Genomic DNA, 59,407 nt, shown 5'->3' on the forward strand with positions numbered 1-59,407 from the left:
GCTTGAGGGAACAATGCACTTCTAGTTCTCCCCTCTGTCCCTATGAAACACTTCCTCCCCCAACCAGACCCCTGCCCTTATTCACTATACATCACAATGCTTCACCATAGCATTGTTTAGAATTTCCATTTGTCCTTTTCAAAGAAAGGAAAACCAGAATGAACATGTGCTTAGGACATGTCTCAACAAATTATGGCACTCATTCAAGTAGGAGCTTCCAAAATGCACATAACCATAAAGGAAAAAAACCCTCCACAGAAAAAGAGGGAAGACAAGTAAACAAGAGGGGGGTTGAGGAAACTTGTGCTGAAAGGTGGGGGGGGAACAAAAAAAAAAACACCCCTGTCTTAACAAGGTTACTTGGTCTAGACAGAGGTATCACACCTCTCATGAAGAAGGCTGGAGATAAGTTGATCATGAAAAGCATAAAAAAAAAAAGTTTGTGAAGAGGGTAGAATGGAGGCTCAGTAGGCAAAGATGGTTCTTCAGAATGTTATGATCTCTGACAACGTTACAGCTCCGCCTGGCACATGGGTAGGTTGACGAAGGTAAAAACATTGTATTCTATCATGATGGAGAAGCAGAGGAGCACTGCGTAAAGCACCAGCACATATATGCCCAGCTTCACATCCAGCCTCCACTTGTTGATATGGATCCCAGAGACCTGCAGAAACAAGGGAAAGTTACAGTACAGATCAAGAATTTACAGAACAGCTAGACATTTGTCTGGCCATCAGGGCAGGGAATCACTCCCTTCACATGAATTGGCTTAGCTGATGCTCTCTGCCAAATTGATGTACAGTTTAGGGCAAACAAAAGCAGATCTCTCAGCGAAAAGTTTGGGACACACTTTTCTAGGCACAGGTTGTCTGGTACCACCATTTTGCTGGTATACATTACTCAGCTGCCTATAGAATAGAGGCTCAGATGACAGATACATGGATAGTTAGATGTCTTGTTTTGGGAGAGAAGTATCTGGAAAAATGGGGCTAGGACCCCTTTTGTACAAAAGAATTGGGCTGTTCTGCAAGTGCACTTCATGGGTGTAGACCATTATAAGGTCCCTACACCAACACAATTCATAAAATTGATAGTGGCTTTTTTTTTTTTTTTTTAAAAAAGCCATCTAGAAGACATTGATGACAGCTACACAATATCTTTCTGGGCACATTTTCTTCAATTATGTCCCCACAACAGTAAGCACAATACATGGCTCACACTTACAGTGAGCGCCACGGAGCCCAGCAGCAGCACCACTGCATATACCAGTCCACGGCTGTTGATTTGCACCTGCAGGAGACAGGAGCCTGTGAAACTGGTTCAAGCATTCAGTGCTGCCTGCACTTAATGCAGTTTCTAAAAGTCACAGCAAAAGCATTTTTGCAAGCACTTTATTTCCATTTTGTTTTGTTGACACACTGAAGAAATGGCAGTAAATACTAGCAAATGAATTTAAGATTATCCCTTGATTGGAGAAGGGTTATAGCAAATTGGGATGGAGTCACTGGCAGTCATACCTCTGAGCCATAACTGACAACCATTGTCTGTAATGCCCAGGGTACACCAAGGCCCACCAGGATGTCAAATACATTGCTGCCGATGGTGTTTGATACAGCCATGTCTCCAAGGCCTGCAGAGAGAAGCACCTTCTTACACACAGTAGTTGCAATGGCTTGACCCTGCACAGTACAGTCAGCCCCCATTTCTCTACACCGCTGTTCTAACCTGTACTACAGGAAATGGAACAAGTCAACACCCCCATGGTCGATAAAGATCAAACACTTGGGGAGGGGAAAGAAGGCAGAGAGCTGCACCTTGACGAGCCACGATGAGACTGGCAATGCAGTCAGGAACACTGGTCCCAGCAGCCAGGAATGTGATGCCCATGATAACATCTGGGATTCCCAAGGTGTACCCGATTATAGTCACCTGGGTACATAGAAATGGATATACATAAACAGGCATTTTTTGGCAGCAAAAAAAATAAAACAATTTCCCTACATAGGCAGCAAAGCAGCAAACCAAGACAGCCACCACAAAGTGTGAATGTGGTGCCCTTAAGACCTACCATCGTGACAAACTTATGCTTTAGTAAATATCCAGCTGAATAAGCAGCTAAGGATTAACAAGGGGGAGCTGCAGCTAAAAAGATGGTCTCACCATCCACACCATGATGTAGGAAAACACTGCTATCCAGAGTGTTGCCAGAAAAAATGTGAGCATGAAGAACTTCTCCCATCGTGGCTTGGCACAGTTTGGTACAGTGAAGAACAGCAACAGCAGCACAGGCCAAGAGATCAGCCATTTTACTTTATCCATAGCACCCTCTGCAGGAAGGAGGAAAAAAAGATTAAGCTATTGCTCAGCTCCATGAAAAGGTTTAGAAACATCATGTACACACACAAAACAGTTAAATTACCTACTGAAGTACTTTCTACCTCCAATTTACAGTGTTCAGCATTGACCCAGGGACAGCATCTACCACAAGAAAGCCTCACCTGGCACAGAGAAGGGTGAAGACAGGTCTGCCTCCTTATCTGGTTTATCAGCTACCACACTCCCATTCTCCATCTCCAGCGTTCCCAGCACCACGGCTGGTGTCTCCACCCCGTTTGCATCCCGCGCTAGCTTCTGCCGCTGCAAGCCAAGCAGCACACCCAAGAAGCTATCATACTCCAAGGGAGAAGTCCAGTTGGTTCCTTCAGTCAGTGAGGATGGTACAAACCTCTGAAAGCTAAATGGATACCCAACCCATGGGACAACTAGCATTTAATGCATGTGTCCCAGTTTAACCCCCTTAGCACCATACACCAACACATCTGATCTTGGCCAGCACAGTCACCTTCTACCACCCTCTCACCTCTGTGATGATGAGACGGCCGGCCATGCGGAGGCGAGTCTTAGGCCCAAAGTTGTCAGTGATCATGACTCGGAGCCCAGCCTCGGGAAAGCCAAACTTCGGAGGGCTGGCATTCATGATCTCATCCACCATGACCACAGAGTCTTGGGGATAAGGCTTCACAGGCCTCACTGGGAACAAAGACCAAATTCAGACAGGACACCACAGAAAGTAACTGACATGTGGTCACTAAAGAGCCTCCAGAGTGCAGTCTTTCTGGGATACAGAGTGCTGTTTCAGCTCCACTAAGGTCATTTCCACTTGTGCCTTTAATTGACATCTCCACATTGTTATTAGGCATACCACCAAGTAAACTGTGCACACAGTGTGCTGATGGCCAATTGAAACCTTTCCCCTCCATCAGCCAACAGCTACAGCAACTCCATCAGATCAAGGTCAAAATGACCTGAATGCCCTCAGCATTCACGTGAAGGTACTATCAGGTTTAATAATTTTGAATTACACAGCAATATAACAGAAGTTTTGATTTGACCACAAGTCACTGGCTTTGGCCTTGGAGTTGTTCAGGGAGTGCTGAAGCAAAGCAAGGCAGGCTGGTCTCATGCTGACAGACATGACACACCCCTATCCTCAGTTCAAACATGCCAAAGGTCCCAGAGGCAGGCAGTTCCATGCACACTATTAGAAAGCACAAGCAGCAATAGCTCAGTAAGGCTAACAGACAGGCAGCACCCAGTTATAGAAAGCCTCTTAAAGGAGGAAAGATGAGCCAGAAGCACTGTATGGACAGTGCCAAGTCAAGGGGATCTTTTAAAGTCAGTGTTAGAGATGGTGGAAGACAGAAGGAAGAGTGAGCATAAAGAGCCAGAGCTCTGCAAGAGCAAGCACTTGAAAAAGTACATTTATAAAGCTGCCCAGTATAAAGTGTCCAGCTCAAATGTTCCAAAGCATCTATCACAGGATATACTGAAACATTTATTCAATCAACACTTCTCTGAAAGTTCTTAGTTTACCCATTTATACAGCTGTGTAATTTTTACTAGAGCAATTTTAGAATACAGGTATGTGCCTTGCTGAAGAGTACTAGAGCAGGAGGTGGGATTCAGACCTGCATCCTCTGAATCCAAAACGTATCAGCTTTAGCCATTACACAACCTGTTTTTCAAGCGTTTGTTTATTCTTTTATAGCACTGTGTTCAAGGCAGACTAGGGAAAAAAAAAAAAAATGTATCTCAAACTGAAAATCTGAAAGGCTCAAAAAATGCATCCATCATATGAAACCATTAAGACGGACATTCTTTAGGATAACTGGTTTGGTTGCTGGCTGGGTGGCCACTTCAAGGCTTTATCAAAGAGGGAGGTGGGAGAAAACTCCTGATTAACATTAAACTGGAGAAAATTACTCTGGGTGGGTCCACGCAGATGAATAGCACAACCTAGGCCACTCACTACTCCACTGGTGTACAACATCTTATGGTAGACATGCCCACCCAAATACTATTATGGCCTAATGAACGAAGATCTTATCCACTCATTCTCAGAATCTATTACAAACCTTACACTACCTTTAAAACTCTCAATCCTACACTCTTAAATCTACAGTATCCTAAACATCAGATCCCTGCCTTCAGAAGTGCAGAGATGATCTGACTACCAGAGCTCTGCTCAACATTTAATGTGAGCAACGCTATGCCAAGGTTTGCTTTGAGCATGGGTGCAGCCTGTCTGGTTAGCCTTACCTGGAGAGAGCAAAGGCAATGATGGGTCATCCCAAATACTGTCATAACAATCATTACCATCCTCCAGCTCACTGCACACAGTGTTGCCATTGGCAACACTCTTGTTCCTCTTCCCTGTGAAGAAATTCTGCATGCTGGTGTTAAATCTGCACAAGGAGAAACACGCAATGGTCAGACAAGAGACTCATCAATCCAAATCAGACTGGAAGGGGGCAGAGAACCTTCTTCCAGCACTCAGGAGTAGAAACCTATTGCCAAAATATTATTTTTGGCACTCACTGATTACAGATTAAATTCCTGCAGAAGACACTGAACTCTTTGCAGTGAAGCACAACTGAACCTGCCGTGACCAGGACAGATTAGCCCGTTTTCTTCTTAAGGCTTTTTCGGAGCCTCATATATAAAACTACAGCCAGTCGTGCTGTGTGTGAGATGGCTGCGTACACCCTCCTCCACTCCACAAGGAGACAGCAAAGCTGCAGGACTCACTTCATGATGAGGATATATCCAACATACATGACCACCAGGATCAGGCTCTCCCACCTGGAGAACAAGTACACACTGTCAGTGAGTAACAAAGCATGTGACAGCCAGCTACAGTGCTGAGACAGACACTTACCACACTATCTTTTCATCATAGATGAACTGAAGAGGGGAGAGAAGGAAGAGAGCCTGTTAGAAAAGTTTTTAAATACAACATGTGCAAAACATGTACAGTCACTTAAGGCCCTTGTCTGTTATGGCTGCAGGCTGCATAGTGGCTTTGGAGTTTATAACAAGTCAGGATGCATCATGCCAGACTTACCACAATCAGAGCCACCACAGATAAAGTGTAGTAAAAGGAGTCCCGGAATACCGACCACCAGGTCAGCAACACCACCTGTGTGGTTAGAGCACAGCAGTTATAAACTGTTCCTGATAAGGGAAAGTGTGTGTTTAGCACACTCTCTGGTTCCTGAATGGGTATTTACCCAGGCAATTCATGCTTGTAATTTTTAGCTGAGGCTTTTCTCCAAAGCAACATTAAATTATTGAGCTGCTCAGTTGTTTAGTGATATATAGAGCTGGGTAACTTACCAGAACAATTCAGGGAAAGTACCATGATTAGTCTTACAACAGGAAGTGGGATTCAAAGCTGGAGGGTTTTTTTTGAGTGCAAGGTGGCACCTCTACTACGCCTCCTGCTGCCCCTACCACATCTTTGGGAGAATCCTGACGAATATGAAAAGCACCTGTCCGGCAAAGATGCCGCAGACACCGATGATGCAGAGAATGTTGAACATTGCTGAACCGACGATGGTGCCAACACCCACATCCCCATGTGTGATGAAGACTCCTGAAAGGAATGTCATAGGAGTCGTCTTCTGACAAAAAACACACCCAGACAGGGGGGGGGCACACAAGTATGGTGCAAATGGGGACCCTGGCAGTGCAACTCACCTATAATTGAGGCAAAAAGCTCTGGGGCTGAGCTCCCTGCAGCCATGAAGGTTGCCCCAGCAACATCCTCACTTAAATGCAGCTTCTGAGGATGGAAAAATGCACACCTGAAACCCCTGAAAGGAAGACGGCTGAGCAAGGCGTAGGGGGGACTCCGCTACAGAAAAGACTCACCTCGCAGATCTTCTCCAGTGAGGTCACAAAGAAATCGTCACACACAATTGCGAGGGCCAGGAACATGTAGAGTGCCTGAGATACAGATGAGAAGTCAGCTCCCCCTGCTGGCTTTCCTTACACTTCTCTGACACGCTGCATGCATTTTTTGTGTCACAGGTTTCAAAGCACACCCTCAGGATGGATATTAAAGTGGGATGAAAATAAAATTTGATTATAAAGCACAGCAATAAATGAGAAGACAGGTAATGAGGCAGTAAAATGTTCCTACTGGGGAATTGATGTTCAGCTTTCTGGACATGTTGACAGGGTAATAGTTCCTTTGCTACGCTGACGCGACAAACTGCTGGCACTTCCCGTAATGTGGAGTAGGTGCATCATTTAAACATATTGGCACTGGGATCAGGAGGGTCTTACTGGCACCTGTGCTCTCCGCCCATGTGGGGGCGCTAGATACATTCCTGCATGTTTGAGTAAGGAGGTGGACAAGCTTTCCAGTCCAGCAGTGACCAATCACTCCCTATGAGCTCCCCTCAGCTGCACATTAGCCAAAAGTGGATCACCTGAACCAGCAGGTGTATAATTACACTACACAAATAAAATACTGACTGAAAAGTGGCCTAGTCAGCAAATTATTCACACCTGCAAAATGCAAAAATGCTTTTCTACGGGGGGGTGCGGTGGCGCAGTGGGTTGGACCACAGTCCTGCTCTCCGGTGGGTCTGGGGTTCGAGTCCTGCTTGGGGTGCCTTGCAACAGACTGGCGTCCCGTCCTGGGTGTGTCCCCTCCCCCTCACGCCCTGTGTTACCGGGTTGGCTCCGGTTCCCCACGACCCCGTATAGGACAAGCGGTTCTGAAAATGCGTGTGCGTGTTCCTACAGAATAGGAAAACTAGTAGTATAGTGGTTAGAGCTGCTGCTTCAAGACCCAAAGACTAAGTTCAAACTACAGCTGCAGTACCCTTGAGCAAGACACCAACCCTAAATTGCTTTAGTAAAACTACCTAGCTGTATAAATATGTAAAAAATTGTATGAAGCTTAACATTGTAAGTTGCTTTGGAGAAAAGTGTCCACAAAATCAATGTAATACATTTACATTCTACAAGCCATTAATAAACACGCCTGGACGACAGAGGCTTTGCTTCTGAAAGGGGCCTTAAACTCCTCCATCAATTCACTAGCTATTTTATACTGCCAGGTTCACCCATCAAACTGGTCATCCAGACCATGGAACATAATGCTTTAAGAACAGCAGCATTCAAGGAAGGCTCATGTGAAAAAGTGCTGAGAAAGAGGGAGAGAGAGCGTGCGCATGAGTCACCCACCGCAATGATGTGCAGCAACACTGCCCCCTGTTGGCGCTCGCTGTTGGTGAACATGTCATCCGGGAACTCGTAGATTGCTGCAGAGAGACAGAGTAGGGACAGGAGCAGAGTCCAAAGCTACAGTGTGATCCCCGACACTGATGGGCAACATCAGAAGATCCACGTGTGGCTCAATCACAACTGAGTCTTGTGATTAAAGTGAGACAAGTATTCACTCCAGGTGGATCCGATGAGGAGATTGTAGCAATTTTGCTCCAAAATGTAGGTTACACAGTGGACACTAATGACATGTGACCACCAACAGCAAGTTCCATCCAGCACCTGGATTACTACTCCCTCCCTGCACTGAGGATTCACAAATCTCAAAATACTAACTGGCTATTTAAGCACAATTCCTCCCACACAAAAAACCCCATGCTTACCTGCAACCCAATATACTGCAGAGGTTGCAATAACTTCTATAGTGAGGAGGTCACTAGTGCTCATCAAACCTGAGACTGCAGCTGTAATACAAGTACATTTACAGAGCAACACTGCTGCACACTGAAAGTTCATAATCCTGACATGACAATGTCCTCTGTAGATGCTAGAGAAGAGGCAAAGGAGACAGACACCGCTCCTGATTACATCCCCAGCACTAGGAAAGGGTTTAACCACTTAAGAACACATCTCCTCAAAAGAGCAGAGATCTTAAGCTCCTTTTGTGTTCACATTGTACTGCCATCTCTCCCTCTGTCATTTGCCTGGATGGGCCTGAGAAGCACTTCATTAAAAGCCTCCGGAGCGATCAATAATTAAAAGACCCACCGCCATCACTGTCGTTAACAGTTCAAACCGGTGCCACGTTGCCATTTCAAGATACAACAGAGCATGTCAAAGATTGAGTGTGTGCCATTCCAGGGAGTACGTGCCAGAGCAGAGGGGTGGGGGTCCTGAGCATAAAAACTGGCCCCGCAATATAGAAGTGCTGTCCCATTGTAGAATCTGAAATGGCTGAAAAAGCAGGAATACTTTTTAGAACCCGAGTTAACATGACAGGCCACCACCAATACATTGTTCTCCTAAGAACAAATAAAGAAGGACTAAGTTCACATCAGAAGATGACTTACCAGCACTCCTTTACATTTGTATTCATTTAGCCGATGCTTTTCTCCAAAGCAACTTAGAATTGTTTGCCCACTTATACATGTAGGCAATTTTACTGGAGCAATTTTTGGGCAAGTACCTTGCTCAAGGGTACTACAGCTGGAGGTGAAATTTGAACCTGCAACATTTAGGACCAAAGGCAGTTGCTATAACCACTATGCTAGCAGCTGCTTTAAGATGTATACCAATCAGCCATAATATTACAACCACTGACAGGTAACATGAAAAACACTGATTATCTTGTTACAGTGGCTCCTGTCAAGGGGTGGGACATATTAGGTAGCAAGTGAACAGCTAGTTCTTGAATTTCATGTGTTGGAAGCAGGCGGGGGGGGGGGAGGATCTGAGCAACTGACAAGAACCAAATTCTGATGGCTAAATGCCTGGGTCAGAGCATTTCCAGAACAGCAGGTCTTCTGAGATATTCTTGGTATGCAGTGGTTAGTACCTACCAAAGGAGGTCCAAGGAAGGACAACTGGTGAACCAGCAGCAGGGACACGGGTGCCCAAGACTCACCGATGCACGCGGGGAGCAAAGGCTAGCCCGTCTGGTCCGATCCTACGGAAGAGCTACTGTAGCACAGATTGCTAAAAACCTGAATGCTGGCCACGATAGAAATGTGTCAGAACATACAGCGCATTGCAGCTCGCTATGTATAGGGCTGCATAGCGACAGACCATTCAGAGCGCTCATGCAGACTCCCGTCTACCACCAAAAGCAACTACAATGGCAGGTAAGCGTCAGAACTGGACCATTAAGGAATAGAAGGTGGACTGGTCTGATGAATCACGTTCTCTTTTAGATCATGTAGACAGCCATGTGTCGTTTATGTCGGGAAGAGATGGCAGCAGGATGCAGTATGGGAAGGCGGCAAGCCAGCAGAGGCAGTGTGATGCTTTGGCCAATGTTTTGCTGGGAAACCTTGGGTCCTGGCATTCATGTGGATGTTACTCTGACATAAAGATTGCTGCAGACCACATACACCCCTTCTTGGCAATGGTATTCCCTGACGGCAGTGGCCCTGCCACACTGCAAAAATTGATCAGGAATGGTTTGAGGAACATGACAAAGAGTTCAAGGTGTTGACTAGGCCCCCCAAACTCCCCTGATCTCAGTCTGATTGAGCCCCTAGGGGATGTGCTGGAAAAACAGCTCCAAGCCATGGAGGACCTACCCTGAAACTTACATTTACATTTATTTATTTATTTAGCAGATGCTTTTCTCCAAAGCAACTTTGAATGAACTCTATGTAGTGTTATCAGCCCACACACCTTATTCACCAAGCTGACTTACACTGCTAGATACACTACTTACAATGGGTCACTCATCCATATGTCTGTGGAACACACTCTCTTTGTGTCACTCACACACTATGGGGGAACCTGAACAGCATGTCTCTGGACTGTGGGAGGAAACTGGAGCACCCAGAGGAAACCCCCACAGACACAGGGAGAACATGCAAACGCCATACAGACTGAGCAGGGGTCAAACCCACGTCTTCTTGCACCACCCAGGCACTGTTAGACAGCAGCACTACTTGCTGTGCCACTGTGCCACCTACAACTAACAGGACTTAAAGGATCTGCTGCTAACATCTTTTTGCCAGAGACCACAGGACACCTTCAAAGGTCTTATGGAGTCCATGCCTCTACAGGTCAGAGCTGTTTTGGCAGCATGAGAGAGACCTAGACAATATTAGGCAGGTAGTTTTAATGTTTTGGCTGATCGGAGTATAATGAAATAGCAAGCATTCCTTCCACAGCATGTATGCATTTTACACTATATACTGTGGTGTGCAGCACTCTGGGTTCGGATGGGGCGAAGGAAGATGCACTGGCAACATTCATAATGAACGTTTTATTAGACCAGCAGCACACAGGGAACTGATGCGCTCGGTCCAAGGACCTCATTTCCTCAAGGACCTGCACCTCAAGCCAGCATTCCCAGCACCTCCAGACTCTCCCTTCCCCACTGGCAACCAGTTACACCATTATTTTCCCTATAAGTTGCCCTTGTGGTTAAACACTTAAAATCACATTTTACCTAGAATCCAGCTATTTACAATAGACCCATTTCCCCACACAAACTCTTTGTAATGCGGGTTGTTACAATACATTCACCATTGGAGAAGCTTTAATTCACCGCAAAGCATGTACAATTAATCATTTTAAATTGTCATCTTGCAGTCTTGTAAGCACTTTTGTATCAACCTATCATGGCAAGATGCCTAGGACAGTTATGAGCTAAACAAATGGATCATTTAAACCAATTGAGGTCAACATTACAGTATAAGTTACAACTACCTGCCCGTAAACATCAAGACAATTCACCCAGTCCTGGAAGCAGTACAAAGCTATATTGTGGCCAGGCCTGGCACAGATATGTTGCCACCCCACCAGAGTGGGCCAGCCTGCAGCTGCACTTGAATGCTCCCACATGACTTGCCATTGTGACAAACAATAGCTAAGGGCTTTGTTTAACCATAGCCACCTCAGCCATTGGGAGCCTTTTTCCATGAAGGCTGCTTGACTTCAGTGACCAGGTCAGACTTTCATAAATGCACCAGAAAGATGCTGTAGCTGATGTGGGTAGGTGTTCCATCAACACTAATTCAAAAGGAAGTGTCACTGGCCACAAACAGCTGATGCCAATAGCATGCAAACCCCCTAATATGGCATCTTAGACGCAGAGAAAAGACATCTAGCTAAATGTACTGGAAACAAATGAATAGGCATTAAAATTTCAGACTGATCAGACCAAATTACAGCAAGTGTTTCCACCAGCATTTATGTATACCCAAACCATAAACAATACATTTCGGTAGTTTCCATATAAATTATTGTGGAATAAAGGCTTTCAAACTCTTCTCAAAATCATTAGTGTCTAATACAAAACATCCCTGGCAGTGGAAGTCATTATGCATTTCTATTTTTGACATAGAATGTCACAGAAGAGCCAAAACCATAAACAAAAGACAAATCCAGTCCACATACTCCCCTGCAAAACAACAAGTGTCAAAGTATAATTTGGGACAGCTGGTAGCGTTGTGCTTAGAACAGGTGCCTTTCGAGACAAAGGTCATTGGTTTGAATCCCACCTTCAGCTGTAATACCCTTGAGCAAGGTACTTACCCTAAACTGCCAGTAAAATTACCCAGCTGTATAAATGGGTAAATTGTAAGTAGCTTAGTGTAAGTTGCTTTGGAGAAGAGTGTCAGCTAAATTAATAAATTTAAACTAAATAGTAGAGAAGTCAGGTGGTTTTTTTCCCCCCCAATGACATTCAGCATGAAGTACAACATGGAAGACAACTGCTTCCTAGCACATTTACCCTAAACTCCACTGGGAGGTAATATGCTACTCAAGGACTGAACAATTCCTTAAAACAGGATTGAGGTGGACTCTAAATGTGGACCTAAAGCAGGTCCAAGCAGAACCTTTCTGGTCACCTCCAGTTTGCACAGTGGTCACCCAATACCAGCTTCAAAGACAGAAACATGCTGGTGAAGACAACTGAGTACTGTCCTTGTTCTTTTCTCAGCGCTTTGCACATTGCATTTAGCCAGGGACCATTTTTATTTTTCATTTGGCAAAAACCTTTGCAAAAGGCGACACAGAGTGAGGATAAAGCAAGCAGTAAACAGCCGACTTACTGAAGAGAGGCTCGCCATCTAAAAATAAACTCTGCCTTCTGCATGGACACCTGACAGCGTTTCATTATGCAAGAAATTATCCAGATGTCCCCTGCACTCACCTACTACCTCTTTGCACCTGTCTCCAACCCGCCACACAAACTGTGGCGTGTTAGTGATGCCAGAAGAGCCGTGGCACTGGACAGCTCCTGCATCCACAGGCACCATCCCACACTGCTCCCTTTAGAGCAGAGCCAACTCCCTGCAGCAGCAGCGCAACCCACAGCTGTGTCACACCACTCCTGCCACTGGGGCTGGAAAAGAGAGCACACCTCAAATTGGCGGAGATTGCAGTCCGCTGGACAACTGTTCATAAATGGAGCTGCGGCACGAGCTTCCAAAAGAGATGATCCATTTTGCATTCTGCCCCAACCGCTCAGGGACAGCGGCCCATACAGTGGACACTACGCAGTCTCGCATCGACTATTATGACTACCAATTTTCAACTGTGACACAATTCCGCATAATTAAATCTGCGGTCTGTTAGGTCTTTCCAGTGTATGCCCAACCATTGCATAACCAATCTCAGCATAGGGACCTTCTGTTCCAGCTGACCCATTGAAGCTCACACAGCTTGACAGAGATGTAAAGTTAGTTAATATCCTGGGACCTCAGCCTCTTATGCATTAACGGATATTAAGGAGTTTAATATTTAAGAGTCTGCCATTTCCCTGTAGCATTACGCAATTAAATTACAGTTCTTAGAACATTAGATGCACCAGCCACTGTAATTATAAACTGCTTCATTTAAGGAACAAGTCAGCACTAAAATAAATAAAAACTTTGGTCCCAGAGGAATCTGCATGGGAGAACACACATACAAAGTAGTGACAGGAAAAGTCACTTGGGTATAAGAGAGAGCAAAGACTTTTACAAACTGTTTAACATCACTCCAGCAATAGGAGGTCAGTAACATCCCAACAGTGAGAGGATTTATAGGACCTAATAATTATTGACGGGAATGACCTCAGGTTGTGCTATTTGGTGCAGCACAACTGGACCAGTATGTTGCTGAAGATGTTCTTTTATTTAGTCAGGGTGGTGTGCAGAGGATGAAGAGTCATTGTCCTTTTCAATACCACTTCTTCCACATAGTCCAGTCCATCACCTGGGACTGAACCAGTCTTCCTTATCTTCAGCCTGCTGGAACCTCTGTAGACATGACTGACACAGCATGCAACTGCATGCAAGACTGCACCAGCAATAGTGACCTAAGCTTCCCTATAAAGAGAAGGGAACAATGGTCCAGTCCATGCAATACAGGTAGTCCCTGGCTTACGATAGGGTACGCTCTACAAAACCCATAGCAAGTCGAAAATGCATTTAATACACCTAACCTACAGAACATCATAGTCTAGCATACGTGCGATGGCCATTATTGGCTTGCCACCTTCATCCTGGACAATTATCTTGAGTTTCTCCTCAAGAGTAACTGCCCTTCTCATCTTCTTCCCACCAGTAGCAGGAGACACCGGTAGGCACTTCTGTGACATTATGGATGCACAAAACAACGTAGAAACAGGGGGGTATCTGTATAGCAACCGTGTGACAGACTGGGAGATGCAGCTCACTGCCACCGCCCACCCTCATACCGCATATCACCTGCCCGGTTGGGGAATTCAAAAATACAGTTTCTACTGACTGTCTATCACCAGCTCAACACCATAAAGTCAAAAAAAAATTGTGACTCGAACCATAGTAAGTCAAGGTGCATCTGTATTTTGGTTTAGTCTTGTACAGAATTCCATTTTATAATGTATAAAAGGTTCTCAGCATCCACCTGTGCCAGTTGTGTTGATCTCCCAGCAAAGCCTTATTCTCCTCATGTCAACACTTATCACAAGGTGAAATCTGTAACCTCCTGCTTTCATGCAGACTCACCAGTTGCTCCTTCAATCCCATCCCTTCACCTCTTCTACTGGCCATGCTTCATAACATTTTTTTTTGTCCCCCCCATCCCATCAGTTCCTGACTCTTCTAGTTCTTTCCCCAGCCACCTTCAAAACTGCCCTCATCTCACTGAGAAAGAAACCCTCTCTGGACCCCAATTCAGTCCCATCCCCCCCATCCTTTTTCTCATTAAAACTCAAATATGCAGCCAATAACTAGTTTTGTACTCCTTGCCCAGAATGAGCTCCAATTTATCTGGATTCAAGATTTTCCATTCCAGAGACTGGACTCTGTTCATGTCAGATACCCTCTAGTCAGCGAGAGCAACCTCTCTTTCCTCAGTTCTCATTCTACTTGACCCGTCTACAGCATTTGACACCATCAGTCACTAAAACCTGCTTTCCTCTTGTCAACATCTTAGAATTGGCACTGAAATGTTTTGAATCTAGCCCATCAAAGAGACCCCTTGGTAAGAGCTAAGTTGTTTCCCTGTCTTCTTGCTCTGTGTTCCACAAAATATATGGATTCTCCCATCACTCCACATCAATACCCACCTCTTCTCTTTCTTCCTTCACCTACAAGGCAACCTTTATAAGACAAAGATCCTTTACATCCCAGTTGGGCCATTCACCTGTAGGGAACCTTAATCAAACTTCCTCTTTCACCTGCATCATGGGTTATGATCCAGGGACTAATGATTAACATGCATCTCTGCTTCCCTCAAAACAAGCCATAACCAAGTGCTGCAGATAGATCCTGCATCAACAGGATTCACCCTTATGTCACAATACACTGCAGCTTTTAGTTTAGACCATGGTGATATCCCATCTTTACTACAACAGCCTCCTCTCTGGTCTTCCAGCCCCTACCATCTCCAGCTGAAGCAGAATGCTGTACCATGAGTTGTTTGACCTACTAAAGTATTTCCATGCATTTCCCATAGGCGTCTCTTCCAGTTGGCTTCCTGTTGCTGTCTGTATCAAATTCAACTCTGGATATGGCCTACAAGACCATCAACAAATCTGTTCTCCAGTACCAGCAGGGGCAGATTTGTTAGGCCCCAACCAGACTACTATGCTCCTCTACCTCAGGCCACTCGGTGGTCCCATATACAAGATGGCAAATCAAAACCCCAAAGTTCATCAATTCTGGCTGCAACGTGGTGGAATGAGCTCCTCTCATTCCAAACTATTGAATCCCCCCCCCCCTCATTATTGAAGGGTCTCAAAATACATGCCTTTCGGATGCACTTCTCTTGATCTCCCATTTGCTCCACAAACTTTCAGTACAAAATCCTGTCAATTGAGTACACACCTGTCTAATGTATACTGACAAAGATTGGAATTGGAGTAATTTCACTATACTGTCAACTGCATGTCTGCATCACTCTTTGTGAAATACAACTCTTAGCAAACAGAAGTGTATGTTGCTTTTTGCTAAAGTAGCTGCAAAAAAAAAAAAAAAAAAAAAAAAAAAAAAAAAAAAAGTCTTAAAGGTTACATGCTCTTTACAATGTTTGTCTGCATTCCCTCCTATACACCTGTGCTTCAGGTGAATTTCTGGCTAAACTTGCCTCTGGTGCACAAATATATTTGTTTTAAAGCACTCTGTCAATGGATGAGAAGAGTGCTCTATAAAAATAAAATTGAATATGTGCATTGCCTTGAATGCATCAATTGACAGTCTGTCCAGAGCATACCCTACCTTAGCCTTGGACCTTGTGTTTCTGAAATAGGCTCTGGACTACTGTTATCCAGAACAATACAAGTGAATAATGCTACTTACAGTATGAAGTGGAAAAATGATAGCATGTCAGTACTGAGCACAGCCATGCTGAATGTGTTTCTTCCCAGTGAAAACTATTTACACATGTCTGACACTCATGTCACTGTTCTAGTGAGGCAGTAGAGACAGCTCATTATAATAAAGATAACTGGATTTGTCAAATCAATTTCTGCTATCTAAGTAAGATGTTTGCTGCAAGGCAGCTGATGTTTGTTAGAAAGCCACAGCAATGGGCTTAGTGACCAACTCAGTGTTTTTCTCCCAGTGTCCATAGATTGATAAATAGGTTCTGAAACAAAATCAAACATGGAAAAGAAATCACTAATGACAGGAGGATGGCACTCCCTGCCTGCATTCCCCACCTACACAAGTCACAAATTCACATGACACCTCAGATATTAGCATGCGGCAGCATCTAAACTCACAGCAAATCAAAATCCTGCAAGATTTCATACTACAAACCAAGTCCCCCCCCCTCCTTTTCTTTTCATTGTACAATAAAGTACAAGCATATAAATTAGTACTGATATGGGAAAATCCAGTGGGCCAGCTTTGCATTTTTAGGGTTTAAAGAAGTCCAGCTGCATTTGGAGTCTTCACTGTTCCATGAACAATGCCATTTTGCCAGTTGCATAACATTCTGGTTCTCATTTCCAGATCATTTATTTAAAAAACAAACTATGCAAGTTTATAAAAATAATCTACTGAATCATTCAAACCTAACATTAAGTAGAAACATCCGCTCAAGACAAAACGGCAATGCATTCTGCAGTGACAACATGTACCTTTGAACAACAGTCGCTGGAACACCCATTTTATGCCCAGGTATCTTGACTAAATGGGTTTTATTTCCCATTTCTAACCTATATACAGCAAAGCAACTGTAGAATAGTACTGCTGATAAGTGAGCCATCCTGGGGGAGGAAAAAAAAAAAAGTCAGATTAACACCCCTTGTCAGCTCACCAGGAGAAGGCAAATATAATAGAAAACAAGAACAGAGAGCTATGTGGTCTGACAACACTGGGTTTAAGCATGCTGGTGACCACATGAAAGACAGCAGAGGGGAAAGGAAAAAAAATCCCTAGGGATTAAGCTCCAGATGAGATTACAAGGAAAGACTTCCAGCAAATGCAGTAGAGAGAATGCAGTAGAGAGATTCTTAGCACCCATGAATTCCATTAATCTGCCATCTTCGACCACTCTGTATAGACATAACTTGCGCCATCGGGAGCCCTGAGTTTCACAGCCAGCAATTTTATTAAAAAGGCAATGTGAGAGCTGTTTAATGTTTATACTTATGAAGTCAAATGATGCAGCTGAGCCAATACTGGAGGTTCATCATCTTCAGAGGCAAAGAACAGCACTTTTATACTAACAGACCGCTAATCTTACAAGTGTTCGCCCCATGTTTACATTGCTGTTATTTTCATCGTGCTTATGTTGGACATTTAAGACTTTGACTATCCCATCTTCCAATGTGCCTTGAACAGAGACGAGCTAAAAGCAGTGGGCCACGTGCTTACATAAACAGCAGGCACTGATCCTCCCCGCTTAAGCTTGCCTCCATTGCGACAGAATCCATCCAACTCCAGTACCGTGTTTAGAACGGAGTCCCCACCGTCATGGCAAACAGTCTTGCAAGGCTGAACCGAAAGGGGAAAAAAAGCCACTCCTGGAACATTCCTCCTTTTATAAGGCCTGCCTCCTCATGTTCTTGTGAAATTCACAGGTATCAATGACAGATAAGGGCCATTTCAGGGGTAAAATTTATGTATAGCTGCCAAAAAATATGTACATATTATAAAAGGAAAAAATACATTGTTTAAAAAAATAAACTAGGAGAGCAACCAGGACAAGATGGTCCCAAAACAATTTTTAAAGCAGCTTTAGTCCACAATTGTGTGTTGGCTGACTATTCATCAAGCATTTCCATGCTTCTGTAACCAGTGGCCACAAACAATAGCACCAATTAATGTGCTTCTAAAAGATTTCCACAATTCTGTTAATATTAAATTTCTAGATAGCATGAGAGGCTTTTAAAAAGTCACTGTATGCCGTATTTGCCGATAAACTGCAAAAATAGTTTCACAATGACATAAGATCTAGGAAAAGTACTGTCGTGTAATTACACTTAAGTATTGTAGTTGTCACATGCCTCCAAAAGGAAGTTATTTGTGTAACGATGTTACCTTTCATACATTTTATGCATGCATTCCCCTTTTCAGTCACCATTACATAAACCATATTAAACTTTTACTCCACTTCTTATTCTGGTGGGGAGAAGAGATTTGACATATCATAAACGCTTGAGCATAATATCTATTGGATAGTGTGGGGGTGGGGAGATCCAAGCCTGCATCAGACAATGCCACTGTGGTGCTTTAAAAACTGCAGAGTACTTTCCAGTCCAATATCAGCTCAAATCTTCCTTAAATAACTACACTGATTCCTTCGAGAAGGAGTAAGAAAAGGTTCTTCAGATATAATATGGACAGCTCTATTCTACATAATGTCTTTGTAGAAGAACCCCTACAAAACACCAGTGTTACTCAAAAAAAAAAAAAAAACTATGCTTAAGTAGTAGACAATTTATACATGGCAGTGTAAAGCAGAGATATCAGTAGCCAGTTCTGGGCATACTGAACTCAGTTGGAAGAATCATTGTTTATAAGCAAGGCCACCCTGGCAACAACCTCCATGTTCAAGACAGAGCCTGTGCTGAGAAATCTTTAATCACACATGTACATACATACATACATACATACATACATACATACATACACACTCCAATAAAGCAAAAATGGACCAAAAAAAAATTCACAGGTTTCTCTGCCCAGCCGAGACCACCCACCTGGCTTGGTGCAGTTTTTCTCCTCTGTGCCATTGTCACCCATGAGCGCCATCAGTCGCCGCCCCCAACGGTCTTTGGTCTGAAGATCTCCTTTGACAATCATCCCATGACCTAGTTGATAAAGACAGTGTTAATGACCAGAGTGCTCACAAAATCAAGCTACAGATGAAGTGGGGGAGGAGATGACAGAGTGGTCCTACCTAGAAACTCAGCATCTCACTATCACTTAGATTTGCATCATATTACTGTCCTTCACACATGGTCTCTCAGTCCAAAATAGAGTCTTGAGTACAAAAATCAGCCTTGAGCTCAGAAAGCATGCATCAATCCATGTCAAACATCAAACCCGCATTCTGTAGGAGGACTGGACATGCAAAAGGCCCACGAAGTGCCTACGGACACAGGGACCGTCACCTGCTGGTGAATTCCTCAAGCTGCGTCAAGAGGAACCATTTGTATTAGAGGACACTGTTTCACAGCAAATGCTTCATGTCACACTTCCATGAAGGAGGATATCGCCCCACTCGCCACTGTGACAAAAGGAAGGTGAACCTGGTTCTTTCCCCATCTGCGTCCACAGCGCTAGAGATACGTGAGAGGAGCTGAGTGTAAAGAGGAAAAGACGGCAGGGGGCATGGTAAAGCCTCCAAAGTCAGCGGTGGATGCAAGCAGCACAGAGACAGATGTGCTTCCCCAAGACACCACGTTTAAGGCCAGAAACCTGCCGTAACCTTTGGCCCAACACAGCAGTACAGGCAGGGAAGGTAAAGTTCACACAATGAAATCAAAAGCACTTTGAGCTTTCAAAGAAACAGCCAAGCAGCAGGTGGTGTAGTTCGAGGTATTAGCTCGCACTCGAAGGACACAGGTTTCAAGCCCACCTCCTGCTGTAGTGCCCTTCAGGTAAGCAGGCAGGCTACTCACCATGAATGAAATAATGCTGTAATTCACTACAGAGGGCAACATTCAGTCCAGAACATCTCCCTGATGTTCTACTTTTAACTGAGAATTTCCCCCAAATTGACTTGCAGCATTTGTATAACAAGATACCTAGCCACTTACACATTTATTCCCACGCTAACATTACTAGACCAATTCAGGGTCAAGTCCCTGTACTACAGTTGGATGTGGAATTCAAATACACGTCCTTTAAGTGCAGAGCAGCGGTTCCAACCATGCTACCACCTACTGCTCTACACACCCCTTCTTCACTCTGATGTTAATAAACCAACATTTCCATTATAAATGCAGCAAGGAGTGGGGACAGAACAGGGTGAATGTAGTGAATCGCAGACTCACGTCAAAGGAATCGTAGTACCCAGACAAACCCTTCAGAGGCTATAGAAATGAGCACTTCTTTAGGTGTACACTAAATTTATAAAACAGCGTGGCGTATGTGAGCACTGTTTTTTTGGTTGATGTCCAAGTTCTGGCTGCAGACCAAGTGTTTCCTGCGCGCGCACACACACACACACACACACACACACACACACACACACACACACACGCACGCACAAGCCTTCTGTCTTCATCAGTGAAGAGAAAGGAAGAAAGTGCACACAAAGCAAGGACTGCAGTTGCAATCATAAGGGCACTGAGAATTTGAGACCAGGTTGACATACTAGTAGTAAGGAAAGCCTTGAATTGTAATAATGGCTACATCATTGGTAGACAAGGCACCTGGATGAATAAGGTGCCAGCTAAATTAATGTTAATACCCGGTGTTATTACTGTACTACCTGCACACGCCACATATGCGTCTAATCAGAAGCAATATAAACGCTGCGGCTATTAAACAGAAGACCTGTCGACACGATCATATATATAGCAGGGCTTCTCTTCAGGGGGCGACCGTAGCCGCAACTCACTCAGCACCAGTCGCTCACAGGGTCCGACCCCAAACTGCAGTCAGTCAGCGCGATGCTGCGGCATTCGTGCGCGCTGGTGTGTAACGCGCACCAAAACACACGCTGCTCTGAGCCGCACTTGAAGTCCGTGCTGTTTCACGGCGGTCAGCAGAGCAGAACAGAGCCACGCTGTGTTTAAACAGGGCTAAATAATCGTGTCCCCGAAGCAGTAACTTGAAGGTTAAGCGTCCCTCGTAAGCGTTCTCGCGACGAGCCGCGTTACAGATGCGCCAGTCCCCGCACGCGACTGAGCGCAAGCTGTACAGGCTGCAGCATCCCGGGGAAGTGACCGCAGAGGGTGGAAATGCGTTTTGTTACAGTCCCTCGCGCTGCTCACCGGCGCCCTTCACTTGTTTTATACAACAAACAGGCGAAATTCCGCCACAGTCGCTCGCACACACAGGTAAGCCGCGTGAGCGCGCGACCCCGGCACTGCGGCTTCACCAGCCGTTGCGCTGCGCGCGCGCGCGTGCCCTGGCCCCGCGTTCCCGCCCGCAGCTCGAGCTCACCTGTTTGGGTGAGCAGCGACGACATGCCCCACGCCGCGAGTAGAACGCCGCAGACGAAGCAGACCTGCGCCAGGAGCATCTCCCTCCTCTTGCGGACTTTGAAGATCTTCGCGACCGCGCTGCGACCCTGCTTGTCCGGCTCCATGGAGGCGAGGCGACCTTCTACTTCTTCTCGTGCCCGTTCCGGCAGCCCGACTTCGCCTCACACCGAGCGGCGTCTGTAAGCGGCGCTTCTCTCATGAAGACCGCGCGCGCGGAGTTCCCGCCGAGGACGGGCACTTAGAGATGCGCGTGCCGCGACGACGCCGCCGCGCAGCTGTTGGATTATTAAAGCAGCGCGTGAGAGTTCCCTACCCCACGCCGTACACGAGAGGAGTAATCCACAGGACGGAGGCGACACAGCACCTCAATCGCTGCACACAGTGTTTGCCTTTATATCACACAGATTCTCCCCCCCCCCGGCCAAAATAATGTAGATCTTTCAGGGGGCTGATTGTAAACTGATTGAACCATAATTAAATCAGATCCATTTCTGTGATAATTATTAGAGGACGTCGGGCTGCCTTCCTGACGACACTTCACCCAACCGAAGTTCCGCTGCAGACCCGTCATTTTTTTGCATTTTGTATTTTCATATCACTTAATTGTTGGTCACGCCTCATTCTTTGGACTGCTCCCCCCCAAACCCCCCCCGGGTGTGGAGCTCAGGTTGTGCCGGTGCAGGATCTTCAGCTCTACTGTAGTCGGGGAGCTCCGGCGTGGGCTGCTCGTCCACACAGGACGCGCGTTCCCCTCCGCTCCACGGCCGAAAACTTTTTTTTTTTTTTTTTTTTTTTTGGAGGGCGTCACGCGCGCGCAAGTGACACACCCTGCCATTTGGTCGTTATTTATTTATTTATTTATTTTTTTTGTCTAAAAACCGATTTCCAAACAGAAGGGATTTTGGTCATCTGCACTGTGACAGATGTGTTTACAGCATTTTTTTCTCTCCGCGAGCTCACACTCGCTGTAGGACAAACAGTGAGGAAATGCGGGATGTCAGCGGCGTTCAGAACGTTATTACGGCAGCGCTATCCTTCATTTCACACTTTTTTTTTTTTTTTTATCTGAGACTCTTAGAATGCTAGTTAACTACACCAATTTACCTGTTTATATAACAAGATATTTTATCAGGGAGTTTAAAGCAAGAATCTCGATCAAACCTGCAACCATCAGATTACATCAGCACTTAACACTTACCTGCTGCCTCTGTGAAGTTATATCTTGAAGTCACCAACTGTTTGCTTTATTCCAACATCAATAAAGTTATGAATGAGTAACTTCTTTACAGTTACTACGCTGCTAGTGCACCATTAACTCTAGGCTTTATAGGCCCATAGTATAGGCCCACGCTCAAGCGCTACCCTTCGTTACTACCGCCATCAACCTTTCGTTTACGCGTGCCGTTTATTTTATTTCTTGTTTTTGTAATGCCGTTTTCAACATTCTTTTGTTATCTCAATTTCAGCTGGACAGAGGGTAATATCTGTATGACCTTTAACATGAAGCCATTGATGGCAAGGTTATTTTCAGAGTCCTTTTGAACGCAGCTTGAAAAAAACAGCACATGTGACCAACTACATCAAAGCCCTGGGGCTATGAATGGAGACGTCATATCAGGCTTTTTCAATGTTTTTTTTTTCCCCTCCCTTCCTAATGCAGTCGAAACGGCTTCTTGCTCACATGCAAGTCCCACTGACCTCTTAGATGGTGGAAACATGAGTGGGCACTTCTCGTATTTTGTTAGTGTGGGCTAATGCTGAGCCAGATGTGGGCCCCATAATGCTGAGACAGCTGCTGTCACATAAGCATAATGACAGAAACATGAGTGTTAAACAGAAATCTTGAATGCTCGCATCGCCGTGTTGAATCTGCGTTTGACGGATCTCAGCGGCTAACTAGCGGCGCACTGTTTGGTCGCTTTCCACTGTTGGTTTGAAATGTTTATTTAGCTTCACGTTGCGTCTGCTGGTTCTCTTCACGGCCTTTAAAGTAAAATCAGCTAACGCAGGACTGTTTAGAAACACACCAAGTCTCTGTTGGTCGTCACCGTTGTGGTGTAACAGTTACAACACATTATGCTGAAAACACACATACGGATTGCAGCGTTTTCTTGATTAGCTGAAGGTTTTAAATCATGATTTGTTTGGAAGCTAAGAGGTTACTGTTATTTTGCTGCTTAGCCAATTTTGTTTGAAACTTAAACCTCACCCCGTTCTACAGTTGGCTATTTTTTACTGCATCCTTGGGTACCTTGTTGAGGGGTGCTTGTGACTTCAACTAGCAATTTTAAGGTTACTAGTCAGTGTCCTTTACCACTCAACTTCTTGCCAGCCTACATTAGCTTCCAGCCGTGGTCATAAGCAGCAGGTAACCTCAAAAACGAGGCTTGAGGGTACTTGCGCATTGCTTGCATTCGGAAATTGGATTAAGTAACAGTTGCACCCCGCTAAACTCTTGCTCCTCACCGTGAAAAGCCAGCATGCCTGTTGTGGAAGAGCTGGCTGCCCCATCCTGCTTAGCCGACTGAAATAAGCTCACCTCATACCTTTAGATGTCCTCCAGCAGGGCACGCAGGCATTTTGCTGCTCATGGCAGATTACAAAATTTCCACATTTGCTTCATACCATGTCCACCTAAAACCTGTGCATTTCACACATTTCAGCCTAGTAGAGTTGGACAGCAAGGGTGATTCTTGATCGACTGGATATTTGCATCTTCTAGCTGCTGAAGGATTCGTGCCGGATGGTCCTCAGTGTTCTGTGTGGGTGTGTATCTGCATGTATTTACATGACAGCCACCTGAAACCGCAAAGCTCATCTGTAGAAAGTCAAGCACGCTGACGGTTTGGTAAAAGGCAGTATCTACATGGACCTCTGTGAGGAGTTGGACATCATGGGTGACTCGTAGCTGAAGAGAGGCACCTGACAGAGCAGTCCTACACCATCACGCTGTTAGAGAAAAAGGTCAACCTAGCCAGCCGCTTAACATTAAAATGCAAACGTGCATTCGTTTTCTGATGACTGTCGTTTACAGGCCCTCCCATCACCACCATCTCCATTTCCACCACTGTTGCCCTCACCACCTTCCACAGATGAACAAACAGGGCCACGTACTAGCCTGTCCCAAAAGACCTTGCTGAATTTACTCTTTGAAAAACCTCTTAAGTCAGCTGTGGGGCATAAAATATTCATCGGCAAAATGGTACATGACAACGTTGCAGGTTTATTTATATGCATGTATAGATATTGAATGTAACATGTTCAGAGTCAAGTCAACAATCCAGCACAGCATCTCACAAGTATGTCCTCCTGCAACACTGCTTTTAATAGCAACCCTCACATCAGGTGAACCGCTCCTTTTAAATTCAAGTCGCTTCCTTGCTCCCCGAAGGACCTTGGACGACAAGGGCTTTTCCATGAAAAGGAAGCAAATTCATTTGGAATAGGCCCTCAACTAGCACATACTATACATGATTATTCCTGTCTGGAACCTGAGAGAAAAGGAGGAGAAAACACCTCTTCCACCTTGATATGAGCAGCAATGAATCACACGTCAAAAGAAAGAAATAACTGCATGTCTCTGATCAGAGTTTAATCATCTAAATTTTTTTTTTTTTTTTTTTTTAAACCAATTAAAGATCAATGAAAGAGCTGAGGACATCAGTGTGCAGTGTTTTTTTTTTTTTTGGATAAATACAGGAAACCAATGCTAGGCACTAGGTTCATAGCGCAGGGTTCTCGATAACGCTGACTTAAGGTCCTTGGCTCAAGGAAACACGTCCTTTTGGCATAGGATAAAACCAATGCACATGGGTTTGTGAACACAGCCTGATGTCTTCACTAGTGCTGACAAGAAGCCACCATGGGTCTCACAGCACCTACATGGGGTGTTCCATGAGCCTGTAAGAGTTACATGGCCACAAACCATGAGCAGAGCCAACCACAGCTATTACAGACAGCGGCTATGGACTCATAGCTGGGTTTCCGGGGGGGGGGGCGACGACTCACAGATCCTCCTGAGTAATCATTTGAGCGATCAGCCAACAGGGATGAAAATCTTAAGGGACTAATTTTGATGGTTCAGGGGCTTGAGGATCTAGGACTGTGTGCAATGCAAAGGGCTTTATGATACAGGAAGCAACATGCTTTGCTAAACAATGCTGTTGCACTGTTTAAAGAGTAACAGTGGTTGTTGCATTGGGCCCTCCAGGAAGTGGAAGTCTGCCTAAAGTTAAGAATGTAATAACCCATGATTTCATAAAACTGTAATGATACCAAACTGTTTTTTTTTTTTTTTTTTTTTTTTTAAAAAACATGGAACCTTGGTGAAAAAGGCCAAAAAGTTAGTTTTTCCAAAACAAACATTGCAGGTCTTTAGCTTAATTTTTCCTTTAACATATTCCATTTAACATTTTTATATTGCATTTATGAATTCATTAAAAAAAACGCTCAGTATTTAAACCTGAAGCTCATAGTGTTGGAGTTTACAGCCTAACAAGGTCAAAGTAATCACTCCTTAAGCGAGTCTCTTCGCACCTGACCTCCCCTGGTCATCAACCCCAAAACTGGAATAGATAGAACGGTACGTTATTTATCCCTGTAGGGAAATATACGCACACAGCAGCTCAACACATTAAGTGATCTCCATAGAAAGGACCAGCCCTTGTTGGCGGCCTATGCCTCAGGAGGGGTGGAAGGCGTTGAGCACAGAAAGGACCAGAATGTCCTTCCAGTTATGATTCACTTCCCAGATACTTACAGTATAAAGAACAAAGCAGTCATTCAGTTCTCCTTAAATATAATCTAAATAATCAAATTATTTGTTTCACTGAATTTCAATAACGGGTTACCATGCATAACAAGCCATCACTGACTTCCTAAGACTGGAGAGTACCCCACCCCCATCACTCAGCCATTCTCAGAAGTACAGGAGTACAGCAAGGAATGCTGTTGGCTCCCAGCACCTGGGTACCACAAGAGAACATGGGTTTAATTCCCACTTAACCTGGATAAGTTTGCATGTTCTTGTATTTGTGTGGGTTTCCTCCAGGTACTCTGCTGTCTTGCCACAGTCTAAAGACATGTTTCAGGTGAGTTGGCAACACTAAAATGCCAGAACTGTATATAGCATTGTAAGTAGCCTTGGATATAAAGGTGTCAGCTAAATACCACATAATATTCACCAAATGGCTTTGGAGAAAATATCTGCTGAATGAATAAATGTAAATGTTATTCTGACATAAGCAAACAGCAATATTCAGTTACCATCTGTCACTCTACTTTGATGCCTTTTCAAGGGCAGTTCCACTCTCAAAGATTAGATGACTTGCAGCTCTTTCCCCTATGGTGACAGAGCAACTTCTCAGCATTGGATGCTCTCCAACAGTGTCTCTGCAGATTTCCTTTTTGATGCATCTCAATTGTTAACTGTGATCAGCAGGTTACATAAAAGGATAAAATCAGTAATCGTGTTATTTAGAGTAAGAGGCTCAAACTTCTCAGATACACTAATGTCCATTACAAGTGGTGAGACATGATCCATCCTGATGTCCAGGGCCATTATGAACACTGAGGTAGCAGGGATTATGCTATAAACAGTAGGAATTAAAGGCAGGGGAAAAGGCATAATGGGAAATGGCAGCAAGCTCCAGAACAGTGCTGCCGCCAAACACACACAGCATATACCTACAAAATGATAGACTGAAATCACAGCACTAACTGCTCAAATTATCTCCAGACTAAAGCCTGTAGATAGCCATTTTACTAATGTAACCACAGATAAAGGACACAAATGAAACTGATAAGATAGTCCATTTACTGAGCTGACTCTGTGAATGCAGACCTTATTAAAGCAAATCCAGACATACAGTTCAGTACAGTTGTATGTACTTCATCAAAAACTCCAGTGCAAGGTCATGGTCCAGTGCCTACCAGTGAAGCATAAAGCAGGGTACACCTTAGACACACAGGGTTCACCAGCCCACCTTGCTTATCTAGAAAGTACCATAAAGTTAGGAGGGGGCAGGAGATGGCACCATTGTCCCACTGAGCCATGCGCTCAATTGCACAGGCAAGCTTAGAGGCTTGTTACGTTAAAGTGGGCCTTTCGTGTGAAAGTCAGCATTATAAAAACTAAGAGGATTACTCGATGGACAGTTCTAGTGTCCCAGGTCAACTTTCAGAAAGAGGACAATGAATGGGTAGTGCTGGCACTCTATGCCAAAGCATAGGGGTTTTCTATCACAGAGGGGTTTTACAGAAGCTCCCCCACTTTCTTCCATGAATTATAAGAATGCATTTAAATACTAAAATGTTAAAGGACAAAGCAAAATAACGCAACTGCATAACTGCACTGTTTGAACAATTATCTGCTTGTTTAACGAGTCATTAATAAAATGACTCAATTCCCCAGAGACCGTTTACTTGCGGGGCATATCAGCAGGAAGCACTCTGAATCAGTGTTCTTCCCATCAGCAATGCCATGCGGACACTGAAATTTCTCTCTCATAGCACAGCAGCACACATTTATAATTTGCACACTGCTTTAACTGCTATCATGAATATTAGTTTATATAGTCAGTAACAGGTGCATTGTTATTCACTGCTTGGAATGTTGATGCTTCTTACAAAGTTCATAATGTCTTTAAAATGCTACTGTCCTGGTGACAAACTGCAGAACATTTTGGGATTTACTGAGCAGAACAGTAGAGCACAAGGGATTCTGAAGAGTAAACACTGATGTTGGTTGGGATTTGGATGGGTTTCAGAAAAGCTGATTCAGTGGCAAAAGTTAATTTTCAAGAGACATTACAGCTGGTTTGCATTTGAAGAACAGTATCAAAAGCAGCATTATTACAAGCAAAAAAGAGGGAAAAATATGGCTCAATTAGGCATGAGATCTGGGAATAAATTAAAAATAAGGTAATAAGTTTCTTTACAACAAAAGATGCATAAAGAGAAAATGACATGGTGTATGTGGCTGAAAAGTAAACATCTCCATCTGTTATCTGTATGCCATGTGACTGAAAAGAACAATGAAACCCAGCTACCTCATTCCCTCTTTCAAGCAGGCTCTCACTTCCAAGCGACTCCAACACCACCTTTTAAACAAAACTTTTGTTTCAAATGTATATTTTATACAAAAATGAGGACATATGCACCCTGCATGGAATACTAACAATTCACGGTTGAGGTTTCTCGAGTTAAAGAGCAATGCACGCTCCCACTCGGAGCTCACAGAAGATGATCAGGGAAAAGGAATGATAAAAATAAACAGAAAAATAGTGCTATGCAATGCCAAAGGGCTGCAGCACACTGTTGATCAGTATTCACTCAGAGTCTACTCAAAGAACAGGTGCCTCTACACCACTGCGTACTGCTGGTAAAGTAAGTCCCGGATTTTGTAGTAGTCTTCACAGAGGCAGCCCTCAAGGCCGATCCTGCCGGCTTCAGTCTGAAAGACAAAAGCACAGACCAGTCACGTGGCACACTGCACACCTTCCCAGCCGGTTGACTCATGCCTGCTCCACTTTTTCCTGTGCTGTGGGACCGCCAAATCATTCAAAGGTGCAAATGAAAGCTCCACCACCTCTCACCCTGGGGACTGTGATACAAATCCCACTTACTACTACTATTTCAGGCACTTTACTTGGAAATAAATGTAATCATATAACAACACTGAAAGGTTTGACAATTAGAAATTCTAATTTAAAAAAAAAAAAAAAAAAAAACACACACATTTCTTGGTGCCTTGTTTTAAAGCTGAGCAGCTGAGCACATAGGAAAAAAATTCCTTAATGTGACTGTCAACCAAAAAGTTCCCATTGTATCAACACAATGAAAAGGCAGAAAGCAGTTCAGTACAACAAGCATACACACTTCCCTTTAAGGAATTACAATAAATATTTTTCTACTGTGCCATTTAGAAATGATTACTTGCTCTTATGTGAAGAATCTCATTTTTAATTAAGGAAAAAGGAGCTTTTGTTGACCTAATTCTGTGGAAGTGAAGACCAGAGAAGAAAGACTCACCCTACGAACTGCAACCAGGTTGTTGCAAACAAGCACTCCTCCCACAAACTCAGCCTGGATGCCTTCTCGCAATAGCACCTGCTTGAAGTCAGACAGGCGGGGCTCGTTGATGAACACCGACTGATGTCCTGGGGTCTACAGTAGACAGGATCGCAGCTGAACACATCACCACAGCTCTCTCCTCCATTCCTCCCCAAAGATGCATCATCCACTTTCTTCCAGCATCCAAACCACGCACGCTAATAGCTTGATATATTCATTCATTTAGCAGACACTTCTCCAAATCGACTTCCAACAAACTCTACATAGTGTCATTAGCCCATATCTTACACTGCTAGATACCCATTTTAGGTAGTGTAACTCATCCATACATCAGTGAAACACACTCCCTCTGTCACTCAAACACTATGGGGGAACCTGTATAGCATGTCTGCCCCATGGGAGGAAACTCATGCAGACACAGGGAGAAAATGCAAACTCCACACAGACTGAGCAGGGATCAAACCCATGTCCTCTCGCACCACCTAGGCGCTGCGAGACAGCAGCGCTACTTGTCGTGCCACCGCGCTGCCTGTGGTAATAATCCAAAATAAAGATGATCTACTGATATGGGGAAAAAAAAATGTATTTTCCTCTTGCCAGAAGTTTCATCTCACCTCATTTGGCGGTAGAGGCTCCAGGGTGGGGATTACATCACTCTCCTCAGAAAGTTCTCGCTCATCCTCTCCAAACAAGGTCTTCATGGCGCGCTGCTGGGCCACAGCACTGTGGTCACCGCTGAGGTCGGGCGCTACTTCCATGGCTAGTTCTCCCTCCTCTGTTTCCTCCTTCACCTCTCCTTCCTCCATTATCACACCTGTGTCCACTTTGATTACTCGCATGTCTAAAACACCGTCGATCCAGGCAAGCTCTGTGTCCTTAGCCTTACAGAACTGCAAAGAACTCACGAGAGAATCCTTCAATCGCACCTACGGATGAAGAAAGGTCGATCCTTCAGCAACACACGAACAAACCCACATGCATTGTGCATATACATATACTATAGCTACAGTTACATAAAGCTATTCACAACACTAGCACCCTAAGGTAAGTGGTGTCAACATGTAGTTTGCATATGGCCACCACTTATATGGTTTTCAGAGCAAGGAACAGTTCAGACGTTCTTCACCGTTGACTTCATCCATGGATTTCGACTGTGACAGGACACTCACATGAACACTGTAGCGCTACCCATTGTGCTAGCATGTGCTTCATGGACTTCAACACATTAAACTGTTGCCCCAACAGATAATCACTGTGTGATCTGTGGGAGCAGTTTGTGGACAGTACAGGTCAGCTCAACCTCACCTGATAGATGTGGGTCTCGCTAGTGGCATCCACAGTCTCCTGCAGCTTGGGTGTGTACACCTTAATGTCCTTACCACTGAAAGCCTTGCAGGACTCAGCAAGGTCCTGGCTGGCCTCAGGTGGCCCATGCACGATGATTAGCTGCCGTGGTTTCATCTGGTTTATGATCTTCTTGATAGAGTCGCCATCTGATCGACCCTCATAGTCGATGTAGGTGATTCTGGCTCTAATGAGGTCACAAAACATACTCTTTATATTTTTCCTCTTCTTAATGAGGATTTAATAAATCCTTTTCAGTACCTTCAGTGAAAAGGAACATCTGCATTCTGTACAATAATCCCATCAAAAGAATCAAGCCAAAATTTTGCTTACTCTAGCATCATTTATTTCAAAGGTTAGCAGTTACAACTGCAGTATATTTGTATACAGAGGATTTCAATAAAGTCACAGTACTTGTAACTATGTATAACGGGCAGTTGATCCTGACTGTCCCTTTAAAGATTGTTTAATCCGCTTGAATGAAGTACTCACTTGATCTCTATGGTTTCTGTGTAGGATATACATTTCGTGGGCACATCAGACAGGTCCTGGTCCATGGGCTCGTCTCCATTTGCCAACCCGGATTCCAACTTGCTCTTTTCCTCCTCGGTGGCCTGAAGTTCAGGGACCAGAAACTCTTCTGGCCTGGTGATGAGGATCAAAAGTATGAAATGACTGCATGGCATCTGTTTCCACCATGCTGTGATAGCATATCACAAAAATGCACACTACTTTGAGTGCGCGATATTTCTTCTCATCCATTTCTCACATGCCCATACCTGATGATCTCTCCATACTCATCCCACTTGATCCTCTCCTCATGACAGGGGAACATGGGGTAGGACTTCTTGGCTTGTTTGAAAAAGCTGCCCTTGCGACTACCCTCTCCTTTCATCATCAAATCATGGTGTTTGTTCTTGACTATCATGGGCTGCTCCAGGTCATCCTCAATGTCGCTTTCATCACTGGAGTCAACATCAACCCTGTGGATACACAGCCAGACACTGAAAATGTGGTCGTATCATCATATCAATTCAACTCCCACTCAGGAGGCTTGAACATGAGCATAGTAAACACACAAGTAAACTTACGTCACCGCTATGTTCAGACTCAGCATCCATTTGGCACTGAAGCCCATCTACTTTTTGCTCATGCAGGCCAATTTCTCTACTTACTCCTTTGCTTGTTCAAGCTTTTTTGCAGCTTCTTTTTTCAGTTTTTCCTTTTCAAGGTAATCTTCAAGTTCACGACCTTCAAGCTTCACTCGTTTTCTGATCTAGATTGAGCAAAAAAGAACCAAAATAATTATTTACACTGCAACATCCTCAAATTACACTCAGTACAGAAGTTAGTTTTGTAAGGAATAACGTGAGCAGAAAGGGGTACAGCACAAAAACAAACATCAGAAAGCCAGACTTATGGAGGCGATGTCTCACCTCCAAGTCTAGAATCCGTTCCCCAGAGTTATCAATGAGGTACCGTGCCAGGGTTCCTGGTGTGGTCCGGTAGGTCAGGATCACCGAATTCTTAGCATCTCGACACCACTGTATGAAGAGCTCACGGGAGAAACCTGACTCAAGGTCAGGCTGGCTGCAAAGCACTACCTTCGGGCTGGACACTCGCGCCAGGTCTGCTAGACTGTGGCAGAGGGAGAGGTGACGGAACTGGAAAGGGTTGTTCCTCTTGTCCTCAAAGCAGCGCATTAGCTTATCACTCATCCACTCCACCTGCAAAGCAAAGTCCATCAGTCTACCTGTGCCAGCATCCCCCAAAGTGCACCGTTATATTACCCTTTGTCCCATACAATGTCTATTCAATTATCAATGTAGTCGTCTGCAGCATAACACAAAGTTGATCTTTAATGATTATTACAGGCAAATTAACCTAAACAAAACCATTTAAGAATTTTTGTGGTAGATGAAATTTTGAAACATCTGGGTTACAACACAGTAAGGAGCGAGAAAATGACCTGTGACTTGGAGAACTCCACCACATTGTAGCTGACGTTGTTAAGCAGAGCGAGGGAGTAGGCCCCAAGCCCAGCATCCTTGGTCCTCCAGATCTGGTCCAGCAGCTGCGCCAGCTCCAGCACGCGCCCAGCCGTGTCCACGGCGATCAGCACATTCCCATCACCACGCAAAGTCTCCATCACATTGGCTGAATGACAAACAAATGACCATCAATAGCAGGTGTCATGTTTCAAAAGATAAAATGCACTTTCGTGATTCTGAACAAAATTTTCTGTAACGAGAAAAATTTGTTTTAACGAGCAGAAAAGAACATGTAAATACACAGATTTACTAATAAACTTACTAAGAAGCTGTTCATCACGCTGCTTCCGCCTTGGCTGCACATATGTGGCGTTGAAAGAGTCGGTGATGAGCAGAGACGGTCGGCTCACAACCTCTAAGGAGCAGCCGTTTAAGTGACTATACAAAAACAGAGCAGCGGTTGACAAACTGACTAGTTCATGGATGACTGTCACAAGGAAAGGGGATCCTCTCCATTTACTACAACCCGTGTTGCACACTCACATCTCCCTCTTGTGGTTGAAGTCCACAGCATACACAATCTCCTCTTCTCCATCCTTCACAATCTTCCAAATGGTTCCCCCAATCATGTGACCAGCAGGTAGTGGGGTGATAGACAAGCCATGTCCTTTTCCTGTATTACAGAACCACCACACACACACACACACACACACACACATTTTCAGAACTGCACAGAACCACCAATAAAATATAATTTACAGACAGGTTTAGTCAAGCCACCACCATCTCCACCACCAGCAGAGAACAGCAATCAAAATCAAGCGGGTGGTTATAGTAAAATAAACATGAAACCTCTTCCTCCTTCTAAAAGTAATATAGTACATATATTTACACACACATGTATTTACTCACCTTTCAAATTCACGATCTGTGAATATTTTAACTGCTGAATTTTATCAAAAGCCGAGTCCACATCATCCAGTGTGAACAGGGTGAAGTCCTCAGTATTATGACGTGACTAAAAAGACATCAGAAAGACTAATATGAGGTTTTTCTAAATATTTAAAATAATATAAACACACACACTTTCTGAACCGCTTGTCCCATACGGGGTCATGGGGAACCGAAGCCTACCCGGCAACACAGCGCGTAAGGCTGGAGGGGGAGGGGACACACCCAGGACGGGACGCCAGTCCGTCGCAAGGCACCCCAAGCGGGACTCAAACCCCAGACCCACTGGAGAGCAGGACCCGGTCCAACCCACTGCACCACCGCACCCCCACTATAATATAAACAAATTAATATAATGTCTAGTGACTATTTTTGTATATTGGGTACTTTATATTTTTATATATTTTTTATCCTTCATTCACATATTCTATCTTCTCATCTATGTCTTGTCACTGTCATTCTGTCTGTGCTGTGGAAGTTTCTGTCACCAAGACAAATTCCTTGTATGTGTGAACATACTTGGCAATAAAGCTCGTTCTGATTTTAACACTAATTTTATTAATAGTTTCTGTACTGCAAATTATTGCGTGGGCGTTGCAGCATTGGAAAAAAGGTACATAATGTTAAATTTTCTTTGAAGTTTGGTGTGCTTGTAGGCCTACTGATGATTTGTTCTAGTATGTCATCGGCTAATAACTCATAATTATGTGTATGAAACTGAGTGGATGAGAGACCCCCTTGTGCCCAGAACCTAAGCACCACCGAAATGTGATAGAATTTGTTCACATGCAGTGATCTCACCTGGTACAGGTCATACATAAACATCTGTCCCATTTTGTACACAGGGATGGTGGCATAGATGGTGCAGTTGAGGCCCAGCTTTCCAACAGCATAGGGCAGAGCACCAAGGTGCAGGGGGTCGGGGTGCGAGAGGAGGACCGCATCCACTTGATGGACGTACCTTGAAGAGTAGGGACACGTCAAAACCCCACACCACCAACCAGACTGGCGCCACAAGGCGGCAATCATCCAACACACATTAAATATGAACCCCTTAAAAACATGTAAAGAAAAATAAGCCAGGAACATGGACGGATGAACCTTTTCATGGCATCGATGATGTCCATAGAGAAGTTCTCGTCCCACCCGCAGTCGAGCAGGAAGCGGAACTCATCCACCTGCAGCAGGTAGCAGAGCGCAGACTCCTCCTGCACCCCCGACACGGCTGTCAGCTTTATGATCGATGTCATTTTCTAGAGGAGCTGTGAGGCACAAATAAAAAGAAGTGAATCAAAGAAGCTGCTACCACAGGAAGGAATCGAAAGGGTGAGACGCATCAAGCCAGCATTACAGACCCAGCAAACACTCTCAGGCCCGACCGTGGAAGAGAACTGTGAGGAAATCCTTGTGTTACAGCTATGCTGACTAGACTGACTCATATTTTTTGCTAAATCCTCACTCAATTAGCAAATTAACCCAGACAAAATGGCATAAACACCCACTGTGTGAATCTACCAAACATTTTTATCCACCCAGTGGTGCTTCAGGCTTCACTCTCTCTGCTATAGAAGCAAGCTTAATGATTATTAATGGTATTCTTAAAATGACAAACTCCACAATAATTCCCAGAAAACATGGGGACATTTAAAAAAAAAAAAAAAAAAAAAAAATTAAATGTGCTTCACACAGGAAACTAATTAAAGCAGATTTTTTGCAGCTAAATCTCCTAGGGACTAGTCGGTACCTGGTTGGCTTGCTGAGAGAGCATCTATCTAGCCGTAAAGGAAAAAAAATCCAGGCTAAAATACTAGTGTAAGAACAAAGAAGCACAATGTTTAATCACAAATAATATGTATCATCACTCTCATCAGAACAGTCATCACGAGCACGTTCGTTAGCTTAAAAAAGTTCCTTTCAAAGTGCAAAAAACATAAAACGTACCATAAAGGCTTCCGAGGATGTCAATTTCCGTTTTAAACGGCACTGCAGATTTTTAAAAGTTCATAACTAACACGTTAGCTACCCAAACGACATGTTTAACGAACAGCTATTACGAAGAACCGCAGCAGTGAGCCCGAGCGATCCGCCATTGCAGGCGCGTCACGGGGGGAAAGGTCATCGGGTGGTACCATTCCTGCACCCGCCGAGCATCATTGTTGTAAAAAAATATGTAAATACTTATTGAACGTTCTGTCATGGAATTAATAAAAAATTAATATGAAGTTAATGTGTTATCATAATTATCTTCTGGGTGTTTTTTGGTCATGTAATCTGTTAAAATACCCCCCCATAGGTCGGCGATTTGGCACAGTGGTTCAGTCCAATGTCCTCCTCCGTCTACGCAGGGCAGTCAACGAGGACGATACGCATTCAGGTAAAATAACCGTCCGTAGTGTCCTCTTTGTCTTCGTGACATGTACTGGGTTCTTGTTTACGAATAAATCTTTGTAAATTTTGCTGTTTGCTTTCATGCCTGTTATTGTTATATCGGAAGTGTTGAAAGGGAAGCGAAGTAGTACCGCCACCAGCCTGCATGAGCGGGGCGGGGGGCAAATTGAAATTATTATTATTTTTTTTTACAAACTACAGCGTCAGCGCTTTTATTTAAGCTCTAATCTTGACAACGCAACGACACTGACTGTACAAATAAATTTATATTTAGTGTAAATGTGAGAAACGCAACCAGAGACATTTAAAATAAGTGGAAATTAGTGGAACGCTGCCTGCAGGCCTGCAGCGACAGACACAGCCCGGCTTCACTCACTGAGCAGAAACTCAAACTGATGTCACTAATTTAGTTGACTAAAAGTAACTTACAGTTATTACTGTAATATTTTAGCTGACAACTTGAATTCATGCTACTCACAGTGATCATTGTAGTATTTACTTGACTACTTGGATCCAAAGTAACTTACTAAAGTACTCTACTATTTAGTTGACTACTTCGATCAGGTACTTACAGTGATCCAGGTAACTTACATTGAGTACTGTACTATTTAGCTGACTACTTGGATCCAAAGTGACTTAGAGTGCTAGATACAGTACACTGTACCATAGCTACAGACAAGAAGTGCATTTCAAAAGCTGTTTAGCTTCCAGTTTGGACTGTGAGAGGAAACCTGAGCAAACACAGAAATGTAGTTAAAGCTCCCTTGTCAGTGTCTTTAGAGGATGATGTATTTCAGGTTTTAAAGGTCTGTGGAATATATTTATTATTTCTGTTCTCTAGAAATGTTTCCTCTGCACCGGTTCAAAAAAAATTTACTTCTAGAGTGTCTTTGTTGCAGGGTTTTATTAATGGCATAAAAAGTTTGGTAGCCCAATAAATGAAGAGGGTAAATTCCTTATTTAATCTGTTTTTATTTAGAAATACTACAGCAAACTGTAAGATACTCTAAAACAAAATTTCTCCATTACCGCAGTGACAATTGCAAGTCTTTTTATTATTTACACCACTTAAGTCTTAATACTTATTTAATGATTTCCTACATAAGGCAAGAAATAATTGTGATGCACAACAGGAGTTTGTTGTTTGTAATGATCAAAAGTAAAAAATGGCAGTGTCTGACAAGGGTCAATGTGTCATTCTTTGGAAAGTCAAAGTATTTTAATTAGATGCACCAAATTAAATTTCAACCTATACAAAAACATGTGCAAGTAAAGTATTTGCGTTGCTATACTTTTTTTATTTTTAATACAGTTTACAACTAAAGCAGTTTGCATCTGGAAAAGTAATGAGCTCATTAAGTATTATGGGACTGGCATCCCATCCAGATCTGCCTGCCTATTTAACTCAGACTTACTGGCCTAAAACCCTGTGCTTGTGGGATAGGCTCCAGACCAATGTGATCCTGCCTTAGGATAAGTAGTTAATGAGGGTGAGCAAATTGTAGTATTGAAATAAACTGTGTTGTTACTCAAGTGCTTATTAATGTAGTTTCTTAAATTTATTTACTTGACACTTTTGTCCAAGGTTATTTACAACTTTACAACAGTTTAACCATTTTTACAGTTAGGTATTCTTATTGTAGCAATTCAGGGTAAGTATCGTGATCAAGGGTACTTCATCAGTACGTGAATTCAAACCATCAACCTTCTGCAGTAAATCAAACACAACCTGCTGTTTGAATAGTTTTACAGTGTAAAAGTTGTTTGGAACTGGAAGACTGAGAAAATGTTAATTCCTTGTACTTCAGGAAATATGGTGAACGTGGCGTCCGTGCTGCGGAACCACTGGGTCAATGTCCTGGTGCCCCTCGGCTTTGTGATTGGAGTCTATTTGGACCGAAAGAATGACGAGAAACTCACCGCTTTCAGGAACAAGAGCAAGCTGTACAGCAGGTGAGTGTGGTCAGACTACTAACAGCGCTGAAATCTGCAGTATATGAGATCTTGGATTTAAGTGTTTCTGAGACATTCACCTAATTTGAGATGTCATTGCATGTTTGGAGCGTGATTTTTCTCATGACACTGTTTTGTCATAGGGAGCTGAAACCAGGAGAAGAGTTTACCTGGAAGTGATACATCTGGCCCAATACAATATTTCACTTAACACAGCAGCCACCACCAATATTTTGCTATGTTTCCTACTGTGTGAAAATGTTTTCCATTTCCTTATAAGTCTCATCAATGTAAAATAATAAATGCAAAAATCTACTATTGAGCTCTTGGTATTATTGATATCTAAAATATTTCACTTTTTATTTCTAGCATTACCTAATAGCCAGGTTAGTCCTGACTTCAGTTTTAGTACAAACAGCTAGATATTAAATTCCATCATCCCCAGAGAATGATATGACAGACTTTTATGTTGTATGATTTGTAAAAAGGTTATTTCTTGTTCTTTTGTCACCTGACTGGAGCTGTTTTCCTCACACATTGTAACAACACCACACTCCTAAGCTGCCAGGACTATGAATGCCTGCTGTAAGAGGGAACTGAACTGGCTTTAGGCTTATAACTTCAATTTATATGAAAGTAAATAAAGGAGAACACAGCATTATTTGTATTAATCTAGATGGTAAAGGTGCCCTGTGATGGACTTGAACCCCATCTGGCATGCACCCTACCTGGTTGAGTGCCCTGTGCTTCAAGGATAGGTTCTGGACCACTACGACCTTGCACTGGACCAGTGGTCTTTGAGAGTGAGTGTCAGTGAGCGAGTGACTAGATGACAAGGGCAGTCTGACAAAAGCTCAGATGCTGAAGAAGTGCTATATGCAGTAGTGCAGCTCAAGAAGTTCTGATGCAGACTAGAAATGATTCCTCCCGCAGAATCGTACACACGGGAGTCATTTCCAGGCTGGCTGACGATGTTCTTTCTGGATGTGTAGAGAGAGACAGGTGGTACCAGTGTGTGGGTTGGTCAATGGTCAGCAGAGAGCTGCATTAGTGTTGTTGGGGTAACAGGTGGTTTGTATAGTAAGTAAAGAAATGGAGTACATTATGTAATAGTGTCCGGAAGTGGCAGGATCAGGTCACCGACACAAGGCAAACGGGCACCCAGAAGGGCACTGGTGAGACTCGAGTTTGATACCAGAGGCAACAGAGGGGTGGAGGTGGAAATTAAAAATTACAGTAGGGATAACAAGCCAAAAAGGCAGATAAGGAAGCTAAAATACTTGGAAATAAATTTTAGTACACTGCAAATTGTTGAATAAAAGAACAGTAAAAATCAATCATTTATACACAGTTGTGGGATAACAGTATCTGAACCACCTTCCTGTTTTGACTCTCAGTCTCTGGACAGTGGGAGGAAACCCACACGAGTGCAGGGAGGTCATTCTAACAGACTCAACAGGGTTCAAGTCCAGTTGCATGGCCAAAGGGCTGTGAGGCCCCATTGATGAGGCATCACGATCTGTTATACTGTCAGTTCAGTCCATTTTTGTTCCACAAAAACTTGAAAATTCAGCCAGACCAGAAGCACTCAAATGAGCTCCTGCAGGAAACCATCCCTGGAGCACTGAGCATCGCCGCAGCACCCGACCTCTTAACTCTGCTGTGAGAGTAACGTCACGTGAGCTTGAAAATCGGGGCCAGCAGGTCCTCCATCACAGAACTCTCTAACGCACATGGATTACAAATCATACCTGGAAGATAACTTTTCACAAAGCCCAAATTTCATTATGAAACAGTCAACGAGGGGAACGTGCTTATTTGTTTATCCCTACTGTGATCCCAGCCCAACAGCCTTTGTCCTGCAGGAAAGCTATGTCATCCTTCTGCAGGTACTATAAATTATTTTTTATATCTTGTTCAAATGTGGGCTCCATGGTGGTTTGGACATAGGTTCAATTCCTGCTCAGTTTTTTTTAAAGTCATTCTGCTGTTTGGGTGGGTTTTGTGCACTTTAAGTGCATTGGTGACTCAAGTCCCTGTGGTGTGTGAACGTGTCAGTGACTCTGGATATTGTTACCCAGCAGTGGACTGGCATCCCATCTGGAGCACACCCCGCCTAGCTTAGTGCCCACTGCTTCTGGAATAGGCTCCAGACCAACATGACCCTGCCTTCGCAAAAGCAGCAATCTATACTGAATGAGAGACAATGTTCATAATTACACACACATTTCTGAACCGCTTGTCCCATACGGGGTCACGGGGAGCCGGAGCCTACCCGGCAACACAGGGCGTAAGGCCGGAGGGGGAGGGGACGCACCCAGGACGGGACGCCAGTCCGTCGCAAGGCACCCCAAGGGGGACTCGAACCCCAGACCCACTGGAGAGTGGGACCCGGTCCAACTCACTGTGCCACCGCACCCCCCTACACTCATAAAAACCAAATTTGAATCAGAAAATATCATCAGCGACACCAGCCTGGACCGACATTAAGATGGGAAAAGCCCTTAAAGGTTTTAACTCATGAACAATGCAACTTAACTTGACATTATTGCAACAAACACACCAACAACCCAAATGGGCACAGAATTCAGATCCACAAAAATCTAGAGCTGCTTTTATACATGTACAATGTATGCTGGATGCTTATTAATGTGCACACAGATTTATGAACAAATACAATACAGCATATATGCAGCATGTATTCAAGAACCTGAAGACTAATATTAATGGGAGCCAGAGTGTGCGAACAGAGCAAAAAAACCCAAACGGGTGTGTTGCCGCAATTACAATGATAAATGTGGGTGTAAGCAATGTAACTAAAGGGTCTCAGGTGGAAAGCAAGGACACAATTCGCTGGACAATTTGCACAACCCACCCGTTTGCCTTACGGTCTGTAGCCGCGCCGCCTTCTAATTGGGAGGCTCCCGCGGGAAGCCGCTCGGAGGAGCGTGGCTTTGTTCCTAGATCCGGCCTTTTGAAAGCTCGTTCCAAAGGGTTTCACACGGTGCGCTCTGCATACTTCTCCCTCGAGTGGATTAATTGCTTCTGATTTGCATTCTTCGGAGAAATGCGTGCGTTTCGGTGTTCCAGCTACTTTACTGCTGACTAAGCGCTTTGAAACCTTGCTCGCGATACGCAAATTCAACTCGTCCAAACCAAAGGCCCATACCGTGCCCCACGTGCACCGTAATGCCGCAGTTAAAAAATTTAGTTGAACTGAGGACCCATTTGTATAAATATTTAATAAAAACATGACATCAGACCAAAGAAACGTAGCTGTGAAAACTGTTAATGAGAGCAGGGCGAAGACCCTGCAGCGTCTTAAACGGAAGCACTCAATAATTCAGGGACCAAATGCTTCTTACAACACAGCCATTTCTCACGCTAAACTTCCTTTAATTTTCTGGAATGACAGAAAGAAGAGACTCAAGGGCCTGACAGGCGGCGTGGCGTCCCCGATGTGTGCTTTATTACGGCACAAAATGATAATACCGGGAAAAGTAGGATGGCCGACGGGGGAGCAGCATCCGTCCTCACGAGAAGAGCAAGGGTTCGCACGTGTGGATGAGGCCTCGTTCGAACAGCAGCTCCGCCAGGGAGGCCTGGAACACAGGGCAGCGCGGCAGACTGAGTCGGCGGCGGAGATACGGCACCTGTAAGCGCTGCCGTAGCCTCGCCTACATTTCAAAGGAGGCTGTCGAGAGCTACGGAGCGAGAAAACGCACACCATCTTTTTTCCGTAATCTTACAGCGCCACCTTCGCGGTCTGGAGAGAACACGGGGGGGACGCCATCCAACTGCATTTTTAACACCATTGACCCACCACGAGATTTTACTGATTTACCCCATACGTGTCCAAGTTCCCAAAAGGACAATTCACAGGCAGATGAGAACCGGTGCTGTTAAGATTCATATTAACACATGCACTTACAGCGGAAGTTCTACGCATTGTGACAACCGACTTATGACAAGTCACCACGGATGTCAGCTGATTATCAGGCAGAGGGAGGTTGGATGACCACTTGACCGGTTTTCAGCACAAACACTGCCCCCCCCAACGTGGTAGTACCACGGCACAAGTGGTGAGCCACATGAGTCTGCATTACTCCTGCGGTTTGCTTTTGCAGCACTGCACCGCTTTTCCTCACCATTCACTATTTCTCTAACCAAACACCCCGGTTTTACCTTCTCTTTAAAGGAGTCGCACGGCAAGCTGCCAACAGACACAAAGTCAGGGTACGAGTGGATCAGGAACTCCATGGCATCTGTGTGCTGTGAAAATGGACCCAGAGGGCAGAAAGCAGGTGACGGTCCGGGTGGGTAGCATTAACACCTTCCATGCGAGCGTTACTCTTTTATTAGCTCTCTCATGAGAAATGAGACACTTTCTCGTTACCCTTAACTAATGTCCGGTTAAAAAAAAAAAAGAAAAAAAGTGGTCAGTACCAGCATCTAACACTTGTCTCACTTTACTACACCAAAGGATATTTTCACTGAGCTGTCCTCTCCACGGGAGAGATAAATATATAAATATAAATGTAACAGATGCATCTCTGGAGTTACTCTACGGGAGCGCAGTGAATACTGGGACAGTCCTATGCGGACTGATAGCGAAGACACCAACCTCAGGCAGTACTTCGAAGCTCTTGAGCTCCTCCTTGTGGTAAACTCTGGAATTGTCCACGGTGTGACAGAGAAACACTGCATCCCCCTCACTGCACAGCCTGTCCCCCACACACACACACCCCACCCCAGGAAGCACAGTTCATCAAGAATGCATTTAGTCTCTGAGTTAATACCAAGAAACCGATATTTCAATATCAACGGCATCACCAGGCATTTTGTAAAAAATTTTGCCACTGTAGAATAAGCACAAAACAATGGGATGGATTATGAAAATTAATATATATGTAGGAGGTACGTGGATCAGAGGTCCTACACTGACTTACGTGATGTCCTACCATTATTAATTTGGTCATGTTTCTACAACAGTATCGAGATCAAGCATACCTTGCGATACCATCCCGGAGTAGTCGAATTTTGGTCTCAGGTTTGATGTGTGCCGTTACATCTCGGGCCTTGCCATCCTCAATCCTGGTGGGGGCGCTGTACACGCTGCTGGCCTGCTCCTCTATGGGGGGCAAAAACTGAACTGTCAGTCCCAGCCACACACTTCCAGCTGAACTGGTTCTCAGTGAAGGGCTCCCAGCATGGCCACCAATAGGCTCCGCCCACATGAAGAGCATCCAGCTTGGTGTGCCCCTCTACATGTACACATACAGCTTTAAACCACTCATTGTTTTGGAGCCCTTTTCCCTTAAAAGCATCTCACGTGATGTTTAATCAAAATTTACTGGTGCCATCAACTGGACTCTGGGGAGGAGACTCAGGGAATCTCCTGCGATGAAGGAACCACTGGGGCGCACCTGGGGTCAGCACTGGTGGCAGGCAGTCATGCAGGAACTCTTTGGCTTTCTGGTCCACCGCTGCATCTACGGGGGCATACTTGGCCAGCTTTTTCATTAGACTCAGCAAATGCTCGGTGAACTGGGCCTTGCGCGAGTCCTCCTAACATCACACACACACACACACACATTGAGCACCTCTTCCTTGGAGACAGATGATAACACAATGGCCAGACTGGAGGGAACTAGGACAGTTTTTCCTGCTTTCATTAAATCCACAACGAGCCGTCGATGCGAACGCAGCGAAAAGGCTGGTAGTACCTCGTACCGTAGCCTAATGAGCGGGCTCGCGCAGTTTCTGTGTCAAAAAAAATGACTGCTATAATAATGTGCAAAGAGCCTTACTTTGTCTGAGTTCTGCACCCCCATGTAGGTCAAATAATCGAGGGGCAACCCCTGGCGGAACTCGATGTCCTCCTCCATGGCCATCTCCAAGGCGGCCGGGACAAGCTGCCATTACAAATACCACCATTAGGGGGCGTACATCCCTGTACTGTGCATCCCACTGAGCAGCAGCACCATAATTCATAACCATGCCAAATTTCAATGCTCTAAATGTTTGCAGTTTCAGCATTACCTCTATTAGCATGCACTCCATACAATGTATAAAGAAAAATAGTTTTTTAAAGCAACAGGATGAAATGAGCTACTATCACAGTGCTGTGGAACTAATCTGCCCTCAAGGTGCTATTTTTCAAAATTACAGATTTCAAATAATGATTCCATGAGTCTGTGAAAGAGACCACTGGAAAAATCTAATACGGTAAAAACAGAAAAGAATTCAGCTACCGGGTTTTATTTCTGCAACGTGACGTCTAATGTTAGGTTTGTACAGTAATCTACTGAAAAAGATTTATACATTTAGACAGCTGGGGAATTTTTACTGGAGTAATTCAGGATAAGTACCTTGGTCAAGGACATTACAAGTGGGACAGGGATCTGAACACGGGTAAGTTGTGAATGCAAACTCGGGGCCCTAACCACAACTCAACCCGCTTCCCCAGTGCACTTTTAGAACGGGTGAAGGGATAAATAATATTTGAGAGAGGAGGGAGTGCCGACACCTTCTGCAGCAGGTCCCCCCAGCTGTTCTTCTGATACGAGGAGATGGTGATGTGCAGGGAATGGGCGTCAGGGAGGCAGTCGCCCTGATGTATGAAACCTCGCGGGAAGTAGAGCAGATCGCCAGCCTCCAGCACCACCTCCAACGACGGCTCGCCGATCTCCGACTGGCTGAAATTTGCTGTGGAAACGACGAGAAATAATTACCTTCTAGGCTGCATACGAACCAGACACGCACTACTGGTGTGAGATGCGAAGATGGAGGTCCATCGATCTGCTTCTAGTACAATTTAACGTATCCGTGGCACCAAGCAGTCATCGGTGGCCATTTCTATACAGTGAATGTTCCACGATTGTGGCCACAATGACTTTTATACCAAAATAGAGTGTCGGTTACTATTATGTACATGCAGCTATCAGAAGTAGCGGTAACCTAGCAACAGGCACGTGACGTGATTCGCCATCGCAATTTCCAAATTGACTTCACGCGAACCGACGACCTCTGTGCATTTGGGGTGCGTGGGCAGGGACGTGAGTAGCGCTATAAATAGTTTCCCATTAATTTGTGCTTTCATGCCTCCCCACCTTCAAGTGTGTAATTTGACAGCGGCCGTGAGTGGCATGTTAAGAGAGGAAGGGTGTGTGGTGGTGGTGGTGGTGGTGGGGGGATCACTGATTACTCACGGCTAGATGCCACTGGAAGGACTTCATCTTCGGACCTACAAAAGCCACGGGCAAGAACAGGCGTCCAGTTAGACACAAACACTTTCGGTGCATTCCCTCTCTAGCGTCTCCAGAGTATCCTGCGTAACCTTCCGCTTCCTCTCCAATCATTATTTTGAGTTATTTTACTTAACACACAGTACCAGTCAAAAGTTTGGGTACACCTGGCCAAAACAGTCAGCTGTGCTCTATAATGCACTACTAGGATTCCTATGGAACATCACACTGGAACAGTATGTAAACACAGTAATTTACCACGTACAAGAAACCCACAGACAGATAAAACATACAAAATATATACTATGAAACACATGGAAATGAGAAAATATCAAGTCTGCGTATCTCTGTAACATCCAACTTCTGTTGTAGCATTACAGCCTTGTTTCCGGCAGAACGTCGACCGCCAGAAGGCTTCTTTACACGTGTCTCTGCTAAATGTTTACCTGTAATACAGCAGATTAAAAGTGCAAAAACACTTGCAAAAGTCACCATTATGTAAATCCTGGTCCTGTATTTATTCATTGCATTACGTCCACGAGAGTCCAAGCAAAGCGGCTCACGAAGCTGCAAAGAGTTGGGAAGACTCCAATGTCCTGCTCAAACGTGTTAACCAAAGGCCTCATAAAAAAAGTACTTTCCACAAGTGTCCTCATACGTTTGCCTTGTACTGTATACTATAAAAGTTGACAGGTAACTTACATGAACACCTGCATGAGGCTGTCTGAAATGTTCAATGTCACTGAAGCAGTGCCGGGTGAAAAGCTCAACCCCCTCCTGGGATGCGACCCTGAACCCTCTTGGTGTCAAGCCCGGTCCCGACCCCACTGCGCTACCTGGGGTTGTAAACTCTCCAGTGCTTCCTGCCCTCCAGCTGTATTATGAAGGCTTCTATGTCATCATAGTGGGGTGCAAAGCCCTGGGTTCCTGCTGGCGTCAGGTACCTGGAAGAGACCGGCAGTCCACACGCGTGACCATCAGGCTGCCTTCTGCCACCTCGTTATGTGCTCCGGTGCAGAAAACATGACGATGGGGAATCACAGCTTCTAACCTCGACTTAAAGTTCAATATATTTCACTTGCCAAAGTTACGTCGCTTCCCGGAGCGCAGTTCCTGCTCTAGAGATGTAACCTACATGCCTCTTCTTCATTATGAAGCGCTTCAAGAAGCTACTTAAGTGCACCTTAAAAAGATAGTAATTATGACATTATTAGTAACACTACCTATCTAGGCAATTCTCATAATTACTATTGTCAGTTCTGATCCCTTTTGGCTATTTGTCAAGTACAATTTGCGATAAATGAACAGTAAAAATAATACGGAAATCACAGTCTTTTGTAATAATTACGTTTTATCACTTCAGATTTTCAAGTCAGGGGTAAAGCCTTCCTTTGCAACTTTTTGCACGTTTTACAGCTTTTTGCTTTAGTGTTAATTACTATTATAACAGATGATTAAAAAGTCAGGAGTTGCACTCTGAGAGGGGATGCCGTTCACCTTGTGCAGCGCTCAGTGTCACCAAGACAAATATTTCGGATTGATAATTATGTTGAAAACTAGGTTGATTGCTCGCTATATGAATAGGTTTTAAGGTACAAAGTACCAAAAAGAGCTCTCATTGCATAAGGAAAGCCTGTAAATGTTAATGCCATATATCAAATGAAAGAAATATGTTTACTGAAGTATTTGACCAAATTACAACAGTAGAGACAAGAGCTAATGCATAAGAGCTCAAATAAAGCAGTGATTTATCTCTTTTTAACTAGTGAGCCCCCAATCCAGCCATTCTTTGTTCAGAGATGAACCCAATGAGTAAGGTCCACTATGTGTCTATTGTGTTTACAGCTGTTGGGATATTTTAAGTGGGTAATGGACTTAAGTCATCGTCAAAGGGAAATAGCATTTTTAGTTTAGTGTTACAGAGCAGCAGTTAAAAAAAAAAAAACTTGCATGCTTTTGGAATGTAATGAATTCATGTTCAGTTTTGAAACTAATAGGCACCGGGCTTTACAGAAGAACGAGGCCTGGAGCAAAAGGTCAAATTCTCTACATGTCATTATTTTTCAGACTCAAACTGCATATTTTCAATTTCTGTGCCCAAGTTAAATTCCATGTCAGCACTCATTAACTGCGTAAGTGTGGCGAACGCTTGCGTAGGGCACGTACACGTTGGCCCCAGCCATGGAGCCGAAGTGCTCCTGAAGGATGGACAGCACATTCCACACGGTGATGGAGAACGCCTGTGGATTCAGCAACCGCAGAGAGCAGCCGTTCTGCGGGGCCAAGTTTTAGAAAAGAAAAGAAACACATTTTTGACCACACGGATCATGACTGCGCGTGACAATAACCGTGTCATAATTTATATTAGTCTGCCAGTCTGACACGTATGAAAAACTCAAGACTGCAGAGTGTGACATGTCCGGTACCTCGCTGTTAAAATCGTACCGAGACAACGAAGCACCGGTCAAACTGGCCGAACCTTGAAATGATTCATTTTGCCTAAATTATCCAAAGTAACGAAGATGATTCAGAAGGCTTGCGGAGAAAGAATGCTTTGAGGAGAAAGGCCTGTACATGTACCTTGTAGAAGTCCCAGACAGTGAAAGGCAAGGCTCTGCCAGGAGGGTTATGGGTCTCCCGTTTGCCATTTCTATAACTAGTGACATCCAGGTTCACTCCGAATTGGACGTCATCCTGAAAAGCAGCAGTGGAACACAATTAGAATACAAACCATAACAGCTAATGCTATTAATAACACGTAAAAAGAGTTCCAGCGCTACGATGACATGGCCACATGGGGAAGTGTCTTTCTCACGCTGAACTTCCTCCAAGAGCAGAAAATCTTTCGTCTGAAAGCCATCCAGCACTGGATATGGCAGATTAATTATTAATTATAATAACACAATACACTATAAACACAGATTCCTCACATACAAAAATCACATACACTTATGGGCTTAGAAATCTTCCTCTGTTTTAAAATCTATGATACATGATGTCAACCCTGGAAGGCGGTCACATGGTCATTTGGTTCATTTTACACAAAACGGAATTATTTTCCATAGACACAACATCAGCGCAATTAACTTAGCAAGATATAGGTATTCTTTATGTTATGATAACAGGTAGCGTAGTGGTTAGAGCTACTACCTCTGGATCCAAAGGTCACAGGTTCAATTCCCACCTCAGGCTGTACTACCCATGAGCATGGTACTTACCCTAAAAAAAAATTGCTCCAGTAAAACTACCCTGCTGTATAAACGGGTAAAAAATTATGAGCTTGTAATAATTGTGGCCTTAACACTGTAAGTCGCTAAATGAATATATGTGTTTAACTGAAAAAGGAAAATCAGTGATCAGTGCAGCACTATTACAAAGTATACTTGTTCATCTCATTTTTTGTTTGCCTTCTAACAACAACAACAACAATAATAATAATGTGTTCACTAAATGAAGAGATACATTGTTTCAGTCAAGGAAGCCTTCTAGTAAAATCAACAAGCGAACTTACATCTCTTAAAATCCTGTCAAACTCAGCAGTGGAAAAGAGCCCCTTGTAATATTCTGGATTGTGGCGTCTGATTAAAGCTGGCTTCTTCTCCCATATGTCTCTGAAAATTATGACGATAACAGTAGATATAAACAACAAGCGCAGGATTTCAATAGTCGTTCAAAAAAAAGTTGAAGCCTGCAAGTGAGACTTCTGTAAGTAGCAGTACTGTACTTTGTTGAATTTAATAACAAAAATTAGGACAAGACTCCCAACCACTACATACTCTGCCTTGTGCCCTATGTTTCTGGGATAGGCTCTGGGCCACTGGGACCCTGCACTGGATAAGTGTTTGATGGAAATGGGACAAAAAATTAGGTACATCTCTGTGGCAGGCTGGAGTCCGGCTATGGCCACACCCCACCCAGACTGACCCCCACAGTTGAGCGTTGGACATTACAAAACAAACACCGGGTCAGTTATGGTGAGCTGGTGCAGAGTTTTTTGTTGGTGCATTCACTACTGAAGAGAAAATATGTTTCACATTTAAAAACAGAAGTTCGTGTTACAGTCTGTTTGCTTTGGACAGTTTTGTGTCTGGTGTACACATGGATGTGTAGAATAAATGCTACTGGACGTCCAGCCACAAATGCCTGGTCACTCCTCAAATCCAACACACTGCACTGCAGAATCTCCAAGAAAACATAAACATGACAAATTAAGCACTTACTGCACTGTACTGCATTGCTATTCACTGGTCAAAAAGTACACCATAGAAGTTGAGGTGTTCAGTTGTTCGCCGAGCTTGGCATTTAGGTTGCAAACGTTTCATCACCAGTCGATGTGACATCATCAGTGCACAAGTTGTGTGATTTGTGTTGGATGTTTCCTCCTTTAGGGGTGGCGCAGTGGGTTGGGCCGGGTCGTGCTCTCCGGTGGGTCTGGGGTTCAAGTCCCACTTGGGGTGCTTTGTGATGGACTGGCGTCCCGTCCGGGGTGTGTCCCCTCCCCCTCCAGCCTTGCACCCTGTGTTGCCGGGTTAGGCTCCGGCTCCCCACGACCCTGTATGGGACAAGCGGTTCTGACAGTGTGTGTTTTCTCCTTTATATATATATATATATATATATATATATATATATATAGTTAGAACCCATCTACGAGCCAATACGATGCAAGGATCAAGGGCCTAAGCAGTATCGAACCGGTTCCGGTTTGAAACCGGCAACCAACCAATCAGAAATCAGAAGAACCGCTCGTGCTCAAGGTCACATGAAACCAACCAATCACGTCCAAGCTTCAGGCAATCCCACCCATCAAACTACATATAAAGAAGGAAGCATCCAACACAAATCACGCAACTTGTGCACTGATGATGTCACCTTGACTGGTAATGAAACGTTTGCAACCTAAATGCCAAGCTCGGTGAACAACCGAACACCTCATCCATCAACCCGGGCTACGAAGACCACCAATATTCTCTATGACCTTCAACACCATAGCAGTATGCATGATATTCATCATTTTATCAAATTAACAATTCACACTCCTGTTTTCTTTGGAATACATCCCAAAGTGAGTACATTTCATATAATCAGCATAATAATTATTGACTTCACTGTCATGTGTGAATTTCCATCAAAGATCCAAGATCCTGGGTCTATGAATAGACCGAAAGACGTTCATTAGGACTTAAAAATATAAGAACCAAAGATCACGATGAGCATAAAGTGATTTAAAAAAAAAAATAAACTGACAGAAGCAACAAAGGCGTGAGAAGAAGAGACGAAGTCCTCAGCAGTCAGGAGAACCTGAACTTGTGGTGCCCCCTGCTGAGAAAAAGAAACCTATAACATATACACAACAGACAGTTGTAGGTGCGAGGCAGGCCACCTGAAGAAGCTTTGGAGAGGCACGGGGTGGATGAGCCACTCAAAGAGTTTGCCGGCTCTCTCCCTGCTGTTGTGCACCTTGGCCAGGTCTGTCAGCAATGTGTGCAGTGCAGGTCCTTCCACTTGTCTGCCGCTTCTCAACGGACGCTCAGCCTATACAGCAAATGAAAACACATACAGTACCTGCGAGTCCATGCGCTTTGAGTGTTATAATCAGAATCTCATATGCTTATTTTGATAAATATAAGTGCAGTGCTTGACCTCACAAATGTATATAGTTTAATTAAGTTTTACTTAATTAAAACACTGGAGCTGAGCTGTCAGCCAGGAAGGATGATCCATTATAAAACTGATGGACAGTGTGGACAGGAGTCAAGATGGACAAAAGCTTTTTGAAGTGAATGGTGTTCAGCTCTGATCCTGATCTTCTGACCGTATGTAGTTTTCTGATGTAGGTCTCAGACACTCACTGTAAATAGTAGTCTCTGCTCCAGGAGGGGCTTAAACTAAGAATTAATGTGTGTTTTTTAGTAAGAGCTCAATGGTCTGATCTGAGGGGTGGCAAGTTGGCTCAGCAGGGAGCAGGAATGCCTCACAGCTCAGAGGTTGCAGGTTTCAACACAGGGTTGAATTCAGCTCATTCTGTGCAGAAGGTGTGATTGCCTTGTGACAGACTGCAATCCCACCCAGGGTGTACTCTGCCTCACGCCCTGTGCTTACGGAATAGGCACCAGACCACCAACCCTACTCTGGAAAAGCAGGGATGGATGGATGGATGGATGGATGGTATCTGACAGATCTGGATGGTCCTGATGTACATGGAAGATATTCCATTTCCATTTGGCAACGACAAAAGCAGAAGTTTAACATAATTGTCCCTAAAATTAAACCAATAATTTCCAATAAATAATATAAGCCAATAAAATTAAACCAAAACTTTCCAACAAAATGCCCTGTAACATTTCAAAGAAAAAAAAAAAAAAAAAAACTTTGATTTAACTGATGCCCTCTCACCTCATTTGGTTTCATTACAATCTCCTCCTCCTTTGAATCTTTGACATCAAGCACACAGCTCCGCCTCCTTTTGGGTTTCTTACTCGATTTTGACAGTTGCACGGCATTTTCTTTCCGTTTCTTGTTTTTGGCGGGAACCTTGTGAAACAAGCAGTGACACAAACAGTGACTTATAGCGGGTCAAAAGCATTTTCAGATTTTAAGTTTAAGAAATAACATCAAAATGTCTGTGTATTATGTTATCCTGGATTTTGGACCATCTGAGAGTCGGACTACAGTTTGTCAGGCTTGGGGACGGTGTCCCTGATGTGCTGGTGAGCAACACTGCCTGGTGAACCCCAGGGAGCACTACTACTGCCTCCACTCTTGTCCCCCCCACCCCTACACCTCTGACTTCAAATACTCATCTGGGCTCTATCACTTGCACAAGTTCTCTGATGACTGCAATAGTACGGTCATTTTTACCGGAGCAATTTAGGGCAAGTATTTTGTTCTAAGGCCCTGCTGTTCAAACAATAAACCTACATTTTCTCCACGGATTTACACCGATCTCAAAAATGACGCAGGCGGCGGAGGAAAAAAAAACTGGAAATCGGCCAAAAAGCGGACGTTTTCAACGAGAAAGGACGGAGCAGGCCGCGCTCAGGAAGCTTAGGTCAACTAACACGGTTGGCGAAATTCCTCACCTTTCACCAGACTGCAGTCACCAGTATCATCTTTTGTGCTGTAGGAAAAACCTTCTTCTGTGAGACCACCGTTTTACATTTATTGATTCGCTCAGCTGTCGCTTCTCTCAAAAACGACGCGCGAGACTCGAACCTGCGACCAAGGCAGCAACTCTCTAACCACTACGCTATGAGACGAGCCTACTCCAACAGACTCAAAAATGTGTCTAAAGGAGGCATTTCTCCAACAGATCATCATCATCATCACCAAGAAGAGCCAGTGGCAGAGGTGAGGATGAGGAGGACCAGGAGGTGATATCCAGTGATACCCACTACAGAATGGTTCACAGCCCTTCCATGGATGATCACCATGTCACGAACTCATTTTAGCCACCAGACAGATTGTAGCTGCACTGTACAGCCAGGAGTTCTGTTATTTTGCTGGGTATAATGACTGAAGAACCTTCTTGTTATGTGTCATGTATTCAGATGCTGAACACAAACCAACAAGCCGGTAACAGGTTTTAGGTACAAGACAGTTTAATTAAGTTAGACAGTCAGTTAGTTAGTTACACGAGATATGTCTCTTCTCCTAATCCAAATTTAATAGTTAATCCGAGACCAAGTAACACACTCAGTTGTGTTCCCAATTCCGCGCATTCGCACAGTCCACACATTTTGATTTCTAGTCCACCTCGTCGATAAATAAAATAAATAAAGCCACGTAAAACTTCTACAACTGATGATCATCAATCATCATCACACGTTCTTGTGGAAATTGATTGGTGGATTACTAAATGCAGCGAATCCTACAAAAATAAAGTTTTAAAAGATATGTAATCAAATGGTAAATTACCATGATTTATACCCCACTATTCCTTGTGTCAAAACGTCACTTACCTGAGTCGTGTGCGTGTTCTTTTCTACATATTGGTACATTGAAAAGGCTGACACACGTGCTCCCTCCATTGCTGCAGCTGTGTGCAACGTCATCCAATCGCGACACTCCGGGCTAGTGGTTATGACGTCATTTCGCGACATGGTAGTGGTAGACAGTACACCGAGAGACCAAGTGTAGAGAGAGGGCTCAGGGTCAAAAGGTTATAATTTATCAAAGGTATGATATAGTTGCACTATCTAATAACTTTCAGAATAATTTCCAGATATTCCAGAATTCGTTGGCGTTCTCATGCAAATCAATGGAAGAATTATTCTACATACCATGATCATCATTCGAGAAGAAGTTTGTTGGGTTGTGATTAACAAGTTAAAAAAAAGTTGGGGAGAAATGCAGTTGTTTTAAAGGTTTGTTGCATAGTAGTTGTGTGAACCTCAGTCCAGTAAACTTGTATTTACCACATTCCCGGACTAAATGTATCAAAGAGCCTGGAGAGACTTTACATTTAGAACACGGACAGTTGATAATGTCCATAAGAACATCGGTGACCGTGACATAGATTCTAGTCTGTTTAAATATCTGTAATCTTTTAAATATTTAGAAGGGACTTAATTTTAAATGTAACCTGTATGATTTACATTTACATTTATTCATTTAGCAGACGCTTTTCTCCAGAGCGACTTCCAATGAACTCTATGTAGTGTTGTCAGCCCACACACCTTATTCACCAAGGTGATTTACACTGCTAGGTTCACTACTTACAATGTGTCACTCATCCATACATCAGTGAAACACACTCCCTCTGTGTCACTCACACACTATGGGGGAACCTGAACAGCATGTCTTTGGACTGTGGGAGGAAACCAGAGCACCCGGAGAAAACCCACACAAACACGGGGAGAACATGCAAACTCCACACATTTACTTGATCTATCTTTCATCTGCATTGATGAACATGAGCATTATCTTTCCTGTTTCCTCGTTTGGTTGGAGCTCTCCCACTGTCTGGTCTCAGGTATGGTGCACGTCATGCAGAAAAGTGGACAAGTGTAAGTGCCAAAAGGGGAGAAAATGCTCAGTAAAATACTTGGTCTATGACTCACTTAGTAAAACAAATTTAAACTGCTCTTTCATTGGTGTACCCTAGTTATTTAGATATACATGTATATTGTCATGTGGCACCACAATCAATACACTTCGACAAAAGTGTGTGGTGCAATACAACTTTGAAAGTTGTATTAAAGCACAGTTGCGTCACTGTTATAAGTTTGAATTATTTTATTGTACTTCTACTGTCCCCTCCCATCCTCACCATAGTCTGCCCTTAAAATATCAGCATTTTTTGAATAAGACAAAGGTCAGTATTTGGTAAAAAACAAGTTCAGTTTAAATGGAGAATTTAAAACATCTGATCAAAAATGCTCACCACTTCAACCATAGTTTGCTTGGAAAAGAATTCAAAGACCGCAGGTATTCAAAAAAACAAACTACTGCATGGCAGAGAAAAATCTTATTTTAAAACTCAAAAATATTTATTATGGAAACAAATAAAATCCTTTGTCTTGTTTAACAGTTGTCCATTCAGTCACTGGTCCAGCAGACATTCCATAATATATTTCCGTTAAGAGATACTTAAAGTTCTTGTATTTTTGATTGAAATAACACACACAAATGGTTATTTTCTCTTTGTTATTTTTCAAATTGTATAAGCAGGGAAAAAACATACAGTAAAGTCACAACCAAACCTTATCGTGTATTTTTATATTCTGAATAATGTGACATCTAACTGAGTAGAAAACTATTGAAAACATTGGAAATATCCTGACTGATATTAATAATATTTTGACAATATGTGGTTATGCCCAATGTGCAGGAATGGATGACCTCAAAAATGTCCCTACATTACAAAGGCTCCCAAAGCCATTAATCACTTAACAAATAAATAACATTGACTGTTAAACTGAAAATGCCTTTTTGATAGATTTAAAAAATTCTGAAGTCTTTCAAGTACCATTGTTCAGGACCATGAGTTTCAGTGTCATTCTGCTTTTACTTGAACAAATAGACAAAATGGGTATTTACATAAACACTGCATCTCACATGACTAAGCAAAGACTAAAGGAATAATTTCTCTGACACATCATCATCAAGAATGAAAAGGTAGAACAATTAACCAGTTGCATAAATCACACCCCTGGGGTGTGGTTTACATGAGTTGTCAGACATCTAGAAATGTTTCTTTTATAAGTCACCGTCACGTCTCTCTTCTTGGTGGACATTAAACACAGCATTACTCTAACTGGTACAAAATGCACCCCTGAACATGTAAATGTACATAAACAGAAATTGTTACAAATACATAAAGCTTGATGTACGGCAGATACAGAAAACTGAGAAAATACATACAGTACATAAAAACACCCTTTTTTTTGTTAACTATTGACATTTATTTCCTCCATTCAAATTCAGGTTTAGTACAGAATATCTGATCTATTTCATTACAGAAACTGATAGTGCAGAACTCTTTGTAATGTAAATACTGTCATTCAATTACACATTATTTTTGCTTATTTTTTTTCTGAATAACGTGTAAATATGTGGAAAATTAACAGTTAACCTCAAATCCAGCTCTACTGAGATGTGTAATTAAAAATAATTATGTTTATAATATAAAATTATTGAAATAAAACTATGGTCCATGACCCATATTTGGCCATTAAAAATTCAAGTGAATATTTTATGCTGAGTGGATTCAGAAAATGAGATTCCAACACTGACTGAATATATTAGTACCAAGAGCCAAAGTATTTGGTTTTGAACACAAAGCCTCCAGTGGGAACATAGAATGAAAGTGCAACGCTGAAACAAGAGAAATGGCTTCCTAATCTTGGAATATTGTTTTTATTATTTTATACAAGGTCTGACTGATGTAAACTGAGCAGCCCTGCATGCTATTATTACACTCCCCCAATAACATTTCAAACATCTTTAATACACATAAGAGCCTTTTTCAGCTGATTCTTTCAAGAAATAAAATCACATCTTCAAATAAGCTGAGTGACACAGTGTGTTTTACAATATGATTTTACTGATGTACTTTTCATACCTGTCATTTCCATGTATTGCTGGTATTCCTTCTCTAACTGTAATCCTACTGTATGAAAGATCATTCCAATAAATTTAAATATACAATATCTTTCTGATCGCAATTACTTTGTTTCTTAAAAGTACACTAATGAACTTTATTGTATCAAATACTGCAGTTCGGTTAATCAATTTTCTAGGACTTCCTTGAAGTGGTTTAAATATACTGTATGTGTACAAATTTTAAATCTGTTTGTATTTAACTTTTACTTACTGTAGTGCATTCTCATACAAAATTATAAAATGTGACAACTAAACTTTAGTAAATATTTTAATATGTCTGTTGTGTTTATTATTATGACATTTTATATTTTGGTGATATTTTGTCATGGCCATATTGAGCAAAAGGCTGTTTTACATGAAAGTCTGCACTTTGCCATTCCAGTTAGAAAGACATTTTGAATTTTAGATGTGAGAATCCAAACTTATTACAAATAGTATCTTTCATGAACGTAACAAATAAAATGTGGCAAAATCTGCTATTTTTGCTTTGGATGCAAAGAAAAAACCTACATTGCTTGAAATAATGGTGACATGATGACCAAAATATATGTGGTTAAAATGTAGCCTCAATGCATCGGTGAGTCCTGTCCATTGCATTTTTAAACAGTTGCTACATTTTCAACATTATTACTGAGAAATTTCACAAACAGTACCAGAAATATTTTTTTTTTTTTTTACATATCATACATTTTGAAGTTTGAATCATATTCTAGAAGGCCAGTATAGCTCAAGGCCATAGAATTAAAATTTAGCATTTCTTGAAGGTTGATTTGCAACAGTAACTTGATATGTAGCTTATGAAATTAATGATCTCTTGAAAAATCTGTTGAATTTTTTCAATACATATATGCTTCACTTTACATTTTTGCCAGGTTGTATTTTTGTTGGCATTTTTTAAAATCCAAAAGGTATGCATTCGTGTTGTTATCAGCATAATATCCTTTGTCGTAATCAGTATGTCATTCACTTTTTCACTGTCGTAAATAGCTTCATATGAATGTGTTTGCGTACGTTTGCCCTTATACTTGTAGCAGCAATAAAAAAAATGAAATCCTCCAGGTGTTAGATGCTCGACAATGTGGTGTCTTCGGGATCCTTTCCTCACAAAATGTTTTATGTGGGCAGAAGCAGGACTTCAGCAGCATCACACCTTCATGCTGGAAGTCAATCCATAATCCTAACCGGACCTCAGAAGATTCAAGGATACAAAGATCTACGTGTAGCACATTCTGCTTTAGAGTACCACAATGTCCAATTCTGTTTTTATGAATCTTCAGTTCATTTCGGCTCATTTCTTTAAATCAATTTCCGTTACAGTTACTGGGGTATTGTTCCGCACTGAGTCACCAGTTCTTGTCTTCTCTGTTTCTGGCTGGAGAGTTTTTCAGTTTAAAAGTGCTATTTATTCACTTGTCGTTAGTTCATTCATACTGTCTGATAGAAGCGGTCTACTTGAAGGTTGTTCTGCTGTTGTACGTCACAGCAGTTAATGTGCCTTGAGTCTGGATCAGAAGGCTGGAGATCCCGCTGGGAGTCCACCTTGACACTTTTATGGCAACCCACATCCCCAAGCTGTCGTTTCACGCAGTTTGTTCAGGGAATGAAAAATGACAAAAAGTAAAAATGAAAACGAAAATGCATTTTGTTGCAACAAATATTGCTTTCGTGTTTAAATGTGACGTCTAAGACAAAGCTGATCATCACCCAAGCACACTGAGCTGCAATCGAACACTGTGCAAGTCCTTCCCTCACATAGGTGTACATTGTTACACAGAGGACCAAAACTTTTCTATTAAAAATTTAATTCAGTTTAAAGTATTGCAGAAATTTGTAAAGCTATACTAATACTATTTTTTCTTATCATGCTGCTTTCATTTGCTTTCCCAAAAAAAGAAATGTTATATGACATGCTTCCTACAATAATCCCTTATTGCAGTGCCAATGGATTCTACCTGTGCAGATGGAACATGGAGCCGTTTCCTCCTCTGAGCCATGGCTATTAGGGCAGAGATCGCTGCCAGTACCATCATGATGGGTAAAGCGATCCAGGCTGCTGAGCGGAAGCCACTAAGTGATGGGATCCTCCCCTGCACGTGCTGTATGGAACTGAAATGCCCTGGAACATTCAAACATCATGGACAAATGAAGATGAAGAAACACACATGTTCACAAGTACATTGTTATTGAGGTGAATGCAATGTGGGTTTACCCCCAAGCAATGGTAAGAGGCCTCTGTTGCCCCCTGTAGGTCTGGCGGGGAGTTGCATCAGGCTGCCCAGTCGATGCTCTTTAGCAATGAATCTGCTTGTTGATGTGTTCATTTCTAAAGGAGAAAATACAGCATTTATTACTGTTTTTGTCCTCAGGTGAGCAGACAATCAGTGTTTTGTGCCAATCCATGTCAATGCTGTATTCAGCATGAAAAACAACATCACCAGTGAAACTTATAGCCTTGAAAACAGGATGGACAGCAGGTTAAAGAAAAGAGACCGAACGAAACAAAATAAAAGGTTGGTAAGATACAGCGCTATCACCGCGTTTACAAATTGAACAACATAAATGAATGGCTGACAGTAAAAATACCAGTTCTTCTGCATATATTAAAAATGCAAACAAGCAAAGCTTCCCATCCTGCCTAGGGAAGTGGATTCGATTTTAGACAGAATCCGCGCATGTTCCAGAGCCATAGTTTAAATCTGGCTCTTTAATTTGATCGAAATCGGTTGATAAATGTCATGAGGCAATTGATATTACCGTATCATATCAGACTCCCTTGATGAGTACATTATACAGCATGATAAAAAAATTGACCAAGATTGATGTACTGCATGGTGAATCAATGAAAGAAAATTAAACTCCCTATGAAACAAGATGAAGGTGGTTGTGAACAATGCCATCGATTGACAGTAAAACAGGCTTATTTAGTCATAGGTTTTGTGCAGGTTTTAAAATTGATCACAAACTTTCTTTATTCGCAGTATCTGGAGCTGGTTTGT

At 43.3% G+C, this 59,407-nt stretch overlaps 4 protein-coding genes across 4 annotated transcripts; 1 reads left to right on the plus strand and 3 right to left on the minus strand.

Moving 5' to 3' along the window:
- Nucleotides 1-291: 291 nt before the first annotated feature.
- Nucleotides 292-21,766, minus strand: slc24a4b (solute carrier family 24 member 4b). Its single transcript, XM_018735280.2, has 17 exons — nt 21,321-21,766; nt 18,905-19,015; nt 7,540-7,616; nt 6,214-6,288; nt 6,040-6,124; nt 5,832-5,935; nt 5,405-5,479; nt 5,219-5,244; nt 5,089-5,142; nt 4,600-4,745; nt 2,861-3,030; nt 2,499-2,637; nt 2,161-2,327; nt 1,815-1,929; nt 1,518-1,630; nt 1,225-1,290; nt 292-664 (listed from the first exon to the last, which is right to left on the minus strand). Exons 1-17 carry the CDS (start codon nt 21,463-21,465, stop codon nt 512-514), a joined length of 1,821 nt encoding a protein of 606 aa, XP_018590796.1. The 5' UTR covers nt 21,466-21,766; the 3' UTR covers nt 292-511.
- A 2,824-nt stretch (nt 21,767-24,590) lies between these two features.
- cpsf2 (cleavage and polyadenylation specific factor 2) lies at nt 24,591-35,817 on the minus strand. Its single transcript, XM_018735049.2, has 15 exons — nt 35,662-35,817; nt 34,822-34,982; nt 34,522-34,681; nt 33,682-33,787; nt 33,313-33,442; nt 33,092-33,207; nt 32,748-32,935; nt 32,215-32,505; nt 31,954-32,054; nt 31,558-31,761; nt 31,271-31,423; nt 30,740-30,965; nt 30,049-30,360; nt 29,393-29,527; nt 24,591-28,814 (listed from the first exon to the last, which is right to left on the minus strand). Exons 2-15 carry the CDS (start codon nt 34,968-34,970, stop codon nt 28,722-28,724), a joined length of 2,364 nt encoding a protein of 787 aa, XP_018590565.1. The 5' UTR covers nt 34,971-34,982; nt 35,662-35,817; the 3' UTR covers nt 24,591-28,721.
- Nucleotides 35,818-36,043: 226 nt separating this feature from the next.
- Nucleotides 36,044-38,372, plus strand: ndufb1 (NADH:ubiquinone oxidoreductase subunit B1). Its single transcript, XM_018735302.2, has 3 exons — nt 36,044-36,094; nt 37,917-38,061; nt 38,205-38,372. Exons 2-3 carry the CDS (start codon nt 37,922-37,924, stop codon nt 38,239-38,241), a joined length of 177 nt encoding a protein of 58 aa, XP_018590818.1. The 5' UTR covers nt 36,044-36,094; nt 37,917-37,921; the 3' UTR covers nt 38,242-38,372.
- A 2,912-nt stretch (nt 38,373-41,284) lies between these two features.
- Nucleotides 41,285-53,362, minus strand: riox1 (ribosomal oxygenase 1). The gene is made up of 15 exons (XM_018735300.2): nt 53,267-53,362; nt 51,702-51,839; nt 50,689-50,840; nt 48,820-48,919; nt 47,889-48,002; nt 47,475-47,581; nt 46,145-46,252; nt 45,273-45,307; nt 44,591-44,769; nt 43,872-43,976; nt 43,488-43,629; nt 43,072-43,192; nt 42,686-42,785; nt 42,247-42,333; nt 41,285-41,663 (listed from the first exon to the last, which is right to left on the minus strand). Exons 1-15 carry the CDS (start codon nt 53,357-53,359, stop codon nt 41,595-41,597), a joined length of 1,650 nt encoding a protein of 549 aa, XP_018590816.2. The 5' UTR covers nt 53,360-53,362; the 3' UTR covers nt 41,285-41,594.
- Between the last annotated feature and the right edge of the window lie 6,045 nt (nt 53,363-59,407).

The sequence above is a fragment of the Scleropages formosus genome, chromosome 1 (genome assembly GCF_900964775.1).
Source record: "Scleropages formosus chromosome 1, fSclFor1.1, whole genome shotgun sequence".
NCBI lineage: Eukaryota > Metazoa > Chordata > Actinopteri > Osteoglossiformes > Osteoglossidae > Scleropages > Scleropages formosus.

Coding starts and splice junctions, on each gene's coding strand:
- slc24a4b (XM_018735280.2), bottom strand. CDS start 21,465: ATGGAGCCGGACAAGCAGGGTCGCAGCGCGGTCGCGAAGATCTTCAAA. Junction 6,289..7,539: donor TGTTGCTGCACATCATTGCG/GTGGGTGACTCA, acceptor TCTGTATCTCAG/GCACTCTACATGTTCCTGGC. Junction 3,031..4,599: donor ATTGCCTTTGCTCTCTCCAG/GTAAGGCTAACC, acceptor CTTTGTTCCCAG/TGAGGCCTGTGAAGCCTTAT.
- cpsf2 (XM_018735049.2), bottom strand. CDS start 34,970: ATGACATCGATCATAAAGCTGACAGCCGTGTCGGGGGTGCAGGAGGAG. Junction 31,424..31,557: donor GAGTATGGAGAGATCATCAG/GTATGGGCATGT, acceptor CCTCATCACCAG/GCCAGAAGAGTTTCTGGTCC. Junction 28,815..29,392: donor ACCTGGTTGCAGTTCGTAGG/GTGAGTCTTTCT, acceptor TTTGTCTTTCAG/ACTGAAGCCGGCAGGATCGG.
- ndufb1 (XM_018735302.2), top strand. CDS start 37,922: ATGGTGAACGTGGCGTCCGTGCTGCGGAACCACTGGGTCAATGTCCTG. Junction 38,062..38,204: donor AAGAGCAAGCTGTACAGCAG/GTGAGTGTGGTC, acceptor GTTTTGTCATAG/GGAGCTGAAACCAGGAGAAG.
- riox1 (XM_018735300.2), bottom strand. CDS start 53,359: ATGACGTTGCACACAGCTGCAGCAATGGAGGGAGCACGTGTGTCAGCC. Junction 50,841..51,701: donor TTGTAATGAAACCAAATGAG/GTGAGAGGGCAT, acceptor TTTGCTGTATAG/GCTGAGCGTCCGTTGAGAAG. Junction 46,253..47,474: donor TCCATGGCTGGGGCCAACGT/GTACGTGCCCTA, acceptor GGTCTCTTCCAG/GTACCTGACGCCAGCAGGAA.